The sequence below is a fragment of the Halichoerus grypus genome, chromosome 5 (assembly GCF_964656455.1).
Source record: "Halichoerus grypus chromosome 5, mHalGry1.hap1.1, whole genome shotgun sequence".
Classification (NCBI taxonomy): Eukaryota; Metazoa; Chordata; class Mammalia; order Carnivora; family Phocidae; genus Halichoerus; species Halichoerus grypus.
The window spans coordinates 59,575,860-59,647,948 of record NC_135716.1 but is presented as its reverse complement, the minus strand read 5'-3'; the positions used below and the strand labels follow the sequence as shown (position 1 = coordinate 59,647,948).

Sequence of the window (72,089 nt, the reverse complement as noted above, 5' to 3'; positions counted from 1 at the left end):
CTTTACAAATTATAACTCTATCAAGATTCATTTTAAGCCATTTGCCTAATCCTTAACAGCAGTGAAACTGAAATATAGAAAATTAAAAATCACATTTTATGAGAGAGAAAAATTATTGTTCTTCCTAGGTCTTCAGAAGTAAGCTTATCTGAAGGTTTAATTAACTTCTGCCCTCAGGATATAGGGGTATGGAAACAAGCTGAGTGTTTATGGTAGAGTCCTTTATGCTAACAGGTGTGTTAGGAAAATCTCTGTTCTGTTTACTCAGTCCATTTACTCTTTTCCTTCCCTATTTCAGGTTCTTGATAAAGCAGTTTTATGCTTTCCTGAAGATGGAGAGTTTCATCCAAACCTTCTTTTCTGGCTACCTCCATACCTGAATGCCTGAAGCTTTTCTTCGTTCTTCTGATGTATTTGCAAGGCTGCTTTGGCTTCAGCCACTTGTGACTGGATTTTGATGCAACTTCTCGATTCTGAGGTAAATCTTTCTTGTTACATCCTAGCCAATTAAAGTCTGGCTAGAAGAACCTTAACTTAATCCAGAGCAACATTCTTACCATTCAGATAACAGGAACTACGCACATATCCACATGCCTACCTGAACTTATATCATAATTTCTTTCCCCAATCCCTGATCAGCCGTTTGGGCCGTATCTCAGTTTATCTGGAAAGCCAAAGCAAGGACATCTTGTGGCTGTCCTATGATAGTGTGGATCTATAACACAGGAGTATATAAGCTACATCCAAATGTTGATTTATTTTAGTCCCCATGTAGAATATTTTCACTCCAGTGAAGCAACTGTGAGGATCTTGGCCATGGTGTATTCCCCATCACTGGCTGCACCGGGTGAGTTATTGAGTAAATGAATGAATGAATGAGGTGGATTTGGCTAACATTAACCTAAGGAATTACATCAGAGCTTTCCACAGTACTGGGCTAGAGTGTCTAGAGGTAGGGCTTCTGGAATCACATGTCTCTACTAGATTCAAATCCCAATTTACCATTTACTAGTTGCATGATCTTGGAAATTATGTACTTTCTATGCCTCCGTTTCCTCATCTGTAAAATGGAGAATATAACAGCTAATTTCTTATCAGGTAGTTATGATTTATTTTATGCTAACTACTTAGCATGATCTACATCGTGATGGGCTGCAGCTGGTTTGCAGTGTCTCGCAAGGACTGAGAGTGTATACCTTCTCTGATTCTCCAGATCCTCCCATCCCCCCATCCAGTAACTTCATCAGTAGCTTGAAATGAATTGGTCCTGTGAGAGTATATACACCATGGAAATTGTTAAACATTACACATCAGGGGCTGGCTTGGCTTGGCTGTATGCCATAAATTCTCTGTAAATGTTAACATCGTTACGATTATTACTCAGTGGGTACTCCAACTCCCTCATGGTTTTGAGAAGGCATTCTGCTAATTAAATGAATTCTGAGTCAAAGTAACACTGATGGGATTGATTTAGTAATTGATTACCTCAGGGGAATTAGTGCCTACCTTTGTAGTCTATAGATCTTAATCCTTAATTCACCGGAACTCATTTTTGGCTCCATGAACATAGGAACCATGTCTGCTTTTCTCATTGCTGTAGCCCCCATACTCAGCACAGACCTAGGACAGAGTAGGCACTCACAAATATTTGCTCAGTGAATAAATAAATGAACGAAATTTTTCTCAACACTTGTATTTCCAAGGGGCTTTCAGATCTATTTCATCATTTTCTCCAAACTACCCTTTGACATTAGTAGGTCAGTTTTATCCATATTGAATAGGTGAGGAAACTGAAATCCAAAGATGGGCTGATTAGTGATTTGTTTTCATTCATTACATTATGTCCATTAGTCCAGCATTTCTCAAAATGTATTCCATAGATTGTGAATTCTGAAGGATGATAATAGTTATCATGGGACAGGGGGATCCATGGAGGAGTAAGTTGCAAAAATACTGAAGTAAAAAAAAATTTGGTTTATTCAATACAGTTTTAGCAGAGACTTTATTAAGCCCATGGACATTGTGAACCTGGAGTGGGGATGGTTCAACACGTTATTGAATGATGTATCTGGCACTATTCGCGTGAAAGAATCACTAAAGCAGTGCTTCTCCCACTGTCATGTGCACATGAATCACCAGGCAATCGTGTTAAAATGCAGATTCTGATTGTGTGGGTTTAAGGTGGGATCTGAGATTCTGTGTTTCTAACGAGCTCCCAGGAGATGTCCCTGCTGCTGGTCCATAGGTCACACTTGGAGTAGCAAGGCACTAGAACATATTAGAGTCAAGAAAAAATATTTGGTATTGCAGTGAAAGAGCAAATACTGAAGCCTATCCTACTCACCATAAGGACCAACTGTTTAAACAAGTATGCTTTTGAGCAGGGATGAGGGAAGAGGGGATAAACCCATATGAAGAGCAATTTTGGAGGAAGCAGCAAGCAAGACTAAATTTAGGTAGCTTAAGTAGGGCAGGTTTCATTCAGCTAACATCTAGGGGCTGAATTAATTGGGGGAAAGGATATAGGATGGTTAAATAGCCCCTTAATGGGCATACGGACTAATATAGGCTCATTTTGTCCTTAAAACCCAGGTAAGGGGGGAAGAAAGTCAGACCCAGTATCGGTTCAGATTTCATTATGATCTTCTTTCTCTACCTACAAACTCAAGTTCTGTGGGTTATGAATTTTTAAAAACTAATTCATTATTCAAAATGGGATATTAATGTCTGAAATTGGAGGGGGGAAATGGACTGAGATGAAAAGAAGTTAACTTGAGTCAAGCCAGGAGGTAACACTACAAAATAGAGTCAGATGGTCAAAGGGTTCATAGACCCTCCTATCTCCAAAGACGCGCCTTTCCGCTGAGGCCCTGTTCTCGTCCGGGAACCTGGTTTTGGCACCTGTGTTACTCTAGCGACTGCTGGTCTCTGCCGCCGGCCTTGGCCTGGCAGCCTCTTTTCTCCTGGTCCCTTGACAACTGTGTTTTAATAACCTTTGTGGGTCACACAGTTCATAAATGTAGAGCTTGGGATTAGTCTAATGGAGGTGTGATAAGGTTCTCCCATAATATTTCTACCAGTGATTCATTTCTACCAGTTATGGCTTGACATAATTTGGTAACTTATTTGAAACAAAAAGGCTAATAACTCATGACTTCCTGATAGATCAAAAACTTTATCAGTGTAAAGCACTATTTTTGCTTAATTTCATAATTTCTCCCTTCAGTTCGTGTTAAGTTCATTTGATCACTACTGTTGCTTACATTTTTAGATTTATCTTTGTTTATCTTTCTATAGTGCTAGTTTATATTATTCCCTAGTAATTAAATTTCTGAACTCAAATGGAGAATATTTGCTTTTTGCTGATGTTTGTATTTGTTGTCAGTTGATAGGTTTTATTTTATTTGGGTAGTCTTGTTTGTGTTTTTTGGATTTTTGTGTGTTTTGATGTTTTCTATCTTTTAAGAAAGCTTTTCTGATATTGCTTGTTTTATTTTCTTCTACTGTTAGGTGCATTCATAGGTATTTATTCTGTTAAAGTATGTTTGTGGTTACTTAATTTTTAAAAGAACTTGTCAAACCTCTATTTCTTAAGTTGCAAACATCAGGTATGAAGCAGTATCTTTACTTGATTTGAATAGAATTGACTCCTTGCTAAGAAAAATGATATAGTACATTTACCATCTCCTGTTCACCACCCATAATTGTGAAATGCAAACAGTCTGACTTTTTTTTTTTATAGTTGTCAGCGTTATCATTGATCAATACTGAAGGTATAATCTACAGTTACATAGCACTGGCGGTCTTTGAAATGTATACAGTGGAAATTTACAAATGGGTTAGTCATTTCCCCATAAACATCTGTGTCCTGTGCCACATACATCCATGCTCTGGTGTCCCTGATCCCCTGGAACATTTGTTGATTAGTGAGAATTCATAGGTATTTCTGTTCCAAAGTTTGGACTCAGGCATGGGCAGTTAAAACTAAGCTTCAAAATATCATAAAACAGCAATGCAGTGCCCAAGAGAACCTTAGGAAACATTCTTTTCTTCCTGTTTCAGCCCTGTGTTTTATTGCTCTTGTCTTATCTAGTGAATTGGTGCACATGTCAAATGGTGTTCCTCATTATGGTGAAAAATGAAACAAAAGGTGCTTTTCCCCCATTACCTTATATCCTGAAATAGCCAAAATATATACACATGGGACCAAAAGAACAGAGAGTTTGCCTTTTTTGTAACTTGTTTTAAAAGTGCAGTGCAGACAGGCTACATCCATCTGGGAAGGCTGTGGGTCACAAGTGCATGAGCAGTGCAGAGCTGAAGCCTCTGTCTGGAGCGGACTCTAGAATATTTACATGGCAAGGTTGTGTTGCCTTACATCATCTCCTTCGAAGGTTATGATAGCCACTTAATGACAGAGTGGTTATGTTTTATCAGGGACACTTTCTTTTGTGTAATTCAAAAGCATCTGATCCTTCTTACCTTAAGACAGACTTTTAAGTCACACACACAATATTCTGTATATTAACATAACAGCCCCGATGTATAGTCCTAATTGTCTATTTACTCCTCTGATTTGTGTCATTTGAAATATACTGTTCAAATCAGTTTATGTTTCAAAAGTTATCTTCTGTGGTAACTCAATATATTCACTTGTAAATCATTCTTAGGATGTCATTTTTCAGAATATGAAGATATATGTGTATATCCTTGGGAACTTAAAACCTCAGCTGATTACTGCTTTCTTTAAAAGCAAATATTAACAATAAATGGAAACATTTAACATTATACTTTTGCAATTGCCATTTTAAATGGTTTAATCAAAACACCCATCCTGACTTTTTCTCTCTCATCCTTTCCAAGCAGGTAAGGACCTAAATCTTAGGAAACATTTTACTCAAGCAGCAAAGTTGTGCCCAGCCCGAAAGGCCTACCCCACGTTTCTGCTCCAGTAGCTTCTCAAGGTAAACAGCCTTAAAAACTAAAAATAGAACAGAATGACTACTTTAAGCAACTCAGCCCTTTTTTGGTCCTACTTTATTCTGTTTTCAAAGTACCCACTTTGAAATGGTAACGGCTTACCAATCTTGGGGAAAACTAAAAGCAGAAGTTTGCCAAATCTCCACGTGCAAAGAACATCAGTAAAGCCAACATGCTATTATGTTTTGTTTTGTTTTAAGATTTTATTTTTCTTAAGTAATCCCTACACCCAGGGTGGGGCTCGAACCCACGACCCCAAGATCAAGAGTCACACACTCTACCAACTGAGCCAGCCAGGCGCTCCCAACATGGTATTATCTTAATAACAAGGAAATCACTGCCTTTTGATGATTCTTATTATAAATTCTAGGACTTAACATGACAGTTTCAAACATACCTCAAAATAGTCCATAGCATTTAGCTTTTTCTCTCACTGGCTTTTCTTCTTAGTTAAAACACACATACACACATCCCTACTTTAGAATCTTAACATTTTGAAAAATTTGACCTGCCACATAGGTAGTACACTTCATATTATGAAATTAATATATTCCACATTTCAAAGGTTTGATAAATTCTGTGGACTGTCATTCACCAATTTATAGAAACTTTGAAAATCCCTGATCCTCTGGCTGGTCAGCTGCTGGCCATGCCTCCGTGGTCGGCTTGGGTGGAAGCCATTTCTAGGCAGGAAGTGGCAGCATGGCTCTGGCAGCCCGGTCCCTCTACAGGGATTCGGATGAGGAAACGGCCGCTGGCTTGTTTTACAAGCTGAGAAGGAATGGCGGAGCTGACCACTAGATGGCAGTGCTCTGAAGGCCCCAGAGCTGCCGGGGTTTTACTCGACTGAGAAAGACAATTGGGCTTCACATTGCCCAGGCTTTTTAAATTTGGGTGAACGCATTTTTTTTTTTTTAGCAAATTTATAATTGGGAATGTTTTCACAGTGACACTGAATGGTGGTAATTGCATACATTTTTATAGGGAGTCCAATATTGCAGTTCTCCAGTACTTTTCTTGTTCCTGTAGCGCACCCTGGACTTGAAAGGCAAAACTGTCTGGGTCACCATGGTGAGGAGGAACTGGCTCTGAGTCCCCTTTTTTTTTTTTTTTTTTTTTAAAGATTTTATTTATTTATTTGACAGAGAGAGAGATAGTGAGAGCAGGAACACAAGCAGGGGGAGTGGGAGAGGGAGAAGCAGGCTTCCTGCCGAACAGGGAGCCCGATGTGGGACACGATCCCAGGACCCTGGGATCATGACCTGAGCCGAAGGCAGACGCTTAACGACTGAGCCACCCAGGCGCCCTCTGAGTCCCTTTTTGAAGACTGCAGTGTGGCTTACTGGTTCCATTCCTTCATGGAACCTATCCCGTGTCTCCAGGGCTGGGGACACCTATCAGTATCACCGTATACTTGGGACTGGCTGGTGCATCTGGTTGTGAAAGATTTTGTGTCTGCTTACGTTTTCCCGAAAGTAGAGATGTCTGTCCTCTTCATCCCCAGCTCCTGGTTTCTCCCACTGCCATTTCCTCAGCCTTGGCTTCTCCAGAATCAGTGCTCTATGTCTACACAGCGTGTGGGTCTCAACTGACCTTTAGTGTTTTTGCCTTTACTGAGTCAATTTGTAGATAGGAAAACAATTAGCTTTGTTAAGCCACTTGATATCCACCCCCTATCTCTCTCTCTATCTCTCTGTCTCTCTCTGTCTCTCTCTCTCTCTCTCTCACACACACACACACACACACACACACAATTTCCCTCTCTTTGTGGAAGTCCTTAAGTGGGGACTTAAACTAGGATCCTGCTTTGCCCGGAAACCATGCCTGCAGCAGGTGTTGATGAGAAATTTTCATTTTGAGAGTAACTGTTTCTGTGGCAGGCTGTGGAAGAGTTGGTTGTTATTCTAACAGGTTCTTGAGCTTCAGTATTGCTTCAAAATGAAATTCTTGGAAGCTGGTTTGGAAGGTGCAAGTGAAACTGTCTTTCAGGTTTTGCTGGTACTGCTGAGACCCTTTCTGTCCATGAGCCATAATAACCCTCCTACTCCCCATTTTCCTTCTTTTCCTCTCCATCAATTTTTAAAAACAACTGAACAGTTGAAGTTACCACTGATAACTTTCTCTTCTGAGACTTTTATTCCTCAATGTACTCCTTTTTTTTTTTTTCAGATCTGGTTCTAGACAGGGAATAGATCTCCTTTAAGCTGCTAAATACTTCTGATTCACAAAGAAGTACCATTTTATACACCTGGTTATCGTGTGTACTATTTATTGGCAGCCTAAATCCTGTAATGCCACAACTGCAGTTGAAGCTTCTGTGAATCAATACCACCATCCACCTCTGCCCTTTCAAGTGACCAATACATTTTAGTAGAAGAATGGGCAAAATTATATGTAATTGCCACTGTAGATTTTCCTGAAATAAAAAACCCTTCTGCACAAAACAGAGGTCTCTGTCAATGAGGTCTTCCATTCGGGCTCAGTATCAATCACACCTCAAGGGGGTGCTAGTTTCATTGTTGACATTACTGGAATGGCCGCTGGGATAAGTCTCCTTTCACCTCCTGAGAACCTGTGGAAATGCTTGAAAGCATTTTTTGGCGGGGTGGGGAGGGTGGAATCTACAGTTGGAAAGTGCAAGGGGTGGCTTGCAGCTTCCTGTCTTGTCTCCCACTGAAATGGCTCTTCCTTGAAAACATGTTAGTGAAAAAAAAGACGTTGGTGCAGAGACTCTACACTAGAAGGTTCATTTGTAACAGACTGAAGTTTAACCCAGCATGAAGCCACACAATGAACGGAACTGTTACTGTCCCTAGAATCAGAGACAGGTCCTCTGTCATTTAGCTCTGATGGCTTTTTAGACACCGTTTCCATAACGTCGTCAGGAGGTGTTCTAGCTCCTGACTCTTGCAATTTCCCTGTAACTGCACTTGGGACCTTGCAGCCAAGCAGGTGCTGCTCTGGAGGTTTCTGTGGCAGCTTGGCACCTGGGATCCCTGGATTACAGGGTTACTGGCCCCTCTGTCAGACCATAGGCCTGCATACGCTGAATGCAGTAGTGATGTTTAAAGTTAATCATTTCTTAGATGTACTTGATAGGTTTTTTAAAAATCACTTTCTACCCTGGCCAATGATTGTTTTTGGAAGGATCCAAGCAATTTCCAGGCTGCATTTTTAACTCTCACTGCCCTTAAACATCAGGCTTTAAAATAACTCTGTGGCCTAAAAACATTTGGCAGACAGAAAGAGAACCTGGACAATTCCTATATGTACTCACATTCATATCTAATCTTCAAATGATATGTTTTATTTTCACCATCTTCTTATAAATCACCATCATTTGAAACAGGTTTTAGACCCATGAAAGGGCTATCTAGGTACACTGTGCCCCTCTATTTCAGTCATAGTAAAAAAAAAAAAAAAAATTGCCCATTTGAGTTTTTACAACTTATAAAATGTCACTCATAATCTGGGAAGATACTGAGGTCCTATCAAGCACTTGAATGAAATTAGATTTGAGAAATTTGGGATCAAACTGGGGGGAAAATCTGTACTAGGATATGATGCTGCATTGTTAAGATCATCCTTGTATAGTTCTTACATTTTTCAGTTTGGATAAAAAAGAAAAAAAATGCTTTAAACTAATAGTTGTTCTTCCAGAACTTTGCAAATGATTCACTCTTCTCTAGTGGCTAGTATTTTCTTAGTGCTACTTAGAATAGTGCCAGTTCACTATTCCAAGCATTTTACTTGCATGAACTCACTTAATGATCAACACAACTCTGTGAGGTATGTACTCTCATTAGTCCCACCTAACCAAGAGGTTAGTATGTTGTTCAAAGTCACACAGCTAGGTCATTTGACTTGGAGAGACTCAGGTAGCCGAACTTCAGAGGCTGCACACCTAATTTCATTCTGTCTGCCATCCCCATGTCTCCTAACCTTCAAAAGCATGTACCTATGAATGTGACATTGCAAATATCTTCTCAGTGACCTTTCAGGTATAGAATCCCCAAGGGAAAAAATTACCTTTTTCCTGATTTTTATTTAGGAGACAAGGATGATGAATAATAGTACCTACCACATATGGTTATTTTGAGAATCAAATGAGTTAACATAGTGTTTGGAGCAGTACCTGATACATAGTAAATACTTCATAAGCCTTCTTCCTGTTACTGTCCTTTAATCTCATATCAAAATGTTGAAAATGGTTTAAAAATACACAATGGCGATGGCTTATTCTGACTAGCAGAGAGTTGGTGCTCTGTTGATGTTTGGCAATTTGAATCTGGGGCAAAAAAAAAATTAGAAAAAGTGCTATAATATATTTTTTTAATTAGTTTTCTCTAAATGTGAGTTTTTTTTGGCTCCAGGATTTGTTTGGCTGATGAGATCCAGAAGTACCTGGGAGTGCCAGCTTGTATCTGAGGAAATTCCATGTGTAATCAGTAGGATATAATCCCCTTTACCTCGGGTAAGTCAGTTCTCTTAAACACATTGCAATAGCATTTATTGACATAGGTACTTTGCATGCATGATATTTTCCAATCCTACCAACACCATAGCAATTTATGCTCTGATCACCATTTTAGAGATGTGGAAACATATCCAGAGTCACTCGTCAACAGGAATTAGGGTCAGTATGAAGGCTCAGGTTGTCTTATTGCAAAGCACAGACTTCACCCACTACTAACCATAGTCAAAAACCATGACAACAACAACAGAAGACAGAAACAGGAGAAAAGGCAGAAAAGTGGTATTTGAATGTCTCGTCCGCCAGTTAGAGCCATATTATTCAACTTTTGTAGGGCAAAGGGTCAACAGAATAGGGACACTAAAGTTTTCTTGCGGTATCTTTTAGGCCTGTGATATTTATTGTTTTCACTGATTTTTATTATTTAATTTATATGTGCATATTCATTGATATCTGTTATGTGCAAGGACATGGGCCAGGAGCTACAAAGGATGAAAAAAAACAAGGTGTAATTCTTTGGGCCACTTGAGACTGATGATAATAGTCTCAAAGATGAACTTGAGATGGACTCTATTTCCCACTAGATGGACCCTACTGGAAAGAGAGTCACGGTCAAACCAAACAGGCGGAATTGGCAGAGGAGAAATGCAGTGTTACCAGTTCAGAGGAGGTGGGGAGCATCATCAGTTAGGTCATTAGGGAAGACTTCAAGATGCAGGTGCCACTTAAACTGAGCTTGAGAAGAGCTGGAGGGAGGACATTCTGGGTGCAAGAGAGCCTAGTAAGAGCCAGGGAAGTGGGAGGCCATGGTGTGTTTGGATGAAATAGTGATCTGGTTTGGATGAAATGCAGATAAGGCTAAATTAGACTGAAGAGTCAAGTTAGGATGATAAGGTTGCTTGTGAAAGAAAAAGAAAGTCTTTAAAGCTTTATAGCATGGATGTGAAGGCTGAGAGCTGTACTTTAGAAAGATTAAGCAATGCAATATGTCGGTTTCAAGTCTAGGACCCTGAGGAATGTTGGTAACATTGATAGGAAATAGGAAACCTGGGGGAACCAGTTTGCACTCCCCCATTCATATTTATGGGTATTTAATTTGAAGAACTATGGAAATGCAGAACTGGACTTTGGGGGGAGGGGCAGGAGAGATTATATCAAGTAGTCAGTTACAAAGGTAAGTGAAGTTGTGATATGGCAAGACGGCAAAGAGATGAGTATGCAAGAGAAGAGGGTCAAGGACAGACCTCAGGGGTGTAAACATCTAGCTAGCAGGCAGTAGAGAGCAGTCAGTGGGAAGCAGAGGAGGAAAAGTAAGAAAAATAGTGGAAAAAGCAGAATTCAGTGTTTGGGGGAAAAAGGAGGGGAGAATTTCAGAAAATTAAATGATTTATTAAATTGTAATCTTCAGAGCAGGTTAGATAACCTATTTATTTCCATATTCCCCCACAACAGGTGTAGTACAATATTGCACATATTCTTACATTCTTGGTGTTCAATAAATGTTAAATGAATATGTGCAATGCTCTACAAAGTGTGAGGAGTGGGAAGACTGTGAGAAGACCATTTGTTTTCATGACTAGGACATTCTGGTGATTGTTCCTATACTGTGAATTTCCAGCCTTTCTGTTTTAAGGAAAATAAAGGACAAAGATCTTGTCTGAATCAAAGATTAAGGAACATACAATATTGTCTCTAGGGCATGAATTCTGTTGGACCATGAATGAAAAAATGGTTTCCTCATATTACATATTGCCACTCAGCACTCTGTTTGTGTTGAGTGTGTGGTTGAGAATGTATGATAGCAGGAGGTGGAGGCCACCAAGACACCCATCTGTGGAGAAGAGATGAGTCCATGCAATGGGGTCCACAAAATTATAGGAACATCTGTCAGAATCCTTGCACTAGGTGGACAGAGGGTACCACAGTTGTATCTTATACACACATTAAGTGGAAAGAAGTAAGGAGAACAAGAACCCTGGCATAATAACACCTATGTAAACAAAAACACACATGAACCAACACTGGCCAGTTGTAATGCAAGGATACACACATGGCCAAAGACATTCATGAGTGGGTATCTCCTGGGGCAAGTGAGGGAATAAACATGAGAATTAGGGTGAAGGGGAAAATAAAAACAAGGACCTTGAAAAGATCAACAATGATGTATGTGACTGATTCATACTTTGTGGGGGACATCAAAAGAAAAGAGGGCATATGTGATGGAAGAATTTTTTTTTTCATCATGATAAGTGTATTCTTTCTTTCCCACCCCCTATTTCACCCATCCTCCCACCCACCTCCCCATCAGTTTGTTCTCTATAGTTAAGAGTCTGCTTCTTGGTTTGTCTTTTTCCTTTGCTCATTTGTTTCTTAAATTCCACATATGAGAGAGATCATATATTTGTCTTTCTCTGGCTTATTTTGCTTAGCATTATACTTTCTAGCTCTATCCATGTTGTTGCAAATGGCAAGATTTCATTATTTTTTGTGGCTGAAAAATAGTCCATTGTATATATATATACCACATCTTCTTTATCCATTCATCTATTGATAGATACCTGGGCTGCTTCCATAGTTTGGCTATTGTAAATAACACTGCAATAAACATAAGGTGCATATATCTTTTTGTATTTAGTGTTTCTGTATTCTTTGGATAAATACCCAATCATGAAATTACTGGATCATATAGTATTTCTATTTTTAATTTTTGGAGGAACATACATACTGTTTTCCACAGTGGTTGCATCAATTTAAATTCCCACCAGTAGTGTGTAAGGGTTCTGTTTTATCCACATCCTTGTCAACACTTGTTTCTTGTGTTTTTGATTTTAGTCATTCTGACAGGTGTAAGGTAATATCTCATTGCAGTTTTGATTTGCATTTCCCTGATGATTTGTGACGTTGAGCATCTTTGCATGTGTGTGTTGGCCATTTGTATGTCTTTAGAGAAATGTCTGTTCATAACTTCTGCCCATTTTTAAACTGGATTATTTGCTTTTGGGGTGCTGAGTTTTATCAGTTCTTTATATATTTTGGATACTAACCCTTTATTGGATATGTCATTTGCAAATATCTTCTCCCATTCTGTAGGTTGCCTTTTAGTTTTCTTGTTTCCTTCACTGTGCAGAAACTTTTTATTTTGATGAAGTCCAAAGAGTTTATTTTTGCTTTATTTTGCTTGCCTCAGGAGATATATCTCAAAAATGTTGCTATGGCCAATGTCAGAGAAATTACTGCCTGTGCTCTCTTCTAGGGTTTTTATGGTTTCAGGTCTCACATTTAAATCTTTAATCCATTTTGAGTTTATTTTTGTGTATGGTGAAAGAAAGTGGTCCAGTTTCATTCTTTTGCATGTTCTTGCCCAGTTTTCCCAACACCATTTTTTGAAGAGACTTTTTCCAATTGTACATTCATTTCTCCTTTGTTGAAGATAATAGTTGACTATGTAATTGTGGGTCTATTTCTGGGTTTTCTGTTCCAGCCCATTGATCTATGTGTCTATTTTTGTGCCCGTACCAGTGTTTTTTAATTACTGCTGCTTTGTAATACAACTTGAAATCTGGAATTGTGATACTTCCAGTTTTGTCTTTTTCAAGATTGCTTTGGCTATCCGAGGTCTTTTGTGGTTACATACAAATTTTAGAATTGTATGTTCTAGTTCTGTGAAAAATGCTGTTGGTATTTTGATAGGGATTGCATTAAATCTGTAGATTGCTTTGGGTAGTATGGACATTTTAACAATATTTGTTCTTCCAACCCATGAGCATGGAAATGTCTATTTTGTTTTTCTGCACCATCTTGAATTTCTTTCATCAATATTTTATAGTCCTCAGAGTACAGGTCTTTCACCTCTTTGGTTAAATTTATTCCTAGAAAATGTATTGTTTTAGGTGCAACTGTAAGTGAGGTTGTTTTCTCAATTTCATTTTCTGTTGCTTCATTATTAATGTATAGGAATGCAGCAGATTTCTGTACATTGATTTTGTACCATGCGACTTCACTGAATTCATTTATCAGTTCTAGTAATTTTTTGATGGAGTCTTTAGGGTTTTCTATATATAGTATCATATAATCTGCAAATAGAATTATATTTCTTCCTTACCCATTTGGATGCCTTTTATTTCTGTATGTAGTCTAATTGTTGTGGCTAAGACTCCCAGTACTATGCTGAATAAAAGTGGTAAGAATGGGTATCTTTGTCTTCTTCCTGACCTTAGGGGGAAAGCTCTCAGTTTTTCACCATGGACTATGATGTTGGCTGTGGATTTTTCATATAAGTTCTTCATTATGTTGAGATATGTTCCCCCAGACCTACTTTCCAGAGTTTTTATTATGAATTGATGTTGTACTTTGTGAAATACTTTCTTGGCACCTATTGAAGGTGTCTTTTTTTTTATCCTTTCTCTTACTGAAGTGACATATCATGTTGATTGTTTGACAAATATTGAACCACCCTTGCATCCTGGCAATAAATCCCATTTGATTGTGGTGTATGATTTTTTAAAATGTATTGTTGGATTCAGTTTGCTAATATTTTGTTGAGGATCTGGTTCATTAGAAATATTGGCCTGTAGTTCTCTTTTTTTGTAGTGTCTTTCTCTGGTTCCATATATGATGGAAGCATTTTTACAAATCTCAAAAAACTAAACATAGTAAAAAGCTCACACAATAATCAGTGGGGTGACTATATAGGTTTTACATTTATTACGGTTATTAGCAAACCAAAAATAGAAACATATACTATCTATATCTATAGTAAAATTCATGCGTATAATAAGGTCTGTTAATTTGGGTCTCAACTCAAAGTGACGTCAGGTGTGTTAGCAGCAAGAAGGGTGTGGCAATTATAGTTGGAACAGAGTACACAGTGTTCCACACACAGGTTCTTCCAACACACACAAAAAAAGCATACCAAATGGTATAACCTAATATAATACTTTATTGTCTAATACATTACATATTATATAATTATCAAGCAGGAATCCAGTATTGACATTTGTATTCTAGCTTAACAGTTACATTTACTAGTCCTTATCATTAAAATGTGTGTTTAACAAATTAGTTTTCTACCCATTCAAATAATGAGAAGTGCAACTTGAATTTATTAGAAAGGATATTCTTTATACATACTAACTGGCATAAAATATAAATAGAGAGAAAGACATACTTTTACAAAGAATACAGGAACCATCCTTTCACATGTAGTGAAATCAGAATCATATTTCTGCCTTTTCCTCACTTTTGTCAAACTGGAAATTGGACCTAGCAGGGTCATGCAAACTGCCCCCCCCCAACCCTCACAGGAAGACCCACTGCAGGCTAATGTGAAGGGCTGTGTGTCTTTGTCTTTACTACTTTCAACACAGATTTCCACTTGCTATTCCTTTGTTCTAACCATTCTTTTTTAAACCTGTCTTGAAAAAAACTATGATTATCTTCATCCTCTGTCTCAGAGATGATTTCCATCTTCTGAATGATGAGTTTAATAAGCTCATGCTGTTTTTCCAGAAGAGAAGTGAGATCCTTCAGCCTAAAAGGATATACATGTCTCATGAATTTATTGTCAATGATCTTTTCAATCCTTGAGTGCAGAGAGGCCTAGATTATGAGAAGTGTTCTGTATCAGATGGGCTGTGTCAGGTCAGAGCTTCATGGTAGTCATAACCCTTCTAAGCAATACACATTTTTTAAGTTTAAGTGTTCTTCTTAAGGTTGTACTGTTAGTTCTTGGCCAGTTTATTTTTGTTCTTATTTTAAAGATTAAAATGTTCTTGCACAGAAAGATTAACTGGCTTGCCCAAGGTCATAGAGTTAGTAAGCAGTTGAACAGGGCTTTAAACTCAGGTAAATTAACTCTAAAGCCCTCATGCTTAACCACTGGACACAGCATAGCTTCTCTAGGAATCCTGAAAATCTTTCAAAGCTTTGATGTATGAATTCATATGGCTCATGGAAATGCAGTTTAAGATACTGACTGGCAGAACTGATTGGTGAATTGCAGCAAATAAGTTGTTGGGTCTAAAAAATTTCTCATGATTCTCAATATACTATGACATCAGTCAACTAAAGCATGACTTAATATGAGATAAACACAAATATACAATATAACCTTACACTATACATCATTATTTAAAAGTTTTAAGTTTCTCAAATACAGATATAAAGAAAAACACATACCTATATTTCTGCTTCAATATTTCTATTTCTAGAGATGTGTCAACATTTGGAATTTCCTGTCTTGTTTCTTTGATGTAAAAAATAAAATGAAATATACGCTGTGGGATAAAAGATGAACAGTTACTCAGGTTGAACTCAATTCAGGAACTATTTCTTGAATGTGTGCCCACGATTCAGCTACTGAACCAGGTATGCTAGCACCACAAATAGCTAAGACATAGCTATTGAGCTTGAGCTTGAGCTCCCTCAAGGAGCTCACAATTTGTTGACAGAAACAGACCTATAAAGAGCTATAAAATGAATCATGCATATTATAATGAAGTACAAGATGTATAGATAATATAGAAGGAGAAAATTGGAGTGGAAGATTGTTTATGAAAAGGTATAACTGAATCATCATATATTTTCTCATGAAAAATGCTCATTATAAGTGGTGGTATTCCATATAGGATTAGTTGTTCTCTAAAACTGCACCATTATGCAACACAACTGAGTTTCCCATGAGGACATTTCTGAAATGCTATTTTAATATATATTTTTAAAATTTAGTGTCTTTTAAACCATTGGTAGACGAATGTGTCAAGGGCAGATATGAAATGACCGGAAATGAGGCAATTTTAGGAGTCCAGGCAAAAGAAGATGGCAGCACACACAGGCCATCCAGGAAGCCTAATCAACCAAACTTGGGAGTGACTGGGTGTGAGGAGTCAGGAGCGGGGAAAAGGAGACATCAAGGATGACATCTTGCACAAGCAAATGGTGTTGACATTAAGAAACTTTGGAGAGAGAAGAGGCTTTTTCATTCTTTCCCTGCAGGGGGAGTGAAACATGGGAGGAGTGAAAATTGTGAGTTTCTTTTGCATGAGTTTGTTTTGAATATGCCAAATTTGAGGTACCTTGAGACATACCAGTAAAGATGTCAGGTAGAGAGCTGGACATAGGAGCCTGGACCTCAAAGAGAGCTCTAGGCTAGAGAATCAATTGCTGAGCCTTCTGTATTTTAGGAGTAGTTGCAACCGTGGATATGAATGAAATTGAACAGGGAAATAGTGTAGTTAGAATAAAGCCTAGGCTGATACTCAGATTGACTTTATCATTTCATGACTACACAATGAAAAATTAACATGCAAAGAACTCAGAATATTCATAGAGAGATGAGGAAGCCCAGGCATGATCAGGATTAGCATCCAGTACTTCTCTTAATATGGTCCCTTTTCCATTATCATGCAGTGGCTTGCTTAGTCTTCGACACTTAGCACATTTTCTATAATGTACATTCCCCATGCACGTGCGTGCGTGTGTATATGTACCTGAGTGGATGTACCTATGTGCTCTATATTTGCACATAGACACATTTTTTTTCACATATATGTAAGTGGCATGTGACTAGGAAAAACAAAAAGGTACACTGTAAGAAAGATATAGGGTACGGCTGATCCACCCAACCACCCATCCGCTCTCACAGGGATGTGGTACACATTTAACACAAATGTTGTGAATGAGCCAGTAGGACAAATGCCTCCCTCACACTGCCCATCACGTTCTCACTGTGGGTTAATCATGCACTTACTTTTTAAAATCACAATTACTTCTTTTCCACAGGTACAGTGACTCAAAGTCTATAAAAGGGTACCCTTAAGGATAACACAATGAATGAATGTCAAACGGTATCACGTGATTTATGCCAATATTTTTCACATGTACTTACTAATAACCCTGTACATCTGGGTCTGTTGGGATACACAATGATGGATTTCTGATCTACTTTGCGTAGGAACCAGAGGGGCAGCTTCTTCTCTAAGCTGGTATGAAGTTCCACCTAAAGTATAGTTTGGATTTATTGAGAGGAATCATTAATAAGCATCTGGAATGTTTACACCACACAAAAGCAACTGCTGTTAGTACAGCAAACTGAAAACTGACTCCTGTGTCCTGCTTTATGCACAAGCAGCTGGGCTGGCCAGGTTTGCTGTCTCTCAGCTCATCCACTGACAAGACAGGGGCAGCAGTCTGCAGCTGGGGCAAACTGTTTACAGAAGGAATTCAGTGTAAGTGAGCAGATGTTCACTGTTCAGGGACCGTGGCTGACAGTGGGCACATCAGACGGCAACGACTCGGCCCATACTCTGGGGCATCGTACGACAAGATGCACGCAGCCGGGCTGTGCGGCGGGCATGATGCACACCTGCGACAGGGGAGGAAGCCATGCTTAGATGGAGGACCGCGACAGGAACCAGTGAAAGGACCACAACTGGCACATCGAAGGGTAGTACTTCATCGACTTTTCACACTGTGCTGTCGGGTGCAAAATGGTTTATCCGTGACATATCTTGAGTCTAATTTCTATTTTCAGAGATACAATCTTTTGTCTCATTTAACAGATTGACCTTGAGTTGATATTTAGTTTTCTGTTTGCCAAATTTTCTCTTCCACTTTTTTTTTTTATAGTCCTTTGTGTCTGTTGTTTAGATAGGTTTATTGTAATCACCATGTAGGTGAGTTTGCTAAGACCATAGGCATTTTCATACATGGGCATTTCAGTCGTTCACACCCACAAATGGTGAGATGATAAGAACTTCCCTGACCACCTGTTTAAAATGTCGGCCTTTCTCTCACACAACACGCTCTGTATCTTGCTTCCCTATTTTTATAACACTTACCACCACTTAACGTGCTATGTACTAGTTCCAGTTTCAAGAACAGCTATGTTTTCTTGTATTTTATTCACAACACCAATTAGGTATTTTCTTTGGGTTTCTATAATAAATAATTTCCAAGGTTCCTTTTTCCCTTGGGTCTTAAGGGCAATATTCCTTTCCTCTTGCAATAAACATTTTTTTCAGAGGTCATATGTTATCATTCACTTACTTGATTGAAAAAGATTTATTCAAGTCTAGTGCCTGCCAACAGACAAAGCACATGGTGTGTCTAACCCTGTCCATTTTCTACATAGGACCTGCCAGATTTCCTTGCTCCAGTATGGTCCTGGGGAGGAAGGCAAGCAGAGCTTCAAGTCCAACCTTGGTGGGTCTGCTGGGACCCACTGGGCATGGCTCCTCTGGGCTAAGGGCTCATCTGCACCTCCACCTGCTGGGTTTCCCATGTTGAAGGTAAGAGAGCTCCGTGGCTCTCCTTTTGTGATGTGCAGAGGTCTGTCCATGTGTGGTGTCTACAGCTGCCAGCCTGAACCGGAAGTGGGGATACTCATGTTGAAAACTAAAGAGCTCCAAGCTCCTCAAAATACTCATGACTCGTGTCTTTGAGTAACTGTTACAGCTCCCAGCAGGCGCTGCCCCAGGGACCTCTCTGTCCCCACTTATAAGGGTCTGAAAGAAGACTAAATGTCCTCTGTGAAAGGGCTGCTGCCGTCCCCTTATGCTCGGTTCTGATGTGGCCTCAGACTCAGGTTGTATGTCTGACAGAGTTGTACATGGCTGTAGAGATTTGCTTAAACAACAACTTAGGGGAAACAAGAGAATGGCTTCCTGGGTTTCTAGTCCGTGCTCTTTGTGATCCAAAACAAGGCACAGATAACACAGGAGCAATTGCTTTGCCTGTTTCCTTTACATGCCCTTGTGCCGTCGTGTTTCAGGGAAGAGATCAAGTCTAGTATAGAACCGTGCTTTTCATATCAACTGTACCGACACTGTAGTTTAGTGGGCTTCCCCCAGACGTCTTATGTAGGGCTGTTGCTTACATCGTTCTTTTTATTTACTTTCCTTGATCTTTTCAAGAGTTGTTATGAAGCACTGATGACATGCCTGCGAAGAGGTTTATACATCGCTTTTCCTCTCCTCACCCACCTCCCTCAAGTCCCGCACTCCATTTTTGTTACAGTAGTAACTGGTCAGTTAGCTCTTCCTTCCTCTAATCTTTCTCCACTAAGTCGAGATAACAACAGATCATCTTATATACCACTTTCATTTTGTTCTCATTCTTTGGAAGAGCTGAGAGTAACGTCCCACTAACAAAATAACTTGAAGCACTTCCACCATTTACTGCCCTTTCTTTCAAAGGTAAGGTTTTCGGGGGTGCCCGGCTGGCTCAGTCAGGAGATCGAGACTCTAGATCTCAGGGTTGTGAGTTCGAACCCCAGGTTGGATGCAGAGATTACTCAAAAATAAAATCTTAAAAAAAAAAAGCTAAGGTTTTCTTGTGCTGTTTTTTAATAAAGCCCTCAATCGTCTTGAGCTGCCTTAGTGCCCCCTAAGGAGCCATCCTTCCAGGCCAGGTGGCCCTTCACCCCTCCTTAGCCACTTCTCATTCTGCCTTCAGCCCTTTGCTCCTGCCAGGTACGGCCCTTCTGGACTAGCCTCGCTGCTCCTCTAAATCCTATCTTTCAATGTCTGGCTCACATGCCAACTTTTCATGTAGCATTTCCTTAACTGTGTTTGCGTTCATTTTCTGTACCTAACATTTTAACCATTTAATTTATATATATTTGTTCTTTAAATGTGCCAAGCCCTCTCTGTATAATGTACAGCTTAGTCACAGAAAAGAGAGTTTAAGGATAGTTCTAAGTTGATTTTGATATTTTATACTCTGAATGTTCAGTTGATGCGCTAATTAGATTGATTTTACTTATTAAAGTCAGTAAGTAACTGGGTGAGTTTATGCTGGGGTTCTGTGTTCTCTCATGCTAAGCTGTATTGTGCTCCACACATATCATGTACTGGAGCATTTTTCAGAAATAAACATATGCTAATGGATAGCTGAATGAGTAAGAGAGAAGGAAGCAGCATGACAAAGAAAAGTGAAGAGGATAAAGTTAAATCTTATCATGAATTTGTCTTTCTCTTGAACTGGCCTAAGTTTCTGAATGTGTATGTTCAACTGGTCATCAGATATTTTTGAAGCGTCAAGTATTCCCATTCAAATTTGAAATTTAAAGACAATGCAAATAAGAGCATAGAAATAGTTTTGCATTGTGTAATAGGAGACCACCTCACAAGATTCAACAGCCAAGGACCTATCCGGAAGCCTCTGAGTCGAGCAAATTTTACATCGAATTATCTAGAAAAATGTAAGGGATGTGACAAAGGGACAAAAATCTCATGGATGCAGTGAATACTTCAATATAACACATGATGTGGGAAGCTTGCAAGGCTATGGCCAGAATATCAGGAGCTCCTTGGAACAGCGGGGCTGTGACAAGACAGAATACCTCACACCTGTCATATTCTTATTTAGCAGCTAGCTACCTGGTTGGCCACATGTTGACATTAAAAGAGGCCCAGATAATTTCTCCGTTCCTCTGCCGATACTGTTCTGAAAATTTTTTCCTCATTTCTGATCCTTTGACTACAGCAGGTATACCAGGGAATGTGCATGACAGGCACTATACGGTGTGGTGCTTCTCAGCCCTAACGAAATGTCGGTTTTAAATAACTGGTCACAGAAATCAGCTATTCTTATACATGAATACTTACGATGGTGCTAATTTCAGGAAGTTTTAAATAAATACAGTACTTACCTGCATAGCAATCCTCTTCAACAATGCATGCTTCTGGACCTCTGCAATGTCACCAACTGCCAAACCAATCTGAAGTACAACACAGCACCAAGTCATTACCAGCTTAATGGCTCACCTCAAAATGCATTAAGATCTCTTTGGCTGCAGTGAGGGAGTGAGCATGTAAATTGCCTAGTAGTGACCTCAACACACATGACACATCTTGCAGCAAACTGCAAAGCCTATATACCTTTGTCACAGTGGTAGCCACACTGGTGGATTCATTAATTTTAAGTGTTATCCTAAAAAATTAGGACACACCAATTAATCAAATTCATTTTAAAATAAAAATTTGTTATTTTTGCAGATGATAGGGGTGATAGAATATCAAATGCCACTGGGGTAAGCCATGCAACATGGTTGCAAACTGCAGGAGTTTGGCATCTAAGGTAAACAAGAGTGACTTGACAACATGGAAAAGTTAAATAGCAAACTGAGGCGAAGCAGAAATGTCTACCTTACATAGGTTTGGCAGGAAGGGGTACACTGCAAGGGGGGGTGTGGCTTTGGTAACAAACAAAAACAAACAGTAACTCCGTCTAGAACTCCATGGCTTCATAGAATTAGGTGAGGGGAACCCGTCAGCTCAGTTCCACTCAATCCAAATTAAATTCACTTACTTACATTAGCTGCCACCTATTTCATTAGACAATCAGTACCTGCCTATGCTGAACCAGCCTTCTGGATGCTGGTGCTCTCAAAAACTCAAAGTCAAGTAAACTGCAAGAGAGAAGGGCTCGGTCTGTCCAAGTCCCCACTGTATGCCCAGTGCTTAGAACCATACAGGGCATATAGTAGGTATACAAAATAACTACTGAGTGAATGAGCACTGAAAGAGTATATTCCAGGGGGTGCAGACTAGCACTGAGAACCATGTATAGTCAACAAGTAGGCTTTATTTGACAGGATAATGTTTTTTATTTTAAATTTGGAAGCCTTTCAGTGGGCATTCTCTCAGTTTTTATATCAGCCTCCATCAAAACCAGCTGTCTCATACTGGCTGCCTCACACATTTAAGATACTTGCCTAGGATCTAAAGATATCTGATCTTGAGTCATAGAGTAGATAAATTACTAATATTTAATCGCAGGTAACATTTATTTAATGCTTATCATGTGCCAAGCACTGTTTCAAGTGCCTTGTATTAGCTCATTTCATCTTCATAACAACCTAGAAAGTAGGTTTTATTATCTTTTTCTGATTTGTGTCCTCAAAATTATGAAAACACAAGGAAGGGACATCTGATTCAGACTAGGGTGATGGCGGGGAGGTGTTGGTTAAGAAAGTCTACCTAGGAGAGATGATGCTTGAGCTGAGTGTTGAAAGCTTAGAAAGAGTTAACCCAAAGTGGGAGGGCCTTCCAGGAAAAGGAGCAGCTTGTGTGGAGCCCAGGAGGTACAAAGAAAAGTCTGGCACACTCCATGACATTCATGGTGCATGTCTGAGTAAATCCTGCCAACAGTGGAGAGCTGGGTGAGATCTGGGTAAGATCCAGATCATGAAGACCTTGCGTGCCATGCTGATGGATTTAGACTGAAATGAAGAGTCCTAGGGGGGTAAAAAAAGGGATGCAAAAGTCACTGACAGGTTCGGCTTTCCCTTAGAACATCATTGTGGTGACAATTTGCAGGAAGGATTAGAGAAGTGAGACAAGATAGCCTCTTTGGGCTACTGCAGCAATATGGATGAGGAACCATGAGGGTGTAAGCCAACCGGAAGTAGGCATAAGAGGCAAATATTTACTGGAAGAAGTGAGGAAAGGGCAGAGCTGAATCTAAAGTATCTTCCAATGATCTGAGATGACCAGGAAGGTGCTACTGAGAGGCATCGGCAGAGTTTGAAGGAAAGAAAACATTGACAGTCTTGGCTCTGTTGGGTTTGATTTTCTTCTAGGACGTGCAGGGAGAGATGGCACCAATGTATACTACTGCTAGGCCAAATCTTCTTCTAGATAATTATCTTCTAAAACATAAGGGATTCTAAGGGAAAAATGTGGGCTTTATGTCATTCTTTATTATTCTTCATGTTATCCTTTATTTTTCTAGGTCATCAAAATAAAACTCTGTGGAGTTGCATCAAGTAAGTGAATCAAAACATTAAGTAGTCGATCTTTTCTTTCCAGAAACACTGTATAGCACAATTCCTGGTGCATAGTCAGACTCAGTAAAAGTGTATTGAATGTGTGCATGTTTACATAAATGAATAAGGGGGAAAAAATGCACTGTAATGTCAGCTCGGGTATTCCATGGACCTGGGATGTACTTCTGCCTGCACTGGCTAAGATGCTCGTGGCTGGAGCAGGTTCTCTGTGCAGGGCATGTTCATGTCTGCTGGGGACGTTAGCCTGTAACTGGTTTAGAGATGGCACCTGAATGCCACAGATGTCCGCGTGCCTGAGAGGCTCTTCCCCACTTGAATCTCTGGTCAATGAGAAATTTAAAGGCAGAGATGAGGTTTTAATCCTTCATTCCACCAAGATCTCTGCCCAACCTCTGACCCCCTACCCCAACTCCAGAGCAGCACACACCATTCATCTTTATTTCCTTATTCTTCAGTTTTGTAGTTCCTCATAGCATTTATCATCCCCATGACATTATATTACATATTTATTTATTTACTACTTAACTTCATGACTAATTTATAATGTAAGGACTGGGTATTGCTCTATTCACCACCGTTTCCCAGCACCTGGATCAGTGTCTAGATTCTTCGTATCTGCCAAGTGCATGCATCCTGGCATCCCCTGGGCCTCGTGCTGTGCCTGGCACACCCCCAGCACTAAATGAATGTTGAATGAATGGATTTTATAATAGTCCCTTTTGACTTTCATGAAGGGAGATGAAGGAGGCTAAGAATAATTATCATTGCTAAATGCTCCACATGATCAACAAACAGAAAATATAAGGATAAATTACTTACAAGTAAATTCATGAGTACAATTGGGACAAACATGGTAAAGGCAATAATCTGTATAAAGGACAGAACAGGATATGCCAATTTGTTTCTCAAAAACGGTTCTAGGAAGGCATCGCGATAATTAATATCTCCTAGCATCATGCTGAAGGTCTGGATTATAGAGAGCAATGGAGAGCTGAATGCATCCTGAGAAAAGATGGTAAGGTAAAAGTGAAATGCAAAATGCATGTAATGAAAAAATACTTCCTGAAGAGTAAAATGATAAAATCTTATTTAGAATACTTTTTTTAAGTCACAGGACTATAGCTACTGAAAGTGATAAGAACTAGTAAACTGGCAATAAAGTCATCAAGATCTTTTCTGCATCTATAACAAATCATCATGCATTATATATATAAACATTTTGACAATGGAAGAAAGTCATTGAGTTAGGCGATATTTTTTTCCTTCAATAAAAATCATTTGAAGGCAACTTTATCAGATAAAAAATTATGTTACTATTAATTTTCTAAGCCATTCAGATTTAAGTATAAATATGTATTCCCAATATTCACATCAACAAAATCAACTACTAATGTAGCTGCCTCACCTGCAAACTCAGGAGGACGTAAAAGCTGAGGCCAAAAGCCAGAAGAAGGAAGACAAACACGACCGTAGACCTCAACAAAGTTTTCATAATTACCTCTAACATAACGATGAAAATTCCACAATTTTCAAATCTAGGAAAATTTAACAATTAAAATATGTATTTACTTTTCTGGTCAAAGTGTTAATATTCATCATGCATTAGGTACAATGTTTCATAGATGAGTAACTGAGGCCAGTTACTTTCAAAAAGGAGACATGAGAAATCATGAATAGTAGTCTTATTTTCAAACTGTCAAACGGTTTTCTTTTTCCTTCTTGTTAGTGTTTATCTTTGTTTTACTACTTGACCACTAGGTATCACTTCAAACAAAGTAGGAGAGAAAAATCTTCCCAGGATCATAGAAAGTGCTACCAAAGCTTGATAAAGGGATCCTAAAGATGATTTATGTGATGCATCCAGTGGAGATTCTAAATGAGCTCCTAGACCTGAAGGGCACACCCATATGATTTACATGGCCTCCTGAGGTTTCCTTTTTCTCTCCCAGAAACCAAAATTGTGAAATGGTTAGGCAGATAATGGATGTGTTATCTAGCCACCAATTTGGACATGTCCTTTGACAAAGACAGCTTGTTAAAAGGGGAATCATGAGACTTTAAAGCTGAAAGGGACTTTAGAGGTCTCAGAAACTAAGTTCCCAAAAGATGTCCAGGAACTCGCTAAGGTCGCTGATAATGGCAAAGCCAAAGGAGTGGCAGTACCTGGACTTGCCTTGAAGCCTCTTGACTTCCAGACCACTGTTCTTCCCACTATACCATGTCCTTTCTAAGGGGCTGGGCTCAACCCCACAACATTGTGCTTGTAAACAGTGATGCAGATGATATGGTAGGAAAAGCATGGTCCCTGGAGTTAGAAAGATGTGGGTAAAATGTCCGCTTGCTAGCTGAGATCCTGGGAAAGTTACTTAACTCAGCCCTTCATTTTCTTCTTTTATATACTGTGAGTAATATTTATCTCTTGTTATTGTAAAGATTTTATGAAATAACTTTATCTCAACATTGGCAAGTGTGGGAGGTAAGAGAGCTTAGTCCTTTTTTCCCCTTCTAGAATTAGGTTTTTTGAACTTCTTTTGTCTCTTATATCACTATTATTTCCCATACCTATCTCTTCATTTTGTTTTAATCTAAAGTAAATGCTTAGCAAATAATACCAAAGCCAAGAATAGCCAATACTTTTATTCCGATTTAAACCCCACATTTAACCTAGATTTGTCTAGACCAGTGATTCTTGACCGCAGACTATTTTGCCACTCAGAAGATATTTGACAATATCTGGATACATTTTTTGTTGTCACATGGCGGGGGTGTTGCTACTGGTTATCTAGTGCGTAGAGGCCAGGGATGCTGCTACACGTTCTTCAATGCACAGGGCATCCCCCCCACATCAAAAAAATACCTAGCCACAAATTTCAGTAGTGCCAAGGTTAAGAATTCTTGGTCTACACTCTGAGCTCCAAACCTCTCTCACCTTTTCCTTAATAGTATATAAAATGTATCTTCACAGTCTAAAACAATTGGAAAAGGAATGAGCCAATTATAAATTTATGGTACTTAAAATAGTTCTTTTAATGTTAAAAATACCTAAGGGATATAGGAATCATTCAAGCTGGCTTTACCTCTGCAGATATAATAAGAAGTTCATCCAGTAGAAGTATATAGCAACCGCTCCACATTGCCACTGCACAGAAGCTGGTATACCAATGAATAAGGGTGACACAAAAATGATGCTTGTTGTATAGATAATCCATTCAACTGCATTGGCATGATCCAAAATATAGTTCCTCTTCTGGGGTTGAAAAGAATTGAGAATTACCACATGTAGAGACCAAGACCTGGCATCTTACACACACACACACACACACGTTGACCAGCAGCAACATTTTTGTGGCACTGCAGTTGGAGAGGTTTAGGACCGAGGAGCCAGCTTCTGCCATCCTCGACTGAACTCAGAGCCCTGGGTATGGACCAGTATTGGAGGTGGCCCAGCCTTTTCTGTTGACCTGGCACACTTTGGGAATCTGATACCTAAGGAAATTCTACAATTTCCTGGGCTTTTTCTGTAGAGTCCATTCCTTCTTAAGGAAATTCCTGAGGAGCTGCCGGTTGGTTTAATTAATTCCTTTATGCCTGTGTAAGGACATACATGTGAATTTCTCAGGATACAAATAAACTAAAGCTGCTTCTAAGGAGGTTTGAGGCCTGTGCGAAGACTTAATGACTGCAAAAATTTGACGTCATTTCCTACTCTTAAAGATTTCATGTTTTGGACATTAAATTTCCTATAGAGGTGATGATTTTAGTATCAATAAAAAAACGTGGAGACCAACTCTGTTAGAGAAATCATATAACTTTATAGTTTAGGTTATAACCTGTAAAAAAAAATGAAAATTATGACAAGATTAAATAATATGCCCTAAATCATTTAAGCTACAATGGAACAATATAGTCTAATTCTCAGAATTGTGACAATTTACTGCAACTACATACACACACACATAAGTACTTGCAATGTATATCAAACAAATGTGAAGCATTGGAACTATCATTAACATTCTTTAATGCACATATCAATGTGCTTATGTAACAAAGTAAATTTTCACATAAAATGAGGTATTGTATAAAAGATATATATCTTATAAAAAGATGCACAAAAAACCCCCAAAAATGAATAAAAGACTTTAAACCTCCACACTGAGAAAAGATTGATGCCATTTATTAGCCAAAGTAAGGACCTATAGGTAACTCACATAATTCTTGAGTCTGATCTGGGTCTACCCATTAAAACAAAAAATAAGGCATGAAGTAAAAATTACGCTATAAAGTGTTCTCAAATTTTTTTTATAACTTGAAATTTTATCCAATAAAGAAAAGCATTCTAATTAAGAAAGCAATTCAAAGAAAAACCCATTTGAAATGGAGTCATGGACCAAGTAAGTTCTTTATAAATTGTTACTAAAAGTATCAAATTCAAAATCTATTATGTTAGCAAAATATCTAACTGATATCAGAGAAAATACAGAAAAGTCATTCATAAGTTCATTTGTAGCCAAGCAGACCCATATGGACTAGTACAACGGGAACATCCTTACTTCAGATTTATCAAATACGCACCATTCAATGCAGGAGTCTTATCTAAAATCATGTGATTTCTACAGTTTGAAAAGTTTATGCTTGGTATTTCCAGTCTATACATTTGTCAAGTTATGTGATTTTATTCTGATATATATTGCTTCAATAATAGTTCAGCAATTTATGTTCTGCATATTAAAATATTTGCAACTTTAGAGATACAAAATGTATTGTGTACCTGTTGGAAAATTTGGACCACTTCTTTGCAATATCCAAATATACTTGATAAAAAAACTAAAATCATGCAAACTTTTATAAAATATGAATTCTGAAACAGAAAAATACAAAACAAACCGTTATGAAGGATATCAAATAAAACAGCACTTAAGCGTCTTCATAATTTCCACTATTAAATATTTCGTTTTTCTTGTTTCATTCCTACATACTGTTTGTATTTGCTTTAAACAGAAAATTACTGTGATACCAATATAAAGACAACTCATACCCATTTCATAATGTCCTTTCTAAGAGAGGTCCAAAAATTACCAAACGAATTCTAAAAGAATATGAAATCTGTAGACCTATATAAAAAAAATTTTTACTATGGTAAAATACACATAAACATAAAATTTACCATTTTCAAAGTTTTACATTTTACATGTATATTTACATTTCAAAATGTATAATTCTGTGACATGAAGGAAACTACCACCACCATCCATCATCATCTAGCTCTGTAATTTTTCATCATCCCCAAACACAAACGCTGTATCCACTAAGAAACACTTCTTTTCCCCCAAAATCCCTCACAGCCACAAATCTGCTTTCTTGTGGACCTATTTTAAAGTTTTAAACTCCAGCATTAAAACTAGTATCTCATTCATGTCAATTCTCTTTAAATTAATTTACAAACTCATTTATTGACCTATTTACTTATAGTCCCTCTCATTCCACAAAGGATTTTGGGAGAAATTGTTCATATATGAATTCTACAGTCTATTTATAATAAAGTCCTGATATTTCAGATTTATTATGGGGTTAGTATTTCTAAGGAAAAAACCACACTTTTGATAATAATTTTATTTTAAAAAGTTGAAATATAAAGACCAATTGAAAATACCTTGGTGTCTAAGATTTCTGAATGATCACTAGTTCCATTGATAATTCCAGTTGAGTTGAAAGCCATACCTGGCTTTATACTGATAACAAGAAATGTCATAGGCAGGAGACCAATGCAGTAAGATCCTAAGTTCATAACATGGGCTCTAAACCCATAGGCCATCCTACAAAAATAAATCACAATTTCAACAAAAAAAATGCGTAAGATAAAAAGTGGAAAAAGTAGTTATAATCTCTCTCAGAAATCTATTTGGTAAATTCATTGAACTTTAGAATCAAGATCTTCAAATTCACCTTTTTTCATTTTCGGGAAAGGAATCTCAACTTCCCAGAAAATCATGACTTACTTAAAATCTCTCACCAAGTAACGGAAGAACAGAGACTTTAGCTCCTATTTTCTGACTTCCACGTTGATTGCTCTTCTCAGGTACCCCTCTCACTTCACCGTCCACTAAAATGCAAGGCCCAGGAGGAGTGCTTCTTCATGTCTTATATAAGGATTTCCACCCCCCAAATATTTCATTTAATGTCAAAGATAAACAACAGCATTTTTTTTTTTTTTTTTTTTAAGATTTTATTTATTTATTTATTTATTTGAGAGAGAGAATGAGAGAGAGAGAGAGCACATGAGAGGGGGGAGGGTCAGAGGGAGAAGCAGACTCCCTGCCGAGCAGGGAGTCCGATGCGGGACTCGATCCTGGGACTCCAGGATCATGACCTGAGCCGAAGGCAGTCGCTTAACCAACTGAGCCACCCAGGCGCCCCAACAACAGCATTTTAATACCAAAATTTGCCTTCAACACATGTCTTTTTCAAAGTGTAAAACATTAAAATAATAAAATCTAAACAATTAATTAGAAGGCTTTAAACAAACTTAATGGGGGCATTAAAAAGAAATACTACTTAATACCCACCATTTCATAAGTAAGTATTCTTTACACACAGGATGGTTGAGAAGTTCTATGCGGTTATGTTGTACCATTACCTGAGAAATAAGGAAAGATCAATAAAAATAAATCCTATTAAACTAGTAAGTACAAACTAAGCTGTTTGCTGGTTTTATAAATTTATTTTAATATTGTAAAAGTAACACTTCCTTATGAAAGTTCAAAAAATCAAAAATTACAGCAAGAATGTATATTTTCAAAAACAAGCTAGAGAGAATCATTTTTACAGATGCAGTTATTTGATTCAGTTTGTCTCTTTCAATTTCTCACTAGTTGACATAGAATAAGCATTTTAATCTTATACAAAATTACAACTGGAAAGGATATTAAAGATAAATAAGGAAGCTCTACACCCTTGTTCTTTACTTGAAGAAACTCAGGCTTATCTCTCTAGAAGAATTTTGAATAGTACACATAAATAGTCATTAAATTAGCTTGTAGATTATTAGGTTTTCGTGAATTATTGGGAACTATGAGTATTTATTTCAAAATTTTTTTCTTAATGAGGGGAAGGAGGAAGAGGGAGAGAAAGAATCTTAAATGGGCTCCACACACAGTATGGAGCCTGACTTGGGGCTCCATCTCACAACCCTGAGATCCTGACCTGAGCCAAAATCAAGAGTCAGACGCTTAACTGGCTAAGCCAACCAGGTGCCCCCAAATTAATTTTTAATTATTCAAGAAATACATAAATAGGGGGGCGCCTGGGTGGCTCAGTCATTAAGCGTCTGCCTTTGGCTCAGGTTATGATCCCAGGGTCCTGGGATCGAGCCCTGCACTGGGCTCCCTGCTCAGCTGGAAGCCTGCTTCTCCCTCTCTCACTCCCCCTGCTGGTGTCCCCTCTCTTGCTCTTTCTCTCTGTCAAATAAATAAATATTAAAAAAAAAAGAAATACATATAGGAAGTGATGTCAGCAAGATGGAACAGGAAGTCCCAGACCCTCCTATACCCATGGAGAGAAGAGACATCAACTTAATAGCAATACCTGGAAACTGCCTTTGTGAGAAATACAGAAACCAGTTAAGAGGTTCCTACACCCCAAGCGAGCCCGTAGCCAAGAAGAACCACATCAAAGACAGCAGGAAAATCCATGGCATTTACTTGCCACAGTCCCTCTCCCAGCACAAAGCAGTGAGATCAAGAGAAAATTCCCAACTCCTAGCTTCTCCCTGAGGAGGAAAGAGAGGTGTGGAATGTTCTAACTTTGTAGGGAGATGCCCAAGGGACTGGTTTCTGTCCTGCCTGAATCTGTATTTTATTAAATCTATTACTTTTTAGAATCTACAAAGATTTTGTTTCCTCCTATTCTCATTCCTGACATACCCTGATAGAAGTATTGCCTATTCTTTAAATTACAATTTAAAAACTTCCACATACATACACAAAAATTCTAAGTATAGCTGTAGTATAGTTACTTTTAGGTCATTTGGCTATTGAGTCTGAACTATAACAACAACTGCAAAACATACTCCAGCAGAGCTAAAATGCTTTGCATAAAGCCAATATGAGAGTCGTTTCCACTGCCAGCCTTGTGGGCATAAAGTCCATGGGGCTCTGCATCCTTCCTACTCCAAGTACTTAGTAAGCCTTCTAGATATCACTTAGGTGATGGTTGATACCATGATCTGTACCAAAGGCTTCCATGCAGAGAAATGAATTCATTTAAAGTGAATGAAAATTCCCAATTGGTCTAGACCAATGCTGTCCAATAGAACTTTCTGCAGTGATGGAAATGTCCTGTATTTGTGTTCAATAGGAAAGCCACAAGGCACATTGTCTACTGAGTGCTTGAAATGTGGTTACTGCAAATGAAGAAATGAACTTTTAACTTTACTTAATTTTAATTAGTTTTAAGTAGTCACATATGGCTAGTGGTTACCATATTAACACATATCTAGGCCCTAGGCCACATTTGGAAATCCAACCCTCAAATAGGTTTTCTTTTGCTTGCACACAGTGTTAATTTGTTGCCAGTGTTTATAAGGCTGGGTTGCCCTTCCCAGAGGGCACCAACTTGTTGATGCTAGTAGCTGATCTCCTTTTAGACCATCTGTTACCTATTTCCTCTGTAGCTATTTGAGTTTGAGACCCCTGATTTAGACTGCAGTGGATCATCTTGGCATGGTTTTTATTGTCCCATCTGCTGGAAATGTAAAAGTACTCTTTGGAATAAGAGCTGATTTGGTCTTAAGTCTCTTGGGCAATTTGGGTCCACACTGTGCATGCTGAGCCTGCTTTCAGATTGGGATCACTCCTCCAGAAGGATCTAAGGTTCTGAAAGGTCAGAGTTTACTGTGGAGCCCAGTGGTTAGCTGACTTGGAAGCTATGATTGTAAAATGTCAGCCTTGAATTTTCCCGTGGTTCTACATGGAGGAAACTCTTAAATATATATGTTTATATTTAGGTGGACGGAGGTGGAGAGCAAGTGCTGATTGTCAGCCCATGTTGTCCATGGTTTACTGGATTCTGGGTTGGGGCAGGTTTAACATGACCATTAGGACTAAAGTGGTCAAGAGTGTGGAACTTTAGGGCAGATCAAATTATAGCAACTATAGAGAATGACTGTTTTCTTCCCTAAAAAATAAAGGGTTAGGACACATGGAGGACAGAGACCTAAAACTATTAATGTGGAATTCTTTCCAGGCCCCTTCCTGGAACTATTGCACCAAAACATTATAGAACCCATGTAGAAACAACCTGGATAATGAAAATACCAGACTTACATTGAGGGTTGTAAGAGGCTCATATGTAACATCCTGTGCAGGTGTTACTTTCTTGGTAAATTCTAATGGACATTGAAGATATGTGAAATTGTACTCGATCTGTAGGAGATAAAATTTTGAAAAAATTAACAGTCTAGTATATACCCCCAAAATAGGTCTTGACAAATCAAATATGCAAGGCTATCATTCTGCTGAAAATTAAGTAGTTCAAATAAAATTGAGTCATTTTTGTCTGAAGAAATGTAGATTAAGTTATTTCATCTTAATTTCAAAAAATAAATATTTTTATATTAGGGGCACCTGGGTGGCTCAGTTGGTTAAGCCTCTGCCTTCGGCTCAGGTCATGATCTCAGGGTCCTGGGATTGAGCCCCGAGGTGGGCTCCCCGCTCAGCAGGGAATCTGCCACTTCCGCTCCCTCTGCCCCTCCCTGCCCCATTCATGCTCTCGTGTTCTCTCTCAAATAAAGAAATAAAATCTTTTTAAAAAAATTTAAAAAATATCTCAGGAGGCTATTACCTAACCTTCTGTAACCCATAGTCATGGAAGAAGATGAACTCTCAAAAGATCACTTAGATCTTTGGAACTTCATTCTTCAGGCAGTACTGCTAAAGAAAATATGAAGGCTATGGGGCGCCTGGGTGGCTCAGTCGTTAGGCGTCTGCCTTCAGCTCAGGTCATGATCCCAGGGTCCCGGGATCGAGTCCCGCGTCGGGCTCCCTGCGTGGCGGGAAGCCTGCTTCTCCCTCTCCCACTCCCCCTGCTTGTGTTCCTGCTCTCGCTATCTCTCTCTCTGTCAAATAAATAAAATCTTTAAAAAAAAAAAAAAAAAGAAAATATGAAGACTAGAAACAACCCTAAATAATGCTATTAGAAACAATTAAAATATTGGGAGAAAATGGAAGAAAAATCCTCTCACAAGTAGATGATATAATAATATGACAAATGAAGACAATAATTGCCATCTTCTGAGATCATGGAACTCTAGTAACATTGTTTTTAATATTCATTAAAGAATTAGAATAAACTTCAAATTATCATGATAAAATAAACTTACATGGTAGTCTGGGCAAGACTTGTCTCCTGTGGAGGGTATTATGCAGCAATCTAAAAGGACCTTTAAGAAAGAAAAAGTGGCTAAGATATTAGTCAGAAGACTACATACGAGACAGGATTTGATTCCCTTTCTAAAATTATACCCAAGATATTCCTTTCCTCTCCCTTTATTTCTAGTACCTCAAAGATAAACTATAATCCATGTCATTAAGGAATAAAGTTTAAAATATATAAAGTGTTTCAACTATCACTGCATGCCTCAGAAATACCAAGTGATTCAGAAAATGTACCACATGCTTAAGAATGAAATTACATTTACTAAAATTTGAGTAAGAAATATTTCATTAGTTTGGCCTAAGATTTGATGTCCTGGGCTTCTACAGAATATATAAAGGATGCCTTTGCTCAGCATCTTATAGTGATAATTTATTGTCTCTAATTGTGATCTCATGGCTGAGCACTGGGGTCTTTCTTTGGTCTAGGTGTCATCTTCCATATTGCTCAAGCATGGAGTACTGTGTTGGTTTCTGTATCTCACTTGCTGAGCAACACTGACAAAGTATTCATCCAAAGCAGCATGGACAGCACAGTGGGGAATAGGTGTTATACGCAGCAATACTGAAGGCCCTCTAGATGCTTAAGACAAGGAGAGAATGCTTAAGGGATCATTAGAGCCACACCTCTAGGGTGTGTAGGGACAAATATTTTTATGGGGTACCTATCAACATAAACAATTTCAGTCACCCCCAATCTGTGTGTTGGCACCTTTCTGGTGGCCCAAATTCATCATCCTGAGAAAAAAATACTTCTCAGTCAGATTGCCCTCCTGGAACAGAGTCTGGACACAAAGTCTCAGATGACCCCACCAGTGTGTACCCCAAAACTCCTGGGGCATCTGGTCAACCCCACCTGCAAGACACAATGGTGGAGGACTGGACAGCACTCTGCAGGGGAGAAACAGGGACCCAGGCCCCACTGGGAGGGCACTGCCATCCTCAAGCACCAGGGGACTTAAAAAAGTTCAATCTCTGTTGGTGACCAGGCAGTGATACTAAGGGTCATAAAAGGCATCATTAAAAAAAATAAAGACAAAGCTAGTCAGTAGTGCTGTGCAAAGCAGAACCAGAGAAGCCAGTCTTAGACTGAGAATTTTATAATCATCAGCACAGGCAAAATAAAGCTAGGCTGCCCGGGGCTGGGGGAGGGGGGGGATTATGTAAATTATTCAAATGTGTCACGTGAGGCTAAACTGAAAAATCAAGTTACCCTATTTAAGGAAAAATTCACAATACTAAAATACAAGGAAATTATAGAAAACTAACTAGAAAATATATAGTATAAAAAACTAATCATAATCCTACAATTGTGATAATTTTTTTCCATTTTTTATTGTTATGTTAATCACCATACGTTACATCATTAGTTTTTGATGTAGTGTTCCATGATTCATTGTTTGCGTATAACACCCAGTGCTCCATTCAGTACGTGCCCTCTTTAATACCCACCACCAGGCTAACCCATCCCCCCACCCCCCTCCCCTCTAGAACCCTCAGTTTGTTTCTCAGAGTCCATAGTCTCTCAATTGTGATAATTCTCATCAACATTTTGGTATAATTTCTTCAGTTCTATCCCATGTTTTCCATATGTGAGTATTTCTAACATATTTTTTACTATTATTAATAATGCTGCAGACATATTACTGTATATAAATCTGTACCTCTGATTATTCATTAGGACAGATTCCAAGGATTTACTAAGTAAGAAATTCTGAGATCATTTTCAATCCTGAATATTTATGTGCCCTCTGATGAAATTTAAGCACCTGAAATGCTAATTTATGGACTGGACTGGCTCCAATTTCTATTGTAAATAAAAAAATACATGTACAGCATTTAGCACAAACTAAGTGCTTACTGAATAAATAAAAATAGTACGTGTGAGTAGCTATAGTACTAATAACCACAGGAGAAGTATAAAAATAGTAGGATGTATAATATAAGCCAAGCACCATCCTGAATACTTCATATATTTTACGTCTAATTTTTGTAATCACTTTGCAAGATCAGGATCAGCAACACTTCTTTAGAGGTAAAGAAAGCAGAAATGGGGGCATCTGGGTGGCTTAGTCGGTTAAGCAAATGTCTTTGGCTCAGGTCATGATCCCAGGGTCCTGGGATCCCCTGCATCATCACATCACTGGGCTCCCTGCTCAATGAGGAATCTGCTCCTCCCTCTCCCTTTGCCTCTCCCCCATGCCCATGCTCTGTCTCTCAAATAAATAAAATCTTTAAAAAATAAAAAATAAAAAAAGAAAGAAAATGAAGCTCAGAGAGGTGAAATGACTTGCCTAAAGCAGCACAGCATGAGGGAGAGCCAGGACTAAATCCCAGGACCATCAGGCTCTGAACCTGGCCCTATGGCCCCTGTGTCACTATGTCTCACTGCCTCCTCCAGTATTTGAATATATTTTTCCCTATGAATGACACTCGACATCCTTCCTCTCTTTTTGATTATTCTATATCTATCCCAATCTTCAAACCTCAACCTTCCCAAGGAGGTCTCTTATGTGCATCCTTATACACTCAAATCCTCAACAGTTCGTGGGTGTTTCTCTTGTTTGTAGGAGTCCAGTCACATGCTGGGTATATGCTTAATCCAGCAGAGAATTACACATTTGGAGGTCCTTAGAGGCCAGGTAGGTAGTGTAAATGAATAAACTGTGCCAGCCTTAAGAGCTCTTTCCCATCGTTTCTGAAATGTGGGCTCTCCCTGGGCTGGCTTCTGTCTTCACAGTTTGGGTAGAGGCAGATATAGAGAAATACCTCTCTACTACAAGGAGAGCAGTTGCACCAGAATAACAATACATGGCAACCAACAGTAGGCATTAGACGGAGTATACAAAAGGAAGAGGTATACCAAATGGGAGTAGTGTTTGCCCCATCTAAAGGAAGCAGCTGTTAGTAGCCCAGCAGTTCCTTCCTCGTGAGCAGGAGGCCCAGTAACCAGATCTGATTTTTACAGAAAGCCAGATATCTGGATCCTTAAGGGAGGCATCCTGGTGTTAAATGTTAACAACTACTGTATATTTGAAATAATAACACGGATGGCTCCAAAAAACCACCTAGAGCTTTATTCAGCCAGTAACCACCATTAGTAGTCTCTGTTCTAGACTTGGATCATGTGAATAAAAAAAATCTGTTGTCTATGTTTTCCTAACCCAACACCTAACAGCATTCTTTAATCCAAGTAGGTCCTTATTAAATACTTGTTGGTTAACTTCCCTGACTGATAGCCTATGGGAAACTAGAAACTTTACTTTAAAAATGAAAATTACTATTCTTTACATTGTGATTACAACAATAAATCTTCATATTATATTACATGCCAAGCATATACTCAGAAGCAGTTTTATCTGGAGAGCTTACTTTCATGCATTCAGGGAGGTACTCTACCATTTCCATGACTGGACATTTATTGCTTGGAGAATAATGACTAAAAACCTTAAGGCATTCTTCCCATCTGTAAAAAATAACAATGGTGATAATAATAAAACAAACACAAGGTCTTAATCTTTCTGTTCTATACAACAAAGCTACCAGTTGAGATTCAAGATTATATCTTTAGAAGAAACCTGAATTTGTTCCAGTGGAACCAATATGTGAATCAGTATCAGTCCATTAATAGGATCCTTGTCCACTAATGGAAATTAGAAATGTGGGCAAATTCCAGGATGGCTGTTATAATCACTATTCTCTTTCTCTAAATGCCTTCTAAAGAAGGTAAGTTATTACCTTCTTTTCATCCTGAAATCATGAAATAGTATGAGCTGGTCATGTTGAGTAGAGATAGTCACATGCATGTATATACAATAACAACATAGTACTGGACACACAACATTTAACATTTAATCCATGTATACACCATGTGTTGCATTAAACTACAAAACAACATGTGTCAAATACATTAATAAGCATAGATTCTGCCAGAAGATTGCGTAGCCTGCTCCTTTCTTCATCACCATCCAGTTGGACAGAACAAGAAGATACTTATGATACCAAGGGGGAAATAAATCCCCAACAGGAAGTAAAGAAGAGACATTTACCTCCAAGATCCGATCTGTCATAAGAGACTACTTCTAAAAAGTATCCATATTTTCTGTTAACCCTATCAGTAAAATTCATCTAGAATATCTGCATAATAAGTAGAAAACTTCCAGTTGCACACTTGCACTGGGTAGTGTTTCAAAGAAATGATCAGCAGGGGGATCTTGAGATCAAAACACAGGCTTGATCTGTCTTGAATAGGACATGGCTCGTCTGTGTGTCCATGACTGGGTGACACTGGGCCCTTGAGCATTTCTGTGATTATACAAAAAGTTTATGTACAAAAAGTAGGACAAACTACCCTCCAACTTCATCATTAAAACTCCTTAGAGTATGGTTTAAAAATCCACAATCACAAAAGATCATGTGTTAAGAGAAATTCCAATAGATGGCCCTAATAACAGCATGGATATACCCTGGAGATTATTTTCACCAACATCCAGGTTTGACATTTCTGTTAACAAGAGAATGTTGGGCAGATTCAGACAGATCAGGGCAGAATGTGCTAGACAATGACTAGACGACACATGTCTGAAGCCCATGCGTCTTACATGGGTGTTATGAAGGCGATCTATGCTCCCATAATTTACAGATGGAAACCAAAAACCAGAAAGGTTAAGTAACATGTCTGTTGTTACCCAAAGAGTTAATTAAATATTTTATGTAAACAAGTGATGTTTAAGGAATGTTGATTAACAGCTGAAACTTGTTCTTTTCCTGTTTCCTCTCAGGTTATCTATCATCCCACACGTCAGAGGACACTAAATGACAGTGGGATAGGGAGACAGCATACCTTTTGTTCTTGATGGTTGTAAGAACCACCTCCTTCCTCTTATTGTGAATTGCAACATGCAAAAAGGAGGCCTGCTGCTTGTTCAGAACAATGTCAGCATCGGAGCTCAGAAGAAGTGCAACAGCTTTGGCATGGCCTTCCCTCGCAGCAAAGTGAAGCGCAGTGTTCTTTTAGAAAAAATACAACACAGAAAATCCAGTAACAATGGCTGTTCATCCTTTGGCTATTTCTCTGCTTTCATTGTTGGACTGCTTAAAATAAATTATTAACAAACTTAACTATTTAATACCAAAATCATAAAATTCAAAGCCAGTGTTAAGAATCAGGCTTTGCATAATTAATTTATAGTTCGAACATCGTGTGGGGGCGGGGAGAGGGAGAGGGGTGCTGTGTGTGTATATATGGAATTCAAAGTGGTTCATTTTATTTTGTTTTTGCTGTGGGATGATTCCACAAGGATAAATGACAAACTTTCAGGGTAAGGATATTGGATTGAACACAGAATTCTTCTAAGAGATTTATTGTCTTAGAGCAATGATTTCCAGATTTGGGGTTTTCACAGGCTTGTGAAATTAAAAAAAATAAATAATTGCTAGAAGGTTGCCAGTCTTTAATTCTGCCACATAGAGACATTTCAAAAAGCAATGACAACCCTCTATCATTTCATGAAAGAATATGCATTTATTTTAATACACTCCATAAAAAGAGGGAGAACATCATAGCAGAATAAAGGATAGTCCTCAAATCCAGTACACTTAGTTTTATGAAAACATCCCTAACCTCTTCATTTTTCTTGGTTCACCAGGGAGTAGTGAAAATTGTTTCATCTATCTACATGGGCCTGTGGAGTCTCTATGAGACTTAAGAGGTGTTCTCAACATGCATCCACCCCGTTGGCATTCTCCTTATTCTTTTCCCCTGCAGAGTAAGAACCCAAAAAAGAGTATAAATGCAGCAAGGAAGGAAAGAGAGTGGCTAAGAAGGAGGCTTTCTTGCAATTTTGGAAGCTTCTATGCCAAGACACTGAGTAGGTATGAGGAACACAGTACATACCCCTTCTTCATCTAGCTGATCTGTGCACTTCAAGTTAGTGTCAAGAATGACCTTCATGGTCTGAGTGTACCCGCCTAAGGAAGCATGATGCAAAGCAGTCCAGCCATTGTGGTCACTGTTAAAGAGTTAAGAAAAAAGCTGTGCATTCACTTCACAGATGAATCGTGGGAAGGGATGCTGCCCATTGGAAAGGTGAGTCGGATGACAACAACAAAATGAGTTCTAGCAACTAAATATTACATATTTCTAACAAATGAGCTAATTTCAAGCCTAATGGTCTTAAATAACCTTCCTAGAATGTGATTCACACATATTTTTTAATTTAGTAGATTAACATATAAAAGTACATAAACACATTATCAACCATCTGGGGGTGGGTAAAACCAGAGTTGGCATGTCTGTGTCGTACATATTTTTTTTCAAGGCTGTAATGTACTTATACACACTATTTTAAATCTTATTTTATTCTTTAATTGAATATCATATCAAAAATTTTCCTTGATGGGGGGGTGGGTGCCTGGCTGGCTCAGTCAGTAGAGCACTCGTCTCCTGATTTCAGGGTTGTGAGTTCGAGCCCCACAGAGGGTGTAGAGATTGCTTAAAAGTAAAATCTTAAAAAAAAAAATTCCATGATGGTAGTATCAGTCTTCATGGCCACTAGGTATTGCTAATGATAATATCATCTTACAACAGTTGGTCTTAAGATGTTTAGCTTAATGCTACTTATTCTTCTAAGCGTTTGGGTCTGAAGAGAGCATTCCTCTTGTGCTCTGAAAGATGGTTTTGTTTTTTTTTTTTAAAGACTTTATTTATTTGACAGAGAGAGAGATAGCAAGAGCAGGAACACAAGCAGGGGGAGTGGGAGAGGGAGAAGCAGGCTTCCCACGGAGCAGGGAGCCCGATGTGGGGACTCAATCCCAGGACTCTGGGATCATGACCTGAGCTGAAGGCAGACGCTTAATGACTGAGCTACCCAGGCTCCCCTGAAAGATGCTTTCTTAATCCCTTTAGAAAATGTTTGTCCTTTCTCACAGAAATTCAAGATGTAAATACAATCAAGGCTTGTCATTTTTCCAAATCAGAGATAGAAAAAAAAAAGCATGAGATCCTGACACAATTTAATTTCAGTGCTAGTGAACAACTATTTTAGGATGCAAAGGCAACCTCACCATTTCAGTTATTATGATGTAATTAAAAGCAACAAGTCTCTGGCCTGGATCCATTTGGGATCTCCTTTGCATGTCCACTGCCTGGTGTCCCTTTAGAGGAAGGAACTAAGCAAAGCATTCCTTTTGCAGCTGCAACCCTACTTTGCATGATTGGTGCTCTGATAAAAAAATGAACATTAGCCTTTTGAACATTAACCTAATGAGTTCTTTGCTTCCGTGCTGGTAAAATTAGAAAATAGCTCACCAAACCTCTATAAAACTTTTTTTTTTTTTTTACAAAGATGTCATTTAATAATACTACATTTTTAAATGCTTAATAATTTTGTCTTTCCTCCTTGTGTTAGACTTCCTTTAAGTATAATGAAATTCAGGAATTCTTCATGTCTGGTGTTGCAGTGTAAAGGCAACTTTTCATGTCCATCATTCATCAGACTGAATTAAAAAGTCTGAATTTGTATGGGATGTGTATGTGCACATGTATCTGCATAAAAGGATGGTAGCATGATGAAGCAAAATATGAAGAACTGTATTTCAAAGGTTCTGAGAACTACTTCGCACAAAGCCACTTATTCTGTGACCTCAAATGAAGTCTTCAACTTTATAAATCGTGACATCTTTATCTGTCAATTAGAAATAACACTGATGTCCCTTTCAATATTTGAGAAATGTTTTGAGGATTAAATATAAGATGGATAAAAGTACTTCGTGAGATAGAAAGTTAACTATCATAATTAAAAATAAGATAGAAAAAAAGCGAGAAAATGGCCAATTAAAAAGAATATATAAATATTCTGATCACATATCCTCACCTGAGAAATAATGAACCTTTTTTCAGAAGAAGTTGAACTACTTTATCATGCCCATTTTTTGCTGCCAGGTGGAGAGGTGTCATTCCATGAAGATCACCTTCATTCAAAAGCCTCGTGTCACTCATGTCTTGCAGAAGCCTCTGACAGGTGTTGATTCTCCCGTAACTTGAAAAAATTAGGTTTCATGTTTTCAAAGCAAATATTAAACAGAGAGAAGATATGCTCACATGTCACATAAACTGACCCTTACCTGGCTGCAAAATGTAAGGGTGATTTCTTATCTTTGCTCTTGGAATGAATGGATACATTAAAGTCAAGTAGGTTATTTACAGAGACAGGAATCCCATGTCTACATGCATAATGTAGAGGGGTACACCCGTCATCATCTTCATCCATTACCAGCTTTTTAATATGTTGCATCTATGGAAAAAAATGAATATTCTAAATATGGTTCTGTTCTCATGCTAATATAGTATTTTTCAAACTATTCTGTAGGACAGTATTTCCCAATAAGGATCAGTATGTATACCTTGAGGGCAAAAATATAAATAACTTAAAGGTACTGGAGTAAAATAAATATGGATGATGGTGTATGCTGTCTTCTAAAATGTATAGTACTGTATTAAGGGCTCTGAGAAATCCTAAGAATAAGAAATGTACTTAACATGTTCAACCGAGCGTTTTCTAAATGTATTTTGCTACAGGCCACCCACTTCAGCCCACCTTTTACATTTTTCCCCCAAATAAGACTTAAGAGCTTAATGCTAACATGTTCTGTTAGGCAAAAGGGATGAGATGCTGAAATTAGATTTACTTTATTTTTATATGAATATTAAATAAAAAGCAAATAGCAAATAAGCACTTCAATCAATAAATTTCTATTTTTAAAATATTTATTTTTATTCTTTATTAAAGACTTTGACAATATTAAAATCTACTTATTACAAAAATATGATGAACTTCAGATACACCTAATAGTCACTCAGTAAGTATGAGCTGGTGAATATAAATATGGAGATCACATTTCAACCTGTCAAGTCAAATATGTTGAATGATTTTTCTTAATTGATGTTGAAATATTGCTAATTTACTCAAGTACCTGGCTTTTCCACTGATATGCAATTCATAATGGTTCAAAGAGTGATGGTAAGCTGACTCATTATAGATGGGGATATATGGGAATCCTTGGTAACTTGGAAAATTCAATCCCAATGAAATGTATTATCATTATCATAATCATCACCACTGTCTTGTAAATAAATATTCAAATATGGCATCTTTATTTTAACATAATTTTTAAATTCCAGAAGCAGCCTTCATAATAAGCAAAATCACTGTACTCTCTGTTGAACCCAACTCAGTTTATGGAAATCCATGTACGTATACATATATTACCTGCATAAACTCAGGTTGCAGATTTTTTAATCCATGAGGTTGCTGTACAGTTAAATGCAAAAAATTACGTCCAAGATGATCTTTTATGTCTACACGGGCACCTATAAAACAAAATATAAATATAACTTCTACTTATTTATTTAAAGCATTACCTATGGTGGATTTTCAATTTAAGAAAATAAAAGTTTTTTTTACTTAAAACTTTGTTGGGCGCCTGGGTGGCTCAGTTGGTTAAGCAACTGCCTTCGGCTCAGGTCATGATCCTGGAGTCCCTGGATCGAGTCCCGCGTCGGGCTCCCTGCTCGGCGGGGAGTCTGCTTCTCCCTCTGACCCTCCCCCCTCTCATGTGCTCTCTCTCATTCTCTCTCTCTCAAATAAATAAATAAAATCTTTAAAAAAAAATAAAAAAAAAAAAAAAAAAAAAAAACTTTGTCAACCATTAACTTATAGGAAACTTTATTTAGACAAGAAAACTGTATTTAAAATGGGTTTACCTTAGTGTATGTGTGTGTGTGTGTGTGTGTGTGTGTGTGTAGGGGGAGTAGAGAATATATGATTTGTTACGTTAATACATGAGATCTTAGCTTTTAAAGCATAAAATATAAAGATGGAGAGATTAGATAGCAAGAAAAAAGAAGGGACAGTAGCTCTCTTCTCTGTAATCTTCACATCAGGTTAGTACCTACAATAGGGACAGTTACAGTACCTACATCACAGGATTAATCATTGAGAGAATGTAGATAAAATGTTCAGCAGTGTACCTGCAATAAAATACTTGCTTTATAAGTGTTGTCTATTATTGCTCTGAAATTATCTTTTTAAATATCACACCCTTACTGGACTGAAAATTTTTCTAGACAGGGAAAGTATTCTATTTATCTTTGTATTCACAGCACCTGGCCTGATGCCTGGCACACAATAAATGGCCAATAAATGTTTAATATCTAATTGAGTAGTAGTTCTAAAAGCTTGGCGAGGCCCTTCGTAGTACCTTTAGAGAGTAGTAAATTTACAATATTCCAAGATGCAGAAGCAGTTGCTAATATAAGTGGAGAACGTCCTTCCAAATCAGTGCTATTAATATCTGCTCCCTAAAATAAAACAAGTTATTCAACAAAGAGCTTATGAACAAATTAGCTTAAATTGCAATCTGTAAATAATGTTAATTCATTAAAATAGAGCATCCATAATATGGCTAGCACTCAAGCACATAACTACAGAACTACTTGGAATTTCCCTATAATTCCTATGTTGTAATATCAGAAATCAAGACATTCTTTTACAATTTCAACAACAAAAATTATCCTCACATGCTAACTTTTTGTTTGACGTCTGGCAATAGATCAGTGTTACTATGTAAATCATAAAAGTAAAATCCTCTGGTCTATAGCAATAGTTTAGTTCTCAACGTAAGAAAAGATTTTTAAATATCCATAATACAAAAACCTTCCAAATTTATTGCATATGTGATTTTTAAAACTTTCACAAGAAGTTGTTCACTTTTTTAAAAAATCTACTTCATCTGAAATAGATGAACTTAAATAACTGAACTAAATCAGATCCTAAAGTAAAATTTTAGCCAAATATTTGAGAAAATTTATATTTAAAAATCATATATATTTTAAATGATAAAGTATTTATCATGACGTGTTATGGTTATACTATTTTACATGACCAGAAACAAAGGCTTAAAAAAGTTCATGGAAAGAATTCTATCTTTTGTTTTTTTTGTTTTTGTTTTAAAGATTTTATTTATTTGACAGAGAGAGAGACAGTGAGAGAGGGAACACAAGCAGGGGGAGTGGGAGAGGGAGAAGCAGGCTTCCCACCGAGCAGGGAGCCCGATGCGGGGCTCGATCCCAGGACCCTGGGATCCTGACCCGAGCCGAAGGCAGACGCCCAATGACTGAGCCACCCAGGCGCCCCTTGAATTCTATCTTTTGGACAGGTAATAAAAATAGCTTAAACTCCGACTGTGAATATTTCCCAGTTTTTGGGCGGACCAGCAAATACAGAGGACAACAGCACCAGTGTCCCCTTTGAAAATCTCATGTTGGTTAGTGAGGTTCTGCCACAGTTCTCTTGCCAGGTGAAGACATGGCTGCATTTGCAGGAAACCATGCATGACAAAACTACGGCATATAATGAATCTTTCCAGGATTCCTCTATGTAAACATCACAATTTCAATGTTGCTATTGACAACAAACCCACAATAAACATTACAAATGGAATTACATTCATTGTTGATATGGTGGGGCTTAAATAAATACACCATATATTTATCTGTATAAATGACTTGTTAAAATTTAACTCAAGCCAACTGAGTACACTTCTTCGAATGAAAAAGATTGTGTGCTTTCACTTGTAACAAGCTTTGGACAATATTTTTAATTTCTCAGTTTTTCACTGTTTTCACTGAGGCAGCTGGGGTAGAAGCTTACAGTGAATGGTGGAAGTGACATGTGCTACTTGTCCTGCTTCCACCTCGAAGCTTCTCGTGCATGGAAGAGTCAGCAGGGTTGCAAAGCCTAACCCTCTTCTAGGACTGGTTCACAGAACTGTCCCTGCGATGTACCCACCAACTCCCAACACTAAAAACGTGGATCCAGGTATCAAAAGCACACTTTGGTACTTCTGACCAACTGCATGGCAATGATGTCTGGCCTGAATGTATTCATTCACATTATATCCTATTTGTAAATGTGTCAATCATCTTTTTGTAAACTTTTTTGTTGAGAAGCAACAAATTAAAACTTGGCTTATTTTGGGGCACCTGGGTGGCTCAGATGGTTAAGCATCTGCCTTCAGCTCGGATCATGATCCCAGGGTCCTGGGATCGAGCCCTACATCGGGCTCCTGGCTCAGCGGGGAGTCTGCTTCTCCCTCTCCCTCTGCCTCTCCCCCTGCTCATGCTCTCTCTCTCTGTATCTCCGTGTCTCGAATAAATAAAATCTTAAAAAAAAAAAAAACTTGGCTTATTTTGAAAATTTATATAACTATATGATTTTTCAACTAGAAATAGTAATAAAATAAAAAACTGTCCATGGAATAGTTACCACTGAAATTAAGTAGTCTGCTAGTTCATGGTGATCAAATAGTGAGGCTCTGCAAAAAGAGAGTGACACACGTTAAGGTACTGCTGATATAAATATAATAAGCTACTATATTGCACTCATAAAGTCAATTTAAATGACCATTTAACAACATAATAAAATGCTAGGCAATCAATAACCTTTCAGAATTTTTAATTTTGTATAATTTGAAATATAAAATTTTATTAAAAAATTATAATTGGTTGTGATGAGGACCATATTTTCAGAGTAATAGTAATAGTTCAAATACATCACAAGGTTTTCCTCCTCATCTTTTAGATAAATGATTTTCTCCTTGTAAAATCATCATGAAGATGTGAAGTGAGTAGTGACATCTGTGCTAAGAGCTTAAAACAAAAGAACAGGTTTGTTATCACTGCGATCATGGGGAATAAAAACAGTTGCATGCAAGATGCACCTAAAATTCATCTGCAGTGCCCTTTCTTTGCCAAAAGTTAACAAGGCAGCATTAGCTTTCCTAAGGTTTCATGAAGCCAAAGACAAATTTTGGGGAGAACTGAAGTCACTTTTGTATTATTTCACAGGCAGTCATAAGGATAATATTAATAAAACCAGTAAAAACTTTCAACCTATATTAAAGCACCTCTGTAACAAATGTTAATACTAATGATTGAAAACTTTGTTTCAGGTGCCTGGGTGGCTCAGTCGTTAGGCATCTGCCTTCGGCTCAGGTCATGGTCCCAGGGTCCTAGGATCGAGCCCCGTATCGGGCTCCCTGCTCAGCAGGAAGCCTGCTTCTCCTTCTCCCACTCCCCCTGCTTGTGTTCCCTCTCTCCCTGTCTCTCTCTGTCAAATAAAAAAATAAAATCTTAAAAAAAAAAAAGTAAACAAATGCTTAAAAAAAATACTTTGTTTCCTATTGCAGATCTTTTTTCTTTGTTCCTATTTAAGATTATCTCAGCTATTCTTAGCCTTTTGTATATAAATTTCAGAATCAGCTTATCAATTTTCACCTCAAATTCACAAGAGGTTGTATTACATTTAAATTACATGAAATAGGGCGCCTGGGTGGCTCAGTCGTTAAGCGTCTGCCTTCGGCTCAGGTCATGATCCCAGGGTCCTGGGATCGAGTCCCACATCGGGCTCGCTCCTCGAGGGGAAGCCTGCTTCTCCCTCTCCCACTCCCGCTGCTGGTGTTCCTGCTCTCGCTATCTCTGTCTCTGTCAAATAAATAAATAAAATCTTTAAAATAAATAAATAAATAAATAAATTACATGAAATAGGTTTAGTAATTATAGGAAATGAATAAAACATTAAGGCCCCATTTAATTTATTCTTCTATCTCCCCAGTTTAGAGATTTGCTACTCAAAGTGTGGGCCATAGACCAGCACTGGCACCAGCTGGGAGCTCACTAAAAATGCAAATTCTCAGTAGATCTTAACATTGAGGCTGGGAGATGTTAATGACTTGCCAAATGTTACATAGCCAGATAGGGCTGGCACCCTATTCCCCTTACTCCAAAGCTTACTGTTTCAGTCAGAACAATGTACTGGGGTCTTTGCACTATGGTAACAAAAAGAATTCTAGCCCAAAGAGCAAACTTCCCTTTGAAGCTCAAGATAAACTCCAAATGTCATTGGCTATTAGAAGGACATTCCAGGATTATAGATCAGTATTAGGATAATCAGAATTGGACGGAACTGGTCCAAGAAATCTACAGCCAGTCCAAGTTGAGTATGTCCAACTAGAGTAGTCACCAGGCTGAGGACACATATGGGTCAAGTGAATGATCTATTCTTCTAAAATAATTCCTTCTTATGCATACTTGTACATTAAAGCTGTGATCCAAATGAACACATTTTAACTATATCCAGATCATTGGGTTTCTAAATTGGCTAAAACCTGGAAATAGTTCATAGAGTTTTAAAAAGTTCCTGAGACCATCCCAAAGAATCTGATGTAATCTGGGTTATGAACTGGCGTTGGGATTTTATAAACTACCCCCATGATTCTAATATGCAGGTATTTGAGAATCTCCAGTCTGGAGGTTATTCTATTGTTTTTGTTCTGATTTAATAGCCATTTTCATATCACCAATCTTTTATTCGCAAATATCAATTTGTGAGAGGGAGAGAAAGGCAAGGACAGAGAGAGGGAAGGCTCATCTCAGCTCCTTCTTTCACTCACACAGGAAGCATTTACTCCTTACTTTCCCTTCTCCGTCCATACTAGCATCTAGTAAGCCTACAGTTTCAGATGCTTTTTTTTCTCTGATGTGTATTCCTGTTAAACTTTTATCTTGTTTGGAGCTTGGCCACCATTTCCTAAAAACTGTTTGAAAATACTTAAAATTGTGAGGGTGAGCAGAAAGAGGTGGGAAAAGTGGAACATCCAGATGTAACTGCTCCATTATCCCTACTAAAAATGAGAAGACACACATAAGGAATTGAAACAAATAAGAAAAGGCTTAGAAAAGCATGTACATCAATCTCCTGAGCATATAGAAAGTTAATCTTGAGCCTATACCCACTGGCCTAAGAAATGATCCAGAACATGCCACTGGAGATTTTCTTCTAAGAAATTCTATTTAACACTCTAATTCCAGAGGAACATAGAGATTCCAGTTCAAACATAGGATCTTTATCTCTGTTCTTTTCTTTTGAACTATAGAATCTCTGCTACTCTAAGTGTTAACTTTTTCTTGCAGGGTATAATTTAACACATGCAGACTATAAATGTGTACACACAATGATAGGTAGGAAACCTGCCTGTGAAGGAGTGTCTCATGATTTCCATCCACTGCGTTGACAATATCATTGCTACCAGAATAGGAGGATATCATCAATTTAACAATCTCAGTGGCTCCCTGGGTGGCAGCAAAATGAAGGGGTGTGCACTTCCCATTCTGTAAAGAGTTTTAATATCAGAATCAATATTTAAGTCCAAATTTAAGGATATAACCTAAATTCAGCCGTGAGGTTTTTCTTCCCAGGTCAACAAAATCAAGCATTAATATAAGAATCATGCTAGCAATTTTGCTTACTTGCAGTCTGAGAGCTTTTGACAGCTCTGACAGTACCTCTACTATCATGATCCATATCATCACCTGTCCTGTATTTGTGTTTGCAAGTGTTCTGGGTAGCTCTCAAAATTCTTTGGCTAGGTTGAAATCTGGGATATTCTCTTGTTCTGCTTCTACATGAGCAGCAAAAAATAATGCCTGCTGCAATCTGAATTAACTGTAAAAGAGCTATAAAGCATTTTGGAAACTAATTTATGACAACCCTAAATAAAAGCAGCATGTAGAACATGAACAATTACTTCCATCAGTTCCAAATGGGCACCGTTGTCCAAGCACATTTTAATCATCTCCAAGTCACCACTTTGAACAGCCATGTGCAGGGGACTAGATTTTCCATTATTCACGAAGTTAATGTGAGACTGTCTGCTATATCCATGTTCTTCACCTTCAGAGGAAAACAGAATTCAAGAGAACAAACATTATAAATAAATTTTTTAAAAAAAGGATATTTAGACTTATATAAAAGCCTGTGTATAAACTCTATTAAATATTTTTCAAATTAATAGCATCCAGCAGAATAGGTTTCTTTATAGTATATAATGTATGAAAGCCTCTACTCACCAAACTTTAATATTATTTCCATGCATTTTTTGGCACCTGAGAACGCAGCCTGGTGAATAGGGAAACATCCCCATTTATTTGATTTACATGGCTTAGCTCCTTTATTTAACTGGAGGAAAAGAACAAACAAACAAACAAACAAAAGTCAACTGACACAAGTTAAACCCCAAATCACAAGGATAAACAAGAATTAAAGGTCTTTCCTAGACCATTTCATTATTCTGTGCCACAGAATATAGGTAACACTATATAGAAAAGCTTGTTGGATATGAAATCTAGGCAAGAAGGTAATTTTGGAAGGAGGCTAGGATTATGAACTAGAGACACTTTATATTTTCCAAAGATGAAGTGACAATGTAGACATAAAAATATCAATCTTAATACTCCAACTAACACATTTTTCAATGGAATTAATGAAGTGTTTTAAAATATTATCATGACTTCTCCTATTTCTATGCTCAATACCTTATATAAATAAAGTGATATTTCCCAGATTCCTGTCCTCTCATTTACGTAAAATTAATAAATGGTAAGACCAGCACTCTTGTTAAAGTATGAAAATCAGGTATTTTCATTAATGGAAATTCTCTACTAAAAGAATGAAAATCAGGTATTTTCATAGTAGAAATTCTCTACTAAAAGAATGTTACCTTGATCTCTGAGTCCATCATTTTCAACTATCATTTTTTTATACATCATTGAACTTCAGTTTTAAGTGCCTTTTATTTTCACAAAAGGAAAGAATCTGAAAAAGCAGGAAGCTGTGAAGAAGCAAATATTACCTATAATCTCACTTTTGAGGGACAGTGTTGGTTTACATTTTAAGAGACGATCTTTTTTGTCTTATTTCTTTTCAAAAGTAATTATGTGCATACTGTATGATCATTTTGTTCAAAAAGTTTACATTCTTTAAAAATATGATTTTATTAAGTACATATTCCATTTTTGGATACACAAAACTTTATACAATAAATCCTTATTACTGAACTTATACTTTTTTTTCCCCAGTTTTCTCCATCTGATATATGTACCACTAGCATTAATATTAGTAATAGCTTTAATTATCTCCTTGGAATGTATTCCGAGAATTAAAAAGTATTCACACCCACAGTGAATGAAATTCTTTGATTCATCAAAATTTCTCTAACCCTGAATATCAAATCAACAAGTTTTTTTCATCCTTCCAATTTAATTTTTTTTTTAAGATTTTATTTATTTGACAGAGACACAGCGAGAGAGGGAACACAAGCAGGGGGAGGGTCAGAGGGAGAAGCAGGCTTCCCGCTGAGCAGGGAGCCTGACGCAGGGCTTGATCCCAGAACCCTGGGATCATGACCTGAGCTGAAGGCAGACGCGTAATGACTGAGCCACCCAGGCGCCCCTCATCCTTCCAATTTAAGAGACAAAAAAAAAATTGAATCTCATTATTTCAAAGTTTCTCTTTGATTAAAGAAATTAATTAAACTTCATGTGTCCCTTGCCAATTTTCTGTAGTCTTTTCCTCACAGATTTGTAAGAATACCTTAAAGATAAATTTTTATCCATTTAAAGATAAAGAAGTGGATATCATCATATGCTTGGTTTGCTCAGGTCAACTGATGTGCTATAATCGGATACTAAACTATCTCTACATTCCCTGGATAAGGCCAATGTGGTACCGTGTGTTACTCTTAATGATTTCAATCAATTTTGCTAGTATTTTTAAGATTTTGCATCTATATGTTTATTTATATGTAAAATTGGTCTAAATTTTTTTGAGGAAAACTGTCAAATTTTGGAATTATTACATTTGTTTCTTAAAATTAATCTGGTTATTTTCACTCTTTTCTTATGCTACAAAACAGTTACCTGAAATGAAAACTTTTTCCATGAAAGTTTGAAAGAACTTGTAAAATCTATAAAAGCTTGTAAAATTAGCTGACTCCAGAGCTTAATAATGCATTTTTAATATTTTTTATGGTTCTCTACATAAATGAGAATTAACTTTTGGTTAATTTCTAAATTTCAATTACTTTTAACTATCCATTTAAAAAGGATTTTCCAATTTTTTAAGAATAGGATTATTCATACTGATCTTTTGTCATCTTAAAATTTCCTATCATATCCAGATAAAGTCCTCTGTGATTTGCACTTTATATTTTTCTCTTTTATTTAGACTTAGCCCATACCAGCTCTATTTTATCTTCTTTTTCAAAGAAACAACTCAACTTATCAAATAATCCAAAAATCATTAATTTTTGTTTACAACTTTACTATTCCTTTATTACAATTTTCTTTTGTTTTATTTGAAGCTCTTTTTCTAGACTCTTAGTTTGAGTGCTAATTCATTTATTTTTATCCTCTTTTTGGTCCAATCATGACAGTTTATAGGAATATGTATTTTTTCTCCAAAACATCTAATTAACATGTTAGAACCTATTTGTAAACTTAAATATTCAGGAAGATTTCTAAAATTATTTTTATTTTCCTACTCTCTGGCATAGTGGAGGAAAAAAAAATCAAGTGGCAAAAATATATACCCTGGCCTGAATAACATGCACATGATTAAGGGATAGTTGAAAGAAAGCTATTTTCTGGAATTCTAACACCACACTCAGAAGGGACAGTATGTAGGGTAAGAGTCAGTCATTTTAGATGGGCATCTCCAGGTTCAGTGAACCACCCCAGGAAATCCCACCAGAGAGAGGGCTGGCCCTACTTTTAGGGCTGTGGCCAAAGACCTTGGTCATTATGTCACATAGGGCTCCCTTTCTGAGAATCCATGGCAGCAACTTCTAGTCCTGGGAACATGAATAGCTGTGTCTCTTGGCTTTTATTTCATGAGCCCAACAGTAAGTTTGCAGTTGACTATGTTTCTCTCTCCTCAGACTATTCAGAAGCTCAGAGTAAAAACTATGGTCCACTTTTACTAACATCCAAGCTACTCTACTTCACATTCTGTAGTCTAGCCTAACCAGGAGCTTCACCTTCATTTTTGCTGTCTATACTTCCTTTTCACTTGGTTCTCTTCACATATTCTTTAATGTTTTCCTGTGAGTCTTCTGTAAGCAATCTCAGATCGATTTAAGATTTAAGGAGTGTGTACAAATACAGAAACACAAAAAAACTATTTTTTCCTGACATTTTCTGTTTATATTTTGCTGAGAAATCAAGAGCTGCTATAAATAACAATGATTCATGTTACCCTAATGAAGGAAAGAAAATGGGGAAAAATGGTTAAAATACAAACCAAGATTTGCAGTGCTTCATTGTTGTCTTTGGAACATGCGATTATCACAGCTGTGTTTCCATTTTCTCCTTCCAAATTAATATCTGTACTGCTGTGTTCAGTCAAGACCTACACAAAAGAGGGGAATAACGGTCAGTTAGCTTTCAAGTTTCCAAAAAGAATTTGTCTTCCATTAGATTATAAGCTCCTGGATGCTAGGGACCATGTCCTTATTCATCTTTTTTCATCCCTCTCCCACAGAATCTGGCACAAACATCGTACTTAGTAGTTACTACATACCTTTCTCAAAAAAGATGAAATAATGGTGATTTGGGGGCACCTGGGTGGCTCAGTTGGTGAAGCGATTGACTATTGATTTTGGCTCAGGTCACGATCTCAGGGTCATGAGATCAAGCCCTGTGTCAGGCTCCGTGGTGGGCATGGAGCCTACTTAAGATTCTCTCTCTCCCTTTCCCTCTACCCCTCCCTACCCTCCATGTGCCCATGCATGTGCGAGAGAAAGAAAGAAAAGAAAGAAAAGAAAGAAAGAGATTTCTATATCACATCAATTAAGGCAATATGGAGTTGTGAAACTAGAAGAAATGTGGATACTAATAAACAGCTCACTTAATACTTCTCACTTGTATTAAATGAACTATGGTAACTAACAGCTTCTGTGGAGCCATTCAGAATATGAGTGTAGAGGAAGAAGGGAGGAGAAGGGCGAGACACAGAGATAAGGGAGGTAGGAAGGGAGAGAGGGAGGAGGGAGTGGGAAGGGAAGGGCTGCTTTCTCCCCTCCAGCCATTTTTCTTGTACCTCTATTCTAAGTATTCTGGGAAATGTCAATTAAAAACTTTATTTTTCTTCAGCAGAGAAAAGAGAGTTCATGTAACACTGGTATGGCTTAACTCAATTAATTCAAACTTAGTCCGGAATAGAAACTTTTTCTATGATTTAATAACTTAGCATTCCTGACAAAATGGTTAAGCAATGATGGAATTTAACTGAAGACCTGTCACCTCTGTAGAGATCACAACTGAGTCTCTCATGTGAAGCAATGACGCAAGCAGCTAAGGTACTGCAGTTAGGAGATATCGCTGGGACCAGCACCTGACACCCCAGAACTAATAAGGAGCAAAACCAGAGGAGGTCTGCAGAGATCCAAGACAGATTCAATCCCTTTAGAAAGGGGAGGATTTGGGCAGCAAACTGTCAGACTCTTCAGACTGCTGCAGAAGGCTCTGCCCGAGTGATCTGAAGCAGTGAGTGCCGAAAGCTGACCCGCACCGGACTTATCTCAACTGCGCGCCCACAGACTGACTTCGAGTTTGATTTGTTAACTTCCTGCACCCTTCTGTTACCTTGTTTGTTGTGTGATTTGTCTTCTGTCCTGCTCCGGGGGCTGTGTAAGAAGCCAAGTTTAATCACATGGTGAAACGTCACTGAGTTTGGAATCCTGAACCTGCTTTAGAATTGTGATTAACTTTGCTTTATGATTGAATAAAGCTGACACTGTGGAAAGAAACAACTCGTGCATGTGAGCCTTCGTAGCACGCCCAGGACACCCCCTCACCTGGTGACTTCCAACTGATTATAGGCCAAGAATCTATAGATCTTTAACCAGTCTTTATTTTATATTAAATCTAACAATAATTATCTCATATAAATGTCTCCCCCAAGAGAGAATCTTTGAATTGGCCTACTAGAGGCCTTTTCTCTTGTAACAAGACTATGATAAAACTATAATATGTACTTACAATTTCTTAAGAAAAATTTATTAAACAAGTTGTTTCCTAAAAACCTTGACTTAAAAAAAAAAAATGCACAGAGCCCCTTGTTAATAGAATATGCCTTGATATGTCAGCAAATGAATTAGGCTTACTAATTAGCTCTGCTCATAAAACAAACTTAATTTGAGATGTTAGTATGTAAGAACACGTAGATTATTGATGGATGAAAGAAAACGAGAACACAAGTTCATTCTGAACGTCAGGCACTTTCACATTCTGTTCTCAACAAACTCTAGATTCCCATGTAAAGTAACTTACCGAGTCTGTAAGAGATTTTTCTCTCTTTGCCCTCTTAGAATCAGAGATCATAGATTTACTGTACTTATTAGGGTGTTACTGCTTGCTACCATAAGCACAATTTTTCATAAAGCTGTGTAAAATTTTATGTGGCAGAGATCCCAGAGAGAGCAACTAAACTGTGCCTACTTCAGATTCACTCATGACCAGGCAAGTCTGGAAGTCTGCAGGTGTGGCCTCCAGTGGTCCCTTTGGTAAAAATCCAGGAAGCCTCACAGGAGGGTCAAACCACTGGATACCTATGAGGTAAGCCCTAAGGACTAAGGCTTACAGGCTATAGAGAAACAAGGCCACCCACTAACCCCTAGGCCAACGTGTCCCAGGAAACACTGCTGGTATCTGTACAAGAACTTGAGGGAACATGCAACAGTCTTTTACTTTACAAGCATATAGGCAGTGGTGGAAGGTCTGAGGGAAGGCTGGCCAAGTAGACAATGGAGAAGCATTCTACATTCAGCAAAGGCTGGTGGGGTACAGGCCGGACCCATGGGCGTAACTGGGAGAGGCAGCCCTAGAGGGGCTTGCAAGCACACAGAGACACACCCCAAAATTCCTCCTCCTTCCATTCACTTCATCTCCGGTGAAGTGGAGGGGTTTAGAAATATTTTTAGATGAAGTTATGGCTGGTAAGATCAAGCAAAGGAGAGGCAACTAATTTCAATTCTCTTATAACCCTGCTTTTTTTTTTTTTCCTTGTTCTGGTGTCACCAGGAAATTCTTTGTTATACCCCCCATCTACTTTATAAATCAGCTATGGGCTTATTTCTAAACTTTCTTTTCTATTTCTATGTGGTATCTTTCTGTACTTGTTAATCTTAACATTTCTGATTCCTAATTAAAGATAGCCATTCAACCGTTACCTGCCTTTGAATTCCCAAATCACACTTTCAGAGTCAAGGTTAATTAAGTCCATGGGCATTTGCTTCTGAAAAGAGCCTTCAGAGGAAGCACAAGAGTTCCTTGAGAAAATAAGAGGCCTCTTTGGTTGGAGAGGGGTCCCCAGGGTCACTAGTGGTCCAATGCAAATGGTATAGAATAAGCATCTGGGTCACAAACAATGCAGACATTTAAAAAACAAATAGCCTGCTGCCAAAGGCCTTTTCAGTCCTGAACCATCTTCTTAGGGGCGGACACTTAAGCTCATCCCTTCTCCTTCAGGCAAAATGCCCATTTACTCATTCATTTATTCAGGAGCCATAGTGGTGAGGAATGGAGATATTTAGATTAGTTGCACACAGTCCCTCCTTCAAAGATAACCAGCCAGAGCCGGAGAAAACCACATGAACTTTTTTTTTTTAATAAATCTTTTTAAATATTTTTTCATTTTTTGTTATTATGTTCAGTTAGGCACTGTATCATACATCATCAGTTTTTGATGTAGTGTTCAATGATTCATTAGTTGTGTACCACACCCGGTACTCATCACAACACGTGCCCTCCTTAATACCCATCACCCAGCTATCCCATCCCCCCAGCCCCCTCCCCTTCTGTAACACTCAGTTTGTTTCCTGGAGCACATGAATTTTGGTTACAATACCATGTGCTAGGTATTAATGACAGAGCTATACTCTATCTATACAAGTTACAGTGGGAAAGCAGAAAGCAGGCCCCTCTAACACCCTCTATGCCTGGCTTCAAGGAACCAAGGACCCAGGGGGCTGAGAGGAAGGTGTCTGGGCTAAAGGAGCATGGAGCTCAAGAACACCCCTGGGATTTTTTTGGGTGATTTACAGACAAAGTAGGTTTGGGTATGGTGTGATGGGCCAGCTAATTTTGTCCCTCCAAAATCCATGTTGAAATCTTAATCCCCAATGTGATGATACTGGGAGGTGGGGCCTTCAGAAGGTGATGAAGAATATAAAAGAAACCCCAAAATCTCTCTCGTCCTTCTGCTTTATAAGGACACAGTGAAATGACAGACATGTGAAACAGGAAGCAGGCTCCCACCAGACACCAAATTGGCTAGTGCCTTGATTTTGGACTTCCCAGCCTCCAGAACCGTGAAAAATAAATGTTTTTGCTTTAGGCCCACAATCTATGGTATTTTGTTATAGCAACTCGAACTAATTAAGATATGTGGCTTAGCATAATATCCAAGTTATTATTTGCAATGTAATTACCTCAGGAAAACTTATTATAAGTTCCAAATTGCCTCTCTCAGAAATGAATATGTGGAACCTGATCCATTTGTAAATTTCAGTGCTCTTTAAGTAACCGTGTGTGTCTTCCCATATGTCCGAGAGACTCTGCAATGCAGTTTAAAAGCCTTGGCCTAAAACTCACCCTTTTGGCATTCACCAGCATTTCCTTTATTTGACAACACTCTGAAGCCTTGGAAAAAATAAGAAATTCCCCCAAAAGTATCATTATGTCTTCTGCCAAGACATGCCATCCACTAAGGCATGTTGTCTAACAAAAATAGTAAGTCACAATTATGCTTTCTGTCTTCACTGAGGCATTCATTCATCACTATCTTCCTTTTTATCATGTTATCAGTCAGGTAAAAAAAAGTAAAGCATTAACTCACAAACATAAAGATGAGAACAAAATTCCTAATTTTTGCTTTCAACCAGTTATACGACATTAGGCAAATTATTTCATTCTCTCTGTGCCTCAGTTCCGTCAGCTATGAAACAGTGATAATAGTACACAGTTCTGTTTCTTTTAATGAGGATTAAAAAATTGAAACATATAAAACTTCTCTTAAAATGCTGATATATAAGAAATCTTATCTCTAGTCTTAAAGATAAGACTATCATAATCAATCATCATTGGTTGGTCAAAAGCAAAACTAATGTTATAATCACTATATTTCGTCCATCCTGGTAGGCTAGGTTGGCCACTCTGGCTCAGTGGCTCAGGCAGAGACCACTGGACCTGAGTCCTGGCCCATGCTATGATGGGGAGCAGGGAGCAGCCTTACCTTCATCACCTCGTTGTGCAAGCTCTGCACAGCTATGTGAAGTGGTGCCATCATGTTGCTGTTTCGGAGGTTTGGGTTAGCTCCTTTACTAAGAAGAAACTTAACACTTTCAACCTGGTTTTTTTCTGCGGCCCAGTGCAGAGGGGTATTTCCATAATCATCCATCACATTCAGCACTAGAAAAATACACCGAAATAAGAGTTAGATTTTGCTTGGACTATATTCAACACCTATTGCACGCCTGTTCACTTCAAAGCTCAGTGCCAAGTGCTGCTGACATAGGCTTCACCCTCTTTATAAAAACATTAAAATATAGCTTCAGTTCTCAGGAAACATCTAATGGACACCTACAGGGGATATGCTGAAGTACGGCACGGACTTTGTCAAATGAGTTAGATGTCTGTCTATAGCATCCACAAGAAACAGATTCTCCTGTTGCTATATGTTTTTATCTGCACTATGACTTTGAGGATAGTTATAAAATATTGAGCTTAAATAAAAGCAGTAACTATATGCCAGAAACACTAAGTTCCATACGACCATTATTGCACTCAACCCTTCAACAGCCCACAAGGAACCATGACCATTTTTTTCAGAAAAATAAAGAAAAATGAGGCCTAGAGGTTCAAAACTTTGCCAGTGTTACACAACCAGTATGGAGTTCTGTAAACTGCCTTACTCTTTGAACCTCAGTGTTATTATATTCAAATTTGGTAGGAAGGGGTGGGGGAGAGGGAGGGAGGGAGGGGAAAGCTTAAAATACATATATACTTCACAACGCTTCGGGTGGGCGGGGGAGAATATCAAATCATGTCTTCAAAGATCTTAGTATAGTGGCCCATAGCAATGGTTCAAAAAAATGTTAATGAGACAAAAGACACACCACTAATAAACCATTAAGACTGGAATTAGAGCTTGTGCCCCTAATGCCACACATGGTTTCCACTTCTTTCTATAAAGCACCATATTGTACTATTTACCCTGTGAGCTCAGCATAAGAATATAACCTTTTACACAGCAGTGTCTTATATTTATTCTAAAATATACATGACTGTCTGCTTTATCAGCCTTTTTAATTCGTGGCAGGATTATTATGTCTGAGGAGGGGGAAGTATTTAGTCATGAATAGGATTTGGGGACCATGTGCAACCATGCTGCAGGCACACTGCCCATTTTCCTTTTTTTTTTTAAAGATTTTGTTTATTTGACAGAGAGAGACACAGTGAGAGAGGGAACACAAGCAGGGGGAGTGGGAGAGGGAGAAGCAGGCTTCCCGCGGAGCAGGGAGCTCCATGCGGGGCTCGATCCCAGGACCCTGGGATCATGACCTGAGCTGAAGGCAGATGCTAAACGACTGAGCCACCCAGGCGCCACCTGACCATTTTCCTCCTTTTAAAATTTATCTTTCCACTCTCCTTTCATTCATCCAAGTACCTCATTCTCAGCAACACCCCCCCACACACACACACACACACTCCCACTCTCTCATACTCATATACATCCTTTGACCATTCTGTCTGATCAAGTCACTCCATTCAAGCATTTCATTCAGCACCAAACTTAAGCAGGGGCCTACAATAATAAATTCCCGTTCACTAATTAAATAACTTGAATTTGACTTTTATCTCTATCAGTTTTCAGAAATCATTTTTACAAAGGTCAATGAGGCCCTTTAACACAAGGGTTATTGTGATCTTCCTACTTGAGCTCTTGGGTGCAGTTACCCTTATTATGCGTCTATCTGATAACTCTTCCCCGGGCTTCTGTACCATCAATCTCTTATCCACCGCCTTCTTCACCACTCTCTTGCCGGCTTTTCCTCTGCCATCTGATCCTTAATGTCAGTGCCCTACCCTTAAGCTACCTTTGCTGTCAATTTCACAGTCCCCTAAAGGATTTCCATGTACTTCCATAGCTTCAGATACTTTCTATGAACAATGGCCCTGTGGGGGCAGCTCTCTTCCTTCTAGAGTTCTAGTCTACTAGAACACTAGCTACTAGTCTACTAGTCTACTGGATATTTCCAAGTAGAGGTCCTCTGGACCTTTCAGACTTAGTATGACCAAACCAAATTCATTATTATTCACACCTCACTCTCACTTTTCTTCTGTTCTTTTTATATGCCTTCTTTTCTGGATAGCTACACTATTAGCCTAATCTCCTAAATTAGAAATCTCAAAGTCAGTTCAACTGCTTGCTGCTTACTCCTCACACTCAATCTCTTATCAAGCACTGTCCATTCTACATGCAAAATAGCTCTTGATTCTCTCCCTTTCTCCCTATTGCAATCTCAAAACCCTCATGGACTCTTTGCTACTAAAGTAGCTTTTCAATTGGGCTTCCACTTCCAATCCATCTCCCACAATACTGATGGAATCATCTTAAATAATAAAGGTCTTATCACAGTATCTCACTGCTTAAATCTGTGGCATCGCCCTTCCTTATGTGACTACAGCTGAGTTTCTCAAACATGGTTGTGTGTGCACGAAGCTGGATAGGAGCCTTGATTTTGTTCAATGATGCAATTTTTTTTTTTTTTTTTTTTTTTTTTTTTAAAGATTTTATTTATTTATTTGAGAGAGAGAGAATGAGAGATAGAGAGCACGAGAGGGAAGAGGGTCAGAGAGAGAAGCAGACTCCCTGCTGAGCAGGGAGACCGATGTGGGACTCGATCCTGGGACTCCAGGATCATGACCTGAGCCGAAGGCAGTCGCCCAACCAACTGAGCCACCCAGGCGAACCTGTTCAATGATGCAATTTAAGTACAGAATGACCTCAGTGGAAATAGTAAAGAAGAATACATAAAATGTATATAAACAAAATCTCTGCATGTTGTGCAATGTCCCAAATCCCTGAACCATCCTTTGCAGTATTTCAGTGGAAACTGGCCTGAAGGGAAAAGTCACACTCCTGAGTGAGATATTCAAGCCCTTTATAATCTGGAACTAATCTGCCCTTCAAAATTACTTCATACCACTCTTCCCAATGAATCTAATGGGATGATGGACTTATACAGCACTCATTGTAACATCCTGTGACCTTCGAAAGAGGAGTCATTGATGATCATCTCCAACAGCTCCACTTGACCTTCTTCCGCAGCATGGTGCAAAGGGGATGCGTTCATATCATATTTGCTTAATTTCTTTCGTTTCTTCATAAGGTTTTTAAATCTACATGTACTTCCTTCAAAAACCACCTGGAAGTATATAAAAAATTGTTACCTCCAACGAGCATATGTAAAACTTAATAATACAAGGTAATTTTTAAGTTGGGAGGGGCAGAGGGAGAAGGAGAGAGAGAATCTGGTGAGGGTGGAGCCCAATGTGGGACTCAATACCACAACCCTGAGATCATGACTTGAACCAAAATCAAGAGTCAGACGAGTAACCAACTGAGCTGCCCAGGCATCTCAATACAAGTTAATTGTTAAAAGGTTACTATCATCCAAAACTATTTATCATGCTTATGATAAAGTAAATAGGACTAGGACACAAGGACACGGAGAGGTTACACAATTTGCCCAAAGGCACCCAGTAAATGGCAAAGTCAGAACTTGAACAGGAGATGCATGGAATATGTATTTTGGCTGACTGGTCAACGATGGAAAAACCAACATACGAGAGAAACTGAAGCGGAGGTAAAAACCATTATCATAGAATGAGTTGTGTGACAGACTAAAATATTTTAAACCATAAGAATAGCCTTTGGAAAGCCAGTTCAGTAAGTTTTTGGCACAGTGGCCTGTGAAAGTGTAGCTCCAAACACATGCTCATTTCCACTGATGTCAGGGGAGAAGTGAGAGCTTTTTCTGAATACCTTATTTTTCTCTAATACTCTCTTTTCTTCCTCATGCTTTTTATATTCTTTATTATGACTGGACTGAGGATGATTTATCATAAATGACATTGTGTCTTTTCCTTGTAAAATTTTGTGGTGACAATATTGACATTCTGCTTTTGATTCATTCTCACAAGATATGAAAAATTCCCAAACAGAACTTTTTCTAGAAAGTCTCATGGCCTAAACAGAATAAACTTACTAAAAATTAAATAAATCTTTAAAAATAATTTTATTTGATATTAATGTTACTATTGCAAACAAAATTTTATAAAAATCTTCATGTGATGAACTTGCTTCTATTATCCTGCCTTGCATTATTTAAATTTTCATAAACATTTTAGATCAAAAGTATACTGTTTTTCTAAAAATTAAGTATTCTCTTTTAGCATCTATATTAACTGACAATCTATTCTAGTTCCCTACTTGAAAATTCTTAGTATCTGTTTTATACAAAAAATTAAGACTTTTCAAAATTGGGGGCACCTGGGTGGCTCAGTCAGTTAAGCGTCTGCCTTAGGCTCAGGTCATGATCCCAGGGTCCTGGGATCAAGCCCCTCATTGGACTCCCTGCTCAGGGGGGGAGTCTGCTTCTCCCTCTGCCCCTCACCCCACTCTCATGCTCTCTCTCATTCTCTCTCTCAAATAAAATCTTTAAAAAGAAAAAAAAAAATCTTCAAAATAATTATAATCATATTTATTAATTACACTTCAATTGACTGACAAGAGTGTTATTCAAAGTTGCTTCTAGAATTCCTTATATTTGAAAGGGAGTATTTAGGTATTATCAACAAATATGAACAACATACCTTATTCTATTGCTAACATTTTTACATTGTTTAGATATGATGGTATCACTGATAACACACCGGTCCAAAGACACCAGAAATGGCATTGAATTAGGTATTTTGATATTTGATTGCCAAAGGCAAAGCCACAGCTGAATTGCAGAGTTTGGGCCAAAACTGAGGCTGTAGCCAAACTCTGACATGTCCCTGAATTGCACACAAGTGTTCTATTCCAGAAGCCAGCCTCTTCTAGCACCATGCTGTGCCGTGTTCACGTAGTGCTTAGCTTGAGCTATACCAGGCTGTCTACCTGAATGAAGTGTGCCCTGCTCTCTTTCCTTTCCAATCCACCTTCCTGATGCCCTCCTAAATTCACCCTCCTCCTTGAGGCTCTCACGAGAGCTACAAGATGCCATTCTCTAGCCTAGCCTTTCTTTCTGTCTCTAGCTTTAACCCCATAAACAAGCATTCTTTGGAATCACCAATTTTAAGTTTAAAGGGATTCTAAGACATGGAAAAAGTTTGAGAAACACTCTCTAGTTCATTCCTCACACTGTCTGTGCTGAATGTGCGCTACACATCTGGATACTTGTTTTGCATGATACTTTATATATGTAAATAGGTTTTCCAAAAAGAGAGAGTGAAGGAAAGAGAGAAATAAGGAAAATCCAGAGCTCTTACAGAGCAACAGGTGGGCCATATGGACACACTAGAATTTCCCCAGACTACCTTTTTAAAAATCAGTGGGGAAAAAGGAATGCAACATCATTCCAGGGCTATGCTAATATATAGACTAAAATTATTTCTCAGTGTTGCCCCCAGCTTTGCAAGTATGTGACCAAATAATACATCTGATTTTTTTCTGAAGGTATTTCTTATCAAATATTTCATCACATGAAACAAAAACATTTTACAAGACAGTAGCTTTTCATAGAAACCACCGTAAAATAACTACTTCCTGAAAATACAGAAACCTCCTCCAAACAAATGATCCAGGTACTTGCTTTAATTCTACCTTTGGCTGTGACTGGTCATGTTTGACACATATGAAATAAAATTAAGTGTTAAAGTACTTAACGTGTTTTAATATAGTTAATAAACATGGAGCATATTAGGATTTACTCAACAACAAAAAGGATCCATTCAATAAATACCAGGTTGAAATAAATAAAACAAAATCCCTTAGAAGTTTGAACTTTGGTTTTTGCTGTTATCACAGAATAGTACCAAAGAAATCATTTTTCTATGACAGTCTTTAAATACACATGTATCACTTTTCAACTACAAAATTCTATGTAACTACACATAATTTTAGTGAATGAAGGATAGAACAATGAGCATGCAACCATTTCCAAATTTAAACAGATTCAGTAATAAATTAAAAATGAGGTTCTTACAGAAATAAGCTATTTCTCAATGTCTCACTCTATCAAAGAAAGTGTCTAATTACATTTGGAAGTATTTTAGCACTTGAATTTGATGTTCTCCCAGTGATAAGAAAGGGATTACACTGCCCACCCCACAGTGCCAGAGAGAACAATTTACAGGTCTGTTCAGTGATGTGCTGTCAACACAAACCCAATTACACACTCTTGAGAACAAGTACTAGGTTCAGATGCTCATAAGGTACTGCTGAATTCACAATGACAAGAGAGCCTCTAAGTACTTTATATAAGCTCATCAGATGTGTTAAACAGTCTGAATTCAGTACATGACATGTTAAGTCAGGTTTTGAAGAGACTTTTTTTTTTTTTTTTTTTAAGATTTTTATTTATTTATTTGACAGACAGCAAGAGCAGGAACACAAGCAGGGGGAGTGGGAGAGGGAGAGGCAGGCTTCCTGCCAAGCAGGGAACCCAATGCGGGGCTTGATCCCAGGACCCTGAGATCATGACCCGAGCTGAAGGCAGACGCTTAATGACTGAGCCACCCAGGCGCCCCTTGAAGAGACTTCTTAAAGTTCTGAAAGTAATCCAAGGATGTCATTTAGACAAAATTATTATATATTCATTCAATAGTTTTTTATTGTCACAGGGTTACTTCAGATTCTTTTGGATTCCAAACTATGACTAGATACAGAACATAACAGATTAGATCACTTTTAAAGAAGCTAATTCTAAGCACTTTAAAACAGATATCAAATACATTTGTTCTAGGTTGCTTTAATGAAATACATATAAGCAGTAATGGGGTAAAAAAAAGAGGGAAGCTAGGTGAAAGATTGTAACAAATGAAGAGTCAAATGCTAAAGTATTAACTCTTGAAAGAAAGTCATGGAAAAAGGTAAAGGCCTCAGTCAGATGGTTCTTTTTCCACATTTCTCATCTTCTAAGGTTTCTTCCATTCTTTGATTTTGTTAGTATTCCTGACATGGTGTGTCTATGCTGGAGAAAATACTATACACCGTATGTTTTTAATCAGGAAATCCTTAGAGTCAGAACTCTCCACAGTATTATGGTACTGATTTGTAATTAGTCTCACCACTGACATTCCTACAGAATGATCTATAATTACTGTAGGTAATAAAATACATAAACCCTTCCAACTACAAGCTCTATTGTAGCTTCTAAAAGCCTTAAATAACATAAATAGCTCTACTTGACTTAGGCCATAAAACTAAATGAAGACAATTAAAAACATGAAGTTTGAGACTCTGTGTTACAGAAATCCTTCAGCAAATACCTCTTGAAAACAAAACCACATTGGTAAGTGAAGTATTTCTGATGAGATTTTTGAAATGTAAAATTTTCTTACAGTCCATAATATTAATGCCAAAGACACTATCCTGGCACTTGAAGTCAGCTCATGATCTCAGTTCTTTGGATTAAGCCAAAAACCCTAGTTAATATGCTATTATTAAGGGGGAGGGAAAAAAAAAAAAAGCCAGTGTTTAATCTGTATGCGCAAATAGGAGAAGTGTGGTTTGTCAGTTTGTGTGATTTACTACATATGCCTGACTCACACTATTGGCAACAGTGTCAATTTGTGCAACCTATTTAGAGGTCAATCTGGTGATTTCTATCAAAATTAAAGCTGTACATACCTCTTGGTCCTGCTAAGACTTTGACATGCATACATATTCACTAATATACTAACAGAATCAGCTGTACTCACACTCACAAACACAATCACGTGTGTGATAGCAAAATAAAACAAAAACACAACCTAAGTGTCTACTCATGCTGAACTAGTTAGGTAAATCATGATACATTCACACAAGGGAATACTATAAAGCTGCAAAAAAGAGTGAGGTACATCTCCAGGTGAATTTTAAAGTACTCTAAAATATAATTTTGTAAGTCACGTGTGTGTATTTGTGCAAACTCCCCCTTCCCCGCGCTCTGGAAAATACATGAGGCACTGTTAACTTGATTCCACTTCAGGAAATGGATTTGAGGTGGGGGGGGGGGGTAGGTTGGAAAGACGTGATATTTTAACGTTTAAAAAGAGACGCTTCCTCCTGCTGACCGTGTGAGGAAAGCCAGGGGCGGGTTTGCTGAGCCCTCAACAGCCTCTGTGCCCTGGGCGTGCCCTCTGGGGCCAGTGTGCCTCTCCGGACGCCAGGGTGTCCCGGGAACCGCGCAAACGACTCAAGCCCATCCTAGCCCTCAGCGCCTCGCGAAGACCACCTAGCCAACGTCAGAGGGCCTCCTCTTCCACAGTCCTTCCTGACGCCCCCACTCCCTGGAGGAACTCGCCAGTCCCGCCAGTCCCAGTACTTTGGGGTAAGTCTCCCCAGACTGCAGGTGCCCCCGCAGGGGTAAGGGCAGGTTGAGCAAACCCGCAGGCAAACAGAAAGGACACAGCAGGCGCTGCTGGGGCGCCTCATTAACGCGGCCCCTCGCGCCCACCGCCACCCCCCCAATTCTGAGAAGGTCCCCAGTGCCCGGCGTCCTCCCGTCCCGGGGCTGCCGGCTGGCAAACCCCGAACGCCGCAGGGCAGAGTTAAGCACTGCCGCCCCCGCCCGGGCTCCGGACCCGTCCCCACCGCCCATCGCCCGGGGTACCTTAAGCGAGTCCTTGGAGTCGTCCATGTCGTTCTCCACGCCCTGGTAGACTGCGCCCTGGGGCCCCTCCTGCTCCCCAGGGCTCAGCATCTTCCTCAGGCTGCGCCTCATCGACCGCACCCCGGCGCCACCTGCACCAGCTGCTCCCCACGAGCGCGGGCACCTGAGGCGCGGGAGCGCGGAGAGCTGCCGGCAACTCGCTCTCCCTCAGGCCGAGAGAACTTCTGGAAGGGGTTCCGCGTCCCGGGCTGCCGGCAGCGTAGGAAGCAAGAGGGGCGCGGGGAGGAGGCAGGGACGCAGACCTCGTGGCCGCGCCGAGACCGTCCCCCGTTCGCCGCTTCGGGCCCAGAGCACGCGCGACTTGCCTGGCTCGGCCGCGCACCCCCTGAGTCAAGGTGTCAGGTCTGGGTGGATCCAAGGACTCTGGAATCTTTTATAATAAAAACAGTAAGAACCGCCCACCCGCAGGACCGCGGCGGGCGGTGGAGGGGAGGGAAGGGAGGGGGGAATTGAGAATGAGAGAATAACTGAGTCCGTTGGGAAGATTTTTCTTTTTTAGGATTTCCCCCCCCCCCCAAAGCTTCTGAGGTTGGATTTCCCTTTTCATTTTAGACTCTTTGAGTTGGAAATAAGATTTTAATGAAAACTTCTCTTTCCAGAAGAATAGGGAGAGAGATTAAATCCTAGCACTGATTTGAGCAACTAGATCAGGTCCCTTTGAACCTCAGGTCCCATTTCCTGTGGATGCCAATACTAATCTCACGATTTGGTGTTTCAGAATGGCTAAAAAAAAAATGACTGTTAGGTTAAAGGTTAAATCGCATTGACTGCGGCCGGCTTGTTTACCCTCAGCTTTGTTTGTGAAAGGCTTATCTTCATGGGCCTGCCCTGCATCTATTAATCAACAGCATGGGTGTAAGTTGTGGAGTGGAAGGTGTCTCCTCTCAGCTGAAGAGGCTGCTTCTCTCTTTTCATTCAGTGGAGGCTTTGAAACTGTAGCAACTATGTTTAGGCTACAAGGTTAGAAAGAAAAAAAAAACTTTCAAAAACTGATTACACTTTGCACAGGCCAAAACTTAGCTTCGGCAGTCTGTTGTTGGGACAATCTGTGTGCTTCTTTAAGGCCCTGGATGGTCATAATCACCTGGCAATCTCCAGCACCTGTTTTAAGACCCTCATGGCTCCAGGACCTGGCATACATCCTGTGCTAAATAAAGGTTTGTGGACTACTTGACCTAGAGGGCTACTGGGCTGAACATAAGGGCAGGTAATGTGGCATGATTATATTTTGGGACTATGGAAGCTCCCCCCCCCAAAAAAATCTATCAATAGATTTTGCAGATTGCCATCAATTCCACCCATGGAATGGAATTCCTTAGAAGGATAATATTGAAGTTTATCACCATTTACTAGTTGTTGGGTATTTGGATTATTTTTAATTTTAGTTTATCATAAGTAATGCTGCTATGAAGTTTTTCATACAAATCTTTCTGTGGACACATATTTTCATTTCTCTTGGTTAAATACCTGGCAGTGAATTGCTGGGTCATATGATAAGTATGTGTTTGGCTTTGTATGAAACTGCCAAACCATTTTCCAAAGTTGCTGGGCCATTTTACATGCCCACCAGCACTGTATGAGGATTCCAGTTTCTCTGTATCCTCACAAAAACTTGGTGTCAGCAATCTTTTTGATTATAATCATTCTAGTGTGTATATAGTGGTATATCATTATGGTTTTAATTGGCATTTCCCTAATGGCTAATGAGACTGTTTTTTGTTTCTTGTTTCTTATTAGCCATTCATACATCTTCTTAACAAAATGCTTATTAAATTATTTTGCTTATTTAAATTGAGTTGTCTTCTTAATATTAGGTTGTAAGAGTTCTTTATTCTGGATGCAAGTCTTGTGTCAGATGAATGATTCACAAATTTTTGCAGTCTGTGGCTTCTCTTTATTTTCTTAATGGTGTCTTTTGAGAAGTGAAACTTAATTTTGATAAGCGTCTAATTAGTTTTTATGGATTGTGCTTTGGGTGTCATATACAGCAATTTTTGCTTATGTTCACAATAAAAAGGCTTATGATTTTATTCTCTTACATTCATTTTGAGTTAATTTTTGTATGGGGTGTGAGGTAGAGGTATAAGTTCATTTTTATTGCATATGGATATTCACTTGTTACCATTTGTTAAATAAAACTATAAATTTTATCTGATGCTTTCTCTACAGCTATTGTGTGCTTTCTTCATAGACTTGCCTTGGGACCATGGTCAAAAATCAAATGACCATAAATATATGGGTTTGTTTCTAGACTTCATATTCGATTCCATTGATAAGTCTGTGCATAAGTAAGTCAATACCACACAGTCTTGATTTTGTAGCTTCATGGTAAATTTTGAAATCAGATAGTGTAAATCCTCCAAATTTGTTCTTCTTTTTCCAAATTGGTTTGGCTATTCTAAGTTCTTTGCACTATAAATTTTAGGATCAGCTTGTCAATTTCCATGGAAAAGCTTGCAAGGATTTTGAGAGGAATTGCATTTAGTCTATATATCAGTTTGGCAGAAGTGCCATCTTAACAATATCAAGTCTCCTAATCCAGAAACATGGCATTTTTCTCTATTATGTAGATGTTTCTTGGTTTCTCTCAGCAGGGTTTTACAGTTTTCCATGGACAGGTCATATACTTTGTTGTTGTTAAATGTATTCCTAAGAATTTTATTAGTTTTAAGGTATTTTGAACAGAATTGTTTTCTTAATTTCACTTTCAGATTATCTGTTGTTAAAGTATAAAGATAGGGGTACCTGGGTGGCTCAGTCGGTTAAGCATCTGCCTTCGGCTCAGGTCATGATCCCAGGATCCTGGGATCGAGCCCCACATCGGACTCCCTGCTCAGCGGGAAGCCTGCTTCTCCCTCTCCCACTCCCCCTGCTTGTGTTCCCTCTCTCACTGTGTCTCTCTCTGTGTCACATAAATAAATCTTTAAAAAATAAATATAAAAATAAAATTTGAATTTTTATATTGCTCTTAGAACCTACAACCTTGTTAATCTTGCTCATTAACTTTAATAGTTTTTTTTTTTTCTGGATTTCTTAGAAACTTATACATATAAGATCATGTCTTTTGCTCTAATAGGACAGTTTGCTTCTTTCTTTCCCAACTATATGCCTTTAACTTCTTTTTTTCCACCATAATGCACTGGTTAGAAGCTCCAGGACATTGTTGAATAGATGTCCAGAGAGTGGACATCTTGCCTCTTTCCCAGTCTTAGGGGAAATGCATTGTTTTTCACCATTGAGTATGATGTTAATATTAGAATTTTCATAATTACCTATTATTAGGTTGAGGAACATATCTTCCATGATGACTTTGTTAAGAGTTGTTAATCATGAGGGGGTGTTAAATTTTATCTGATGCTTTCTCTACAGCTATTGAGGTGATTGTGTGCTTTTTCTCATTTATTCTATTATTTTACATTAATTGATTTTCTAATATTAAGTCAACATTTTATATGTTGCTGAATTCAGTTTGCTAATTTTTTTTTTTTTAAGATTTTATTTATTTATTTGAGAGAGAGAGAGAGAGAGAGAGAGCACATGAGAGGGGGAGGGTCAGAGGGAGAAGCAGACTCCCTGTTGAGCAGGGAGCCCGATGCGGGACTCGATCCCAGGACTCTAGGATCATGACCTGAGCCGAAGGCAGTCGCTTAACCAACTGAGCCACCCAGGCGCCCCAGTCTGCTAATATTTTGTTAAGGATTTTGGTGTTTACATTCATGAAGAATATTGGTCTGTAGCTTTTCTTCTGTGTAATGTCTCTGTATGGCTTTGGTATCAGTGTAAGTGGCCTCATTGATGGAGTTGAGAACTGTTCCCTTCTATTTCCTGAAGTAGTACACATAATATTGTTATTTCTTTCTAAGATTTCTGTTACAAGTCACCAGTGCAGCCTGATGAATTGGGTTGTCTGGGCTTTTTGTTTTCTTTCTGGGAATATATTTAATTACCAATTCACTTTTCTTATCTTTTTATAGGTCTTTTCTGAATTTGTACTTTTCTTGAGTAAATTTGGGTAATTTGTGCCTTTCAATAACTTTATCTATTCATCTAATTTGTCTATTTTTGGCATAAGTTTATTCATAAAATTCCCTTATAATCCTTTTAATTCTTATAGGACCTGCAGTAATGTCCCCTCTTTCATTCCTGATTTTGATAATTCGTGTCATCTCTCTTTTCTGGCTAATGGTTTATCAAATTTCTTGATATTTACAAAGAACCAGTTTTTAATTTTATTGGTTTTTCTCTATTGTCTTTCTACTTTAGGTTTCATTGTTTTCATTGTTTTTTTCTCTCTGATTTTTCTTCCTAATTACTTTGGGTTTGATATGCTCTTCTTTCTCTACTTCCTTGGTATGTAACCTTAGGTTATTGATTTTAGATCTTTCATCCTTCTACTGTAAGCATTTAAAGCTACAAGATACTTTTAAACATTGTGTTAGTGGCATCCCATAAACTCTAATTTGTTGTTGTTTTCATTTGTAGCTGCTGCTTTTACTCATAAGTTATTTTTTGGAAGTGTAATGTTTAATTTCCAAATATGTGGGGTTTCCCCAAATTTCTTTCAGTTGTTGAATTCTAATCCAATCTGGTTGTGGTCAGGAAACATACTTTGTATGATTTTAGTCTGTCTAAATTCAAATGTAGACTTGTTGAAACATGTTTTATGGCTGGCATGTGGTCTATCCTGGAGATTATTACTTGAAAAGAAAGTGTATTCTTCTGTGGTTTGGTCAAGTTTCTCAATAGGTTATTAGGTCCAGTTAGTTAATAGTGCTGCTCAAGCCTTCTATATTCTTAGTGATTTTCTGTCTATTCTTCTATCAGATACTGAGAGGGGAGTATTAACATTTCAATTATAATTGTTAAATTGTCTAGTCTCTTCATTCTGTTCAGTATTTACTTCATTTTGGGGATCTTCTGTTCTTAGATGTATGCATATTTGTAATTATTGGTTTCCTGTTGTATTTTTCCTTTATCATTACAAGATATTTTTGTCTTTAGTAATATTTCCTGTTAAAGTCGGTTTTGTCTGAGATAGCTATTGCAGATATCACATATTTATTGTTTCCATAGTAAATCTTTTTCCATCCTTTTACTTTTAACCTATTTGTGTCTTTAAAGTGTGTTTCCTGTATATAGTAGAGTTAGATATTGCTCTTTTATCCAGCTTGATAGTCTCTGCCTTTTAATTAATGTTTAGTCTTTGACATTTAATGTAATTGTTGCTATGATAATTATATTTTGATACTTGTTTTCTACGTCTCCTATCTTTTTCTACCATCTGTTCTTTCTTTACTGCCTTCTTTTGTGTCCAACAATTCTTTTAGAAAACCATTCTCATTTATTGGTAGGTTTTTAAAATGTTATTTTCTTATGTTATGCACTCCAAAATATAGTGTTGTATTTACCATATCCACTACTCATTTCTTCCTGTAGATTTGAGTTACTGTATAGTGTCCTCTCTTTTCAATCTGGAGGACTTTTTTGGAATTTTTTGTAAGGCAGTTCTGTTTGAAAAATGTTAAGGCACACTTTTGCT

At 38.3% G+C, this 72,089-nt stretch overlaps 1 protein-coding gene across 1 annotated transcript; it reads right to left on the bottom strand.

The window, feature by feature from the left end:
- Positions 1 to 14,385: 14,385 nt before the first annotated feature.
- On the bottom strand, positions 14,386 to 66,869 carry TRPA1 (transient receptor potential cation channel subfamily A member 1). The gene is made up of 27 exons (XM_036111204.2): positions 66,491 to 66,869; positions 60,898 to 61,054; positions 57,859 to 58,034; positions 52,867 to 52,974; positions 49,638 to 49,746; positions 49,316 to 49,461; positions 48,763 to 48,899; positions 45,997 to 46,045; positions 43,931 to 44,030; positions 42,940 to 43,040; positions 41,795 to 41,964; positions 41,545 to 41,709; positions 39,567 to 39,681; positions 38,514 to 38,680; positions 37,043 to 37,136; positions 33,619 to 33,678; positions 32,564 to 32,662; positions 29,807 to 29,877; positions 28,894 to 29,056; positions 28,012 to 28,101; positions 26,321 to 26,490; positions 24,649 to 24,778; positions 24,063 to 24,245; positions 21,105 to 21,173; positions 17,340 to 17,450; positions 15,632 to 15,729; positions 14,386 to 14,984 (listed from the first exon to the last, which is right to left on the bottom strand). The coding sequence occupies exons 1-27, from the start codon at positions 66,599 to 66,601 to the stop codon at positions 14,774 to 14,776; spliced, it is 3,360 nt and encodes a 1,119-aa protein (XP_035967097.2). The 5' UTR covers positions 66,602 to 66,869; the 3' UTR covers positions 14,386 to 14,773.
- Between the last annotated feature and the right edge of the window lie 5,220 nt (positions 66,870 to 72,089).

What these genes read in the sequence shown, in the direction of transcription:
- TRPA1 (XM_036111204.2), bottom strand. Translation starts at nt 66,601, where the DNA reads ATGAGGCGCAGCCTGAGGAAGATGCTGAGCCCTGGGGAGCAGGAGGGG. An exon ending in AAATTTACTACTCTCTAAAG is followed by an intron (nt 43,041 to 43,930) that starts GTACTACGAAGG and finishes TTTGTTTTATAG; the next exon opens with GTGCCCGTGTAGACATAAAA. An exon ending in ATCAGCTAGATGAAGAAGGG is followed by an intron (nt 38,681 to 39,566) that starts GTATGTACTGTG and finishes TTTTTCTAAAAG; the next exon opens with AACACTGCGCTTCACTTTGC.